General features: G+C 47.3%; 3 protein-coding genes and 1 non-coding gene across 12 annotated transcripts in view; all 4 read right to left on the reverse strand.

The window, feature by feature from the left end:
- Positions 1–1,071: 1,071 nt before the first annotated feature.
- TRNAS-GCU lies at positions 1,072–1,153 on the reverse strand. Its single transcript has one exon. It is a non-coding gene; the product is annotated as a tRNA-Ser (tRNA).
- A 7,349-nt stretch (positions 1,154–8,502) lies between these two features.
- On the reverse strand, positions 8,503–20,177 carry LOC115296926 (zinc finger and SCAN domain-containing protein 31-like). Of its 3 annotated transcripts, none has more exons than XR_003911147.1 (3): positions 18,913–20,175; positions 18,384–18,531; positions 8,503–9,127 (listed from the first exon to the last, which is right to left on the reverse strand). XR_003911147.1 is itself a non-coding variant. In XM_029945401.1 (3 exons), the coding sequence occupies exon 1, from the start codon at positions 19,453–19,455 to the stop codon at positions 19,066–19,068; it is 390 nt and encodes a 129-aa protein (XP_029801261.1). In that variant the 5' UTR covers positions 19,456–20,176; the 3' UTR covers positions 12,127–12,273; positions 18,384–18,531; positions 18,913–19,065. The 3 variants fall into 3 exon arrangements, 1 of the variants encoding a protein (XP_029801261.1); XR_003911148.1 differs by lacking the exon at positions 8,503–9,127 and adding an exon at positions 12,127–12,273 and having other exon boundaries at positions 18,666–20,177; XM_029945401.1 differs by lacking the exon at positions 8,503–9,127 and adding an exon at positions 12,127–12,273 and having other exon boundaries at positions 18,913–20,176.
- Positions 20,178–28,250: 8,073 nt separating this feature from the next.
- ZKSCAN8 (zinc finger with KRAB and SCAN domains 8) lies at positions 28,251–41,421 on the reverse strand. 7 transcript variants are annotated; one of them, XM_029943443.1, is made up of 4 exons: positions 41,307–41,421; positions 33,556–35,776; positions 32,904–33,010; positions 28,251–29,659 (listed from the first exon to the last, which is right to left on the reverse strand). In XM_029943443.1, the coding sequence occupies exon 2, from the start codon at positions 35,716–35,718 to the stop codon at positions 34,909–34,911; it is 810 nt and encodes a 269-aa protein (XP_029799303.1). In that variant the 5' UTR covers positions 35,719–35,776; positions 41,307–41,421; the 3' UTR covers positions 28,251–29,659; positions 32,904–33,010; positions 33,556–34,908. The 7 variants fall into 7 exon arrangements, with proteins under 7 accessions (XP_029799303.1, XP_029799301.1, XP_029799304.1 ...); XM_029943441.1 differs by having other exon boundaries at positions 28,251–29,935; XM_029943444.1 differs by lacking the exon at positions 28,251–29,659 and having other exon boundaries at positions 32,414–33,010; positions 33,556–33,831; positions 34,692–35,776.
- A 5,673-nt stretch (positions 41,422–47,094) lies between these two features.
- Positions 47,095–70,743, reverse strand: part of LOC115296468 (zinc finger protein 850-like) — a 62,828-nt gene continuing 39,179 nt past the window's right edge. Inside the window, exons 9-10 of the mRNA XM_029944922.1 lie at positions 48,017–49,545; positions 47,095–47,662 (exon numbers count right to left, since the gene is read on the reverse strand). Coding sequence (XP_029800782.1) covers positions 48,768–49,545 — 778 coding nt within the window. The 3' untranslated portion in view covers positions 47,095–47,662; positions 48,017–48,767. The remainder of the gene's footprint in view (positions 47,663–48,016; positions 49,546–70,743) is intronic.

A 70,743-nucleotide genomic window follows, 5' to 3' on the forward strand; every position in this document is an offset into this window, starting at 1 on the left:
CAGTCAACACTATGTGAAGTTCTTTCTTTTAATGATTATTTATTTTGGGAGAGACAGAGCAGGGGACGGACAGAGAGACAGAATCCCAAGCAGGCTCTGTGCAGAGCCCAATGCCAGGCTCAAACCCGGAACTGAGAAATCATGACCTGAGCCGAGATCAAGAGTCTGGTTGAACCGACTGAGCCACCCAGGCGCCCTTAAGATCTGCTTTTTAACACTCCAGTTTGCCCTCAAAGGCAATTCCACCCAGCGTGTGTGCCAGCGACTTCAAGCCGGACGCCAGGCCACCTGGTCCGCCGCCTGCTCCGCCTCCACCTGCGCTCCAGGCCCTGCTTAGCCCACACCCCGCTCCTGAGCCGATGCCCGGCTTATGCCACCGGCGGGAGCAGCGCCGCGCAGGTCACAAACTAGGACCTGGGTGCACACTGCAGCTTTGGGGTCCGGCCTGCGCCCCCGAGAGAGTGGGGAGGGGGCACCTCGCCGGGGACCCGCGGACCCCCGGACCCTGGCCTGCCAGCACCCCGTCGGGGCTGCCAGACGAAGGTGCACAAAGTGGGCCACTCCTCGGAAACAGCCCCACCTGCAGCCCACCTGCCATCCACCTGCGGCCCACCTGCCATCCACCTGCGGCAGCGGTGGAAAGGGGCTTCCTCTTTCTGCCTTCTGAGGGTAGAGCCCTGTCCCCAGAGAGACCTGGAAACTACCACCGACCAGAACCACCCCCACCACGTTGTCCCCCAGGCTCCTCTGAGACCTGCTGCGGGGACTCAGAACCAAAAGCCATTCCTTCACTCCCAACCCCTTGCTGAGAAGCATTTCCCTTTCCTCTGGGGTCTCCCATTGCTACACTGATTTGATGAGCAGATTTGCCGCTTTACAGGTTTGTCCCTGATGGTTTGGGTTGATGTCTGTCGCACAAACTCGGTGGGAGTCTGAAACATGGATCAACGAACTCAATTAACAAAGTAAGTTCAAGCTGGAACAGTGGAGAGTAAGGAATTCACTCAGCAAAAAGATGGCTCTCACCGGTGTTTGAGGACGGGGGCGACACAAGAGGAAACGAAGCTGGCCCGACGAGGGTGGGATTCGAACCCACGCGTGCAGAGCACAATGGATTAGCAGTCCATCGCCTTAACCACTCGGCCACCTCGTCACACGGAGACTTGGCCTGTTTCTGTCTCCCTCCCCACTGCACTTGGCGATTTCGCGCCGTGCCTCCGGGTGCCTCTCCCCGGCTTGCTGGCCGCACCGGTCCGAGCCAGGCTTCTGAAAGGACCCGCCCAGACCCGACGGCACAGCGGCGGGAGGCAAACACCTGCCAGCAGGTGGAACCAGACCTGGGCGCAGAGCCCCCGGCCGGTGCCCGGGAACCGGCCGCGAGTCCCCCCGGGCCTGGGCGCTGACCCACACGGGCCAGAACGAGCTTCGGGAAGAAGCGGGCAGGCGAGAGTCATGTGGGGAGGTCCGTGCTGGGGAGACCGGGGCGGGGAGGAGGCCGGTGTGGGGAGGAGGCCGGGGCGGGGAGGAGGTTCGTGCTGGGGGGGCGGGGGGAGGCTCCGGCGGCACCAGGTGCGCCCACCCGCCGGGTGGGTCGGGCAGGGCGCGGGTGCAGGTGCGGCTCGGTCCCGAGCGGCGTCTCTACCTGCGGCCTCGCTTCCGGACCCGCACTTGCACCCCCGCCCCCCCCAGCACTCGCGAGGGTCTGCGACGCTCAGTGCCGAGCTGTGGGGGGCGGGGAGGAAATGCTCTTTTTCCGCCGCCACGATGGTGGCGCTTCTTTCCCTCCCTGCGAAATCTCTCAGCTCCGTTCTCGGCGGCGCTGCGGGGAACGGGTTTCTCTCCCCCGCCCTCACCGGGTTTCAGAATCCCTCCTGTCGGCACGAAACTACCATTAAGGCTCCCGCGTCCACGCTGCTAAATGGGACCATCGTTCTCGTTCCTCCGAGGGGACACTCGCTCTCCAGAGAGTCGGGGGCAGCCCCATTCTCACCGCGAACTGCGGAACGATTCCCAGGGGACGGGGAGGGGCGAGGACCCCACCCCCGCTCCGCCCATCAGCCGACTGCAGTGCCGGAGTAAGCGAACGGGAGCTATAGTTAGATGCAGGGATGAACTGTTCCAGATTTAATTCAGACTCCGAACACAAAAGTCAAGATCCCTAGAAAGGATATTTTCAATTTAATTAATTGACATTTAATTAACCTCTTGGGTTAATAATCCTAGGGGTTTTTTTAATCATAAGGTGGTGATGGATATTAGCTAATATCAATAAAATGCTTAGAAAATTGTCTTGCAATAAACTATAAAAAATAGATATGTATAAATAATAAAAAAACTATTGTTTCAAAAAAAAGAACATTGTCTTGCAAACTGTAGTTGCTGTCATTTGACATTGTAAGTTGTTTTAGGGCTAATAAATAAACTAATGATTACATGAAATTATAGTCAACAAGAAAAGAAAACCCGGTAGGAAAAAAAAACCCCACAGGGTATGGTCAATGCACAGAAGAAAACCAGACCGTTGTGGAACGTAACGGAAGTGCGCCAGCTGACTGATACATAGGGATGTTCCACTTAAACAATACTTCCTCCTTCTCCCTCCCCTCCGCCCACTACAGATTTCTGCAATACTGCCCGTGCAGGAGTTAACTGGCCCAACCACACTGAAGGACGATTCATAAGATCTATTAAAATTTACAAAGTTCACACCCTTCCTTAACCCAACAGTCAACCCACTAGTAGAGAATTATGCTAGAGAAATACCAACACTAGTGTGAAACAATGCACAGACACAGACACACACACATAGATTACATACAATTCAGTGGAGAGCTACTTCTGAGAGTTAAATATTAGAGACTACCCAATGCTTAAGAAATAGAATACTTAGTGAAATAACTTTATGATCAAGCATAACATTGGAGGAGTCTGTAATCATTAATAAAAACAATACAGATCTACATGTAGTAACTTATATTTTCCCATTTATTTTTTAAGGCAAATTGCAGAACAGTCTGTATAGCCTTTTTATATTGTTTTGGTACTGTGATTCATTTTAGGTGATAAACTGAGTTTAGATATTTATTATTATTTTTAAAGTTTTTATTTAATTTTTAAATGTTTATTTTGAGAGAGAGAGAGAGAGAGAGAGAGAGAGAGAGAGCACGCACTCACAAGCATATATGTAAGTGGTTGGGGGGGAGGGCAAAGAGAGAGAGAAAATCCCAAACAGGCTCCGGTCGGCCAGCACAGAGCCCCATGTGGGGCTTGAACTCATGAACTGAAGCTTGAGATAATGACCTGAGCTGAAATGAAGAGTCAGATACTTAACCTACTGAGCCACCCAGATGCCCCTAGATATTTATTATTATTTTTTAAAGTAATCTCTACACCCAACGTGGGGCTCAATCAAGAGTCACACGGCCTACTGACTGGGCCAGCCAGGCGCCCCTGAGTCTAGATATTTAATCTCAGGGAGGGCCATTCGGCGGCAGTCTCCATTTCATCAGGGTCCCAGACAGCCTTTCCACACTACCTTCACAGAAGCACTGTGTACACCTACACATCTACTGAGCATCATACAATTGTGCACTTCTTTTTAATGAGCTAGCTGAAGAGTTTTTAACATATCCCAATATTCTCAAATTTTATTTGGCATTTTATTTTTTTATGTAGTGGGTATGAACCTTTTGCAATTTCTGAAAGTCTCTGATACGAAAAAAAATCCTGAAGGATATCTGTCAATTATTAACAGCTGAGTTTTTCAACTTTCTATCAAACCTTTTTCAAGGCTTCACATTTTCTTTACCAGGAGTATGTGTTATTTAGCAATTTCATTCATTCTAAATAGGCTCCACACCCCACTTGGGGCTTGAACTCACAAACCCTGAGATTAAGAGTCAGATGCTCCACTGGTTGAGCCACCCAGGCATCCCAGCGATTTTGTTAAAGAAAAATAATAAAGATAAATTTAAACCAAGTATTTAAAGGCTGAAGTGTGGTGAACAGCGCCAAATGCTGCTCAGAAATTTATATACTAAGAAACGACCACTTGATTTAGCAACAATTTTCACATATGATAGGATGGAGTTTCATCCTAACATCTCATAGATCAGGGTGGCCGACACCACTTGTGCAAGGTCAGGTGGTCCTACAGATGAAGTGTCTTCAGGACAGTGGAAGGCGCCTGGTCATTATTTTCTAAAGCACAGTGGATTGTAAAGGCGGTTCTGCCCCTCAGGCTCCTGCCTGGGCTTTCTCCTACCCGAGATTCCTAAACTCATCTCTTATTTCTCCCCAAACCACAGAGAACCAGGGCTCCACTTCCCCATCTCTTCTCAGTGGGGATCCAAGTTGCATTTTTCATTCCCTAAGGGGGAATATTTGATCTTCAGAAAGATATTTGATTACTAACTGTTCTCAGAGTCTGAGTGGAATTTTCATAAGGTGCCCTGATTAACCCTCGTGTCTCCACACTTTTCCCTCCTAACCTGCTAACTTCCCTGAGTCTTCAGCTCGGAAGTCCTTCAGATGATCTCATTGTCCTCTGTGCCTGTTACTCCGGCACTTCCCTACGTGCGTAGAGAACACTCCGTCACTGAGTGGTCTGGGGATTCACTGCTCAAGCTTGGAACGAGTTTGGTGTTTGATCCTGTTAAATATTGTGTAGTTGCAGAAAGAGGAGAGACTGCCAAACTCTACCAAACTCATACTTTGTGGGTGATGAAATCACAGCACCCACCGTCCATGCCTCCATTCTCTCAACAACTGTTTAACAAATGTCCTTTCTCTTCTTGTGCAAAGTATATATATATCATCAGGGGGAAGACAGACATTTAAACAAAGAAGTACATGACCACACATTTTGTTAAGGGACAGGAGAAATGTACAGAGCAGCATGAGAAAAATCACATGAGAATTCATGTTCACTGGGAGATGAGGGAATGTGTCTCTGAACAGATTCCCTTTAGGCGAGTAGGTGACATTTAGGATGAAATCAGAGCAATGTAGGGTCAGGCAGGGGAAAATGAAGTGAGAGGTGTGGGTGGGGGTCAGGAAGCAGAGAAGGCCAGTGTGAGCTGAACACAGTGACCAGGGGAGACGGTGGGGAAAGTGCCCTGGGGATGGTGTGACCCAGTCACACAGCATTGACTACATTCGGACTTGAAATTTTACCACCACCCCCCCCCCCCATGGGCCCTGCAGGGTGACTGACTGCTCCCGGATTGCTGGGAGCTTTCCCCTTTGAGGGCTGACACTTCCTCTTCCCGGGGATGCCCCAGCCCCAGACAAGCCCTGGGTGAAGGTGAAGTGTTTGCTGAAGAATTTAGCTTTTTAAAGGACTGCAGAAATTATCAGATTAATATCCATATTGAGTGGCTGACGCCTTATTCAAGATTTTAATTACCAAAGGTAAATATTCTGGAACTTTCTCTGTTTTTTAGAGGTATTATCTAGTTCACCTAGAAATCATTTGATTTCTTGGTTTGTTTCCCAGTTTTAATGATTCTATTCTTTCTTTCAACAATTTATTTAAATACTGCAAAATTGTATGTGTTTAATTTATTCAAAAGAATAGGGAAAACATTTAGGAAAACTTCCAATCTTGCTAAAGCTCTGATAGCCAGTTTGTTTGAATCCAAATTAACTGGAATAAAGATACTTTTTTATTTGTAGATGTCTTCTTAGCAAAGGTGGCAGGTTGGTCTTGAAGATCCAAAATACAAGCTTTCTGAAAAGGAAGTGTGTTTTGACAGAAAAACATGACCCAGGCTAAATATAAAGAGCAATATAAAATCCAGGGAGAGGAGACTTTTTAAAAATTAATTAATGTATTACTGAGACAGAAATAGAGTGTGAGTGAGGGAAGGTCAGAGAGAGGGAGACACAGAATCGGAAGCAGGCTCCAGGCTCTGAGCTGTCAGCACAGAGCCCTAAGCGGGGCTCAAACCCATGAACTGTGAGACTATGACCTGAGCCTAAATCAGAGGCCTAACCTACCGAGCCACCCAGGTGCCCCTTAACATTGGTCCTTTAAAGGGAAATGGTCCTGCTGATTAAGTAAACCTCTGCCTGCCAACTTTGGACAATGGAATTGTTCACCTGATCCTTTATTTTGAGACAATCCTAGGGGAGCCTGGTGGCTCCGGTGGTTGAGCTCATGACTTCGGCTCAGATTATGGTCTCAGGTCGTGGGCTGGAACCCCGAGTGGGGCTCTAAACTGATAGTGTGGAGCCTGCTGTGGATTCTCCATCTTCCTCTGTCCCCAAAATAAGTAAACATTCAAAAAATAGGTAGGGGCACATTGGCAGTTCAGTGTCCGCTGAGCATCTGACTCTTGGTTTTGGCTCAGGTCATGATCTCAGGGTTTGGTGGGGTTGAGCTGGTGTGGTGACAGTGCTGACAGAGCAGAGCCTGTTTGGATTCTCTCTCCTTTCTGCCCCTTCCCTACTCACGCTTTCTCTCGCAACTTTATGAATGAATGAATGATTTTTAAAAGGCCATTCTAAGAAAATTATCACACTGATCAAAATAAAAAATAAAACCAAGACATCTGAATAATCCATTTTTTCCCTACTAGACATCCTCACTAAATAAGCAGTGCTTCTATTTACAATTCACATCTCTCTCCTCTTACACTTTGGAATCTTTATGGATGAAATAATATATACCTAGATTTTCCTTAAAGTATAGGAGGGAAAATGTTACAGAGAGAAGGGGAAGAGGAGGGAGAGGTTGGGGAAAGTACTGCCAGCCTTGCAGGCCGGAGACGGACTCAGGCAGCGTCATAGGCCTCCTTGTTTTGTTTTCTGTTTAGAATATTCCGTAACAAGCGTAGGGGCCTGGGTGGCCCGGTCAGGAGAGCAAGCGACTCTTGATTTTAGAGGTTCTGAGTTCGGGGCCCGCGTTGGAGGTAGTATTCACTTAAAAAAAAAAACCCTTAACATTTTCCAAAATGAAATATTTTGCCTACGTGGCAAAACATGCCAGATGTGGTCCCGCACACGCGGAGTTGGTGAGTCGGGAGAGAACACGCAGAGAAGGCCACACGGAGGAACTGGGGGAGGTTGATCCCCGGCTGCTGGGAGTTCCTGCGCGCGACCCAGGCCAGTTCTGGGGACGCTGCCGCGCCGGCGCAGGTGCAGGGAAGCGCTCGCCCCCTCGGAGCCCCCGAGGCTCCGGGAGCACAAACCGAGTTTGGGCGGGGGACCGGGAGGGGGGCTTTGCGCAGGCTCCCGAGGCCCCTCGCAGCCGCGTGGTGACGGTCCCCCAGCATCCCTCCCGCCCGAACCCCAGAGCGCGGGCCCCCTGGTGTGCGCCCTCCCCCCACCCCTGCCCCCACCCGTCTCCCTCCCCCCTCCAGGTGTGCGCCCTCCCCCGCCCCGTCTCCCTCCTCCCTCGTGGTGTGGGTCCTCTCCCCAGGGTGTGCGCAGCCCCCCTGCTGAGCTCTGCCCGGTTTCAGGCGCCCAGACGGCAACCACAGATTGAGAGGCGCCTGCGAGTTTGAGAGGCTGGCGGGGGTCCGGGGGTTGCGGCTCCCAAACCCCTCCGAGAACGGAAGCCCCTCTCACCCAGGAGGAAAGCTGCGGGTGCGGGTCGCTGGCACATCGGGGAGGCCCGCCTCGCTCTCGGGCCCCCACTGTAACCGTCCCCGTCCCCCACTCCCCACGGAAAGGTCCCCACCTGCCGGCGATCGTGGGGTGCGGGGGCGGAGGGGGGCGGCCACACTGCCCTAAGCCGGGAAGACTGGGGACACGCCAGGTTCCGCGCTGGGGGCTCAGGGTGGGCGGCCTGTTGCTTGGGAGAAAAGATCTCAAATCTCAGGTCTGATGGGGACGGACACTCCCAAAGGCACGCACACTTCCCTTTGCCACACTTCAGACACTCCCTTTCTCCCTCTTGACACGGATAAGGGAACACGGGGATACTGTCACCGGCCTGTGACAGACATGATTTCCATTCACTACAGAAGTGAGACGTAAAAATACAAAAAGAGACAGGGGAGGGGCACCTGGGTGGCTCAGTCCGTTGAGCATCAGACTCTTGATTTCGGCGTAGGATCTCAGTTTGTGAGATCAAGCCCTGCATCAGGCTCTGTGCTGACAGAATCGAGCCTGCTTGGAATTCTCTCTCTCTCTAAGTAATAAATAATAAATAAATTACTAAACATTAACAATTAAATTAAATTAAATTAATTAAATGAAATTAAATTAATTAAGGGGTGCTTGGGTGGCTCAGTCGGTTAAGCATCCGACTTCAGCTCAGGTCATGATCTCACAGTCCATGGGTTCGAGCCCAGTGTCAGGTTCTGTGCTGACAGCTCAGAGCCTGGAGCCTGCTTCAGATTCTGTGTCTCCCTCTCTCTCTGCCCCTCTCCCACTCGTGCTCTGTCTCTGTCTCTCAAAATAAAAAATAATAAAAGACAAAAAATTTTTTAATTAATTAAATAAAATATACAAAATATTGAAATTAATAAGAAGTAATAAATAGACTTAGAGAGAGATAGAAACAGGAGAAACATTCTCTATGACCAGCAAAGTGTGAAGGGTCTTAGTAGAGCAGAAAAGTGACATAATGACAAATTAGAAGACTAGATAACCTAAGGGAGACTTAAATTCAATATTCTTACCATAGTTGGGCCAGTTTTTCATTACTGACAGGGAATTATGTTGCCTATAAACACAGTAAATCCAGTAGGAAGTCAGGAGCAGTGGTCTGAGACATGCTGCAAATCAAGCCTCTGTTCTCTGAGTGAAATAAAATAAGATAATAAAATAAAATTAAATTAAATTAAAATAATTCTGTCCAAGAATGCACTTTTCATCTCGGAAGCATGCCCATTTTGCATCTGCTCAACGTTTTTTGCATCATTTCCCTTCTGTGGTTGGCACTGCGTCGGCACCTAACAAAGGCCTGAGAAAGGAGAGAGTGCATTCTGTTCTGGTCTCTTCTGGATCTAAAAGCTGCATTATTTCCTGCTTATGTCCAGCGAGGCGAACGGCCTCTAGAAGAATTTCAGTGTCTGCGAGGTGAGTGGTGTGTGAGCCCTGAGCCTGGAAAGAAGCTTGACAATCATCCAGTAGAAAATGCAGGTGCCACAAAAAACCCTCCAGGGCAAACTGGCCTCTGTTGGAAAGAAGAAATCCAATGAGAAAGTCTTCCTTAAATTCGAAGTTTTGAGTGTTATGGTAGAGTTGTGGAAACAACCCGGAACATACAGACCAGCACTTCCCCGAGTGTGTCTGGCCCTTCCTACACTGAGACATGTGTCACTTCCCGCCCTCCCTGCACAGGCTGTCCCGGCTCGTCACACGCTCTCTACGACTCTCCAGTAAAGCCCGTACTTGATACTCACTCTTTGGGCTTGTTTTGGGGTGGGTACTGTTTTTATTTCAACCTTCACTTAGAAAACACTGTAGGAACAACATAACAAGGGCTATATCCCTTTTACTGAGATTCGCCTGTTCTTAACGCTTGACGGATGATTCGGTTTTCTCCTCCACACACACCTTACGGCTGCCATCGGCTAGCCCACTAGCGCCCTGAAGACGTGTGGCCAGGATACCAAGAGCCTGCATCCTTGAACCCTTCCATCCGCACATTCTCAAACCAGACATTCTGCCTTGGGACCAGAAAACCATGCCTGACTCAAACGGAACACTGATACAATAGTATTATTGAATGTACCCCCATGTCTCCATTATGGCAACTGTCCCCATAATGTCCCTTACATGAACTGTATTCCAATCTAGGATCTAACCTAGGCTCACACACTGAATTTAGTTATTACATTTCTTTAATCTCAATCACAATTCCCCAATGCTTGTCTCTCATAACATAGATTTGTTTTGCTTTTTAAAAATATTCTTTCATTAAAAAAATTTTAATGTTTTTATTTATTTTTGAGACAGAGAGAGACAGAGCATGAGAGGGGGAGGGGCAGAGAAAGAGGGAGACACAGACTCCGAAGCAGGCTCCAGGCTCTGAGCTGTCAGCACAGAGCCCGATGCGGGGCTTGAGCCCATAAACATGAGATCATGACCGGAGCCAAAGTTGAAGATTTAACCAACTGAGCCACCCAGGTGCCTCATAGTTTTGGAGAACACAGGGCAGTTGGTCTGTTTAACCCTCTGCCCCAAACTTGGGTTTGCCTAATGTTTCCTCACAATTAGATTCAAGTTACGCATTTTTGCCAGAAATACCACAGAAGTGATGAGTCCTCAGTAAAGCAATGAGATCAGAAGTCCTATATCAGTTCATCCCATTACTAGCTGTGCTTGGATTACTTGGTTAGGTGTTGTTTATCAGATTTTGCCACAGCAAAGGTATCACTTTCCCCTGGATTATGTTTTTCAGTTTAGGCCTATAGCTCCTTAAGCAGGAAGGTCAAGAACCACTTACATACCAGCAGCTCCAGGTCCAGAACCTTGTTGTGTGTCTCCAGCCTCAGCCAGTAACTAACCCTGAGCTGCCCAAGGCCCAGGAGCCTCTTTTCCTCCCTTCCTTCCTCCCTCCCTCCCTTCCTCCCTTCCTTCCTTCCTTCCATATTCATGGAGCTTGAATACATGTCAGGTACTGTTTGAAGTGCGGAGACAGGCTAAGAATAAGAGTCCTGGTCTCAGCCATCTTACTTAGCTCCAGATGTCCTGGGGCCTCCCTCTGCTGGGCCTCCTCACCACTTCTCCTGAGATGTAAGACAAACTGGAACAGAAAAAACCAACACAGACTTTGGTAAGAACCCAACTCTGTTTAGTCCTTTGTGTCTGTTTAGAACTTTTGTGTTGGTGTCTATGGTTGTTCTCAAATCAAGATTAACAAAAACTGATGTCTTTCTTGGAGAGAAAGGTGTAGAGTGTATATGGATTGAAATCCAGTTCAGAATAACAGCTTTTGGGGCACCTGGGTGGCTCAGTCCAGTAAGCGTCTGACTTTGGCTCATGATCTCACGGTTTGTGGGTTCAAGCCACACATCAGGCTCTGTGCCGACAGCTCAGAGCCTGGAGCCTGTCTTCAGATTCTGTATCTCCCTCTCTCTCTGACCCTCCCCTGCTCATGCTGTCTCTCCCCCTCTCAAAAATAAACAAAACATTAAAAAAATAACATAACAGCTCTCATCAAAGACAAAGATACTATACAGAGATACATTCAAAAACACAAACCAGTCAGGATGGATTTCCAGAATCATGTTCAAGTAACCCACAGAAGGCAGGGAAGAGAAACCACAGAAATGCAATACGGGGAACAAGAAAAAAAAATAGCAGACTAAGCCTTAAAATACCAGTAATTACATTAAGTGGAAACCTTTTCCATTCAATCCACCAATCATAAGACAAAGGGGATGGGTGAATGAAATCCCATCACTCAAGTCTTTGCCATCTACAAGAAGCTCTCTTCAAATTTAATGACACAGGTAAGGGGAACGGAAAGAACGGGAAGAGACACATGATGCAAACAACTTCAATCAAAGAAAAGGAGAAGCAGGACCATTCTTTTGCTGGCTGTCTACACTAAGACAATGTTAATCATGCAGATTAAGCTTTAAATTGGGTCACGCCTGTAGCTGTTCCATCGTGGACGGCACAAGAAAATGAGAACATCCTCTCCAGTATTTGAAGACTATTATGAGGTTCAGCGGAGAAGTCCCTCATGTCATTGCCCGAGGGACACAGGTAGTTCCAAAAGAGGTTTTCAGTTGTATAATTATAACTGTTAGGGGGCGAAAATGCTGGACTGAAAAGTTTGATTTTCCCTCTTCCCTTCTGTCCTGGGTTGTGAGCGAAAGGAGCACGCTCACAATAGGAGTAAGTGCTGGGCTTCAGTCAGAAGCCCCCACCCTTCTGGTCTCCACATCACTCAGACTACAGCACATCCTTGGAGCGCCTGCAGGGCTCCGTGTGGAGCGGTGTCCGACTTCGGCTCAGGATATGATCTCATGGTGTGTGAGTTCGAGTCCCACACTGGGCTCTGTGCTGTCACTGGTGGGCCAGCTAGAGCCTGCTTCAGAGCCTCTGCTCCCCTCTCTCTTTGCCTCTCCCCTGCTGTGCTCTCTCTCAAAAATGAATAAACATGAAAAAAAAAAAAAGACTTCCCCAGGAAATGCTAATTCTGGGGGTGGGGATCAGGAAGGGTCTGCCGGCCACCCGCTTGTGGACAATGGCTGGTTAGGGAGGGAGGGAAACAGAGGACTTGCCTGGAACACTCCAAACTTGGACATCACAGAGTCCCGGGCCCGGTCCGCAGAGCAGTAACCTCCATGCTGGGCGAGGCTAAACCTAGTGAGGAATCAAAATGGTTTGAAAACACACAATATAAAACCTCATGAATTCAGTAGAAAAATATAATTTTTTATAGCTCCCCTGTGTACTTTTCATCCTATTAACTTCATTGCATTTAGTAAAGGTAATCACAGGTAAATTTCTTGTTGACGTTTATTTTTCTAAATTCTCAACTTTTCCAGCATTTATGACCTTTATAGAAACTTCTTTTTAAGTTTATTTATTTTTGAGAGAGAGAGGGTGTGCTAACAGGGGAGGGGCAGAGAGAGAGAGAGAAGGAGAGGGAGACACAGAATGTGAAGCAGGCTCCAGGCTCTAAACTGTCAGCACAGAGCCCAACATGGGGCTCCAACTCACCAACCGTGAGATCATGACCTGAGCCGAAGTCTGACATGTAACCGAGTCCCCCCAGTGTCCCTACAAAAACTTTCCAATGTGACGCCTCAGGTTTTCTTTAAATAACGAAGTTCAAGAACCATTTTATCTCAGTTAAGAAAGGAAGGCTAGAGTCCCCGCAGCTGTCACCTGACCCGGGGCAGGGGGTCGGGCGTCGCGGCCTCTCAGGCACCGGAGCAGGTGGCCCTCGGCCTGCAGGTCCTCCCGCGCTCACATGCGCGGCTTCTCCTCCGAGTGGCCTCTCCTATGCCCCTCGGGAGGTGCCTTCCAGCTGAAGGCGCGCCCACACCCCGGGCACTGGAAAGGCCTCCTCCCTATGGAGCTGCACGTGGTGGCCCAGACCCGGGTTCTGGCCGGAGGCTTTGCCACACTCTGTACACGGTCAGGGCTTCACCTTGTTGGGACTGGCCTGGTGCTGGCGGAGGTGCTCGCCCCTGGAGAAGGCCTTCCCGCACTCAGGGCCCCGGCGCGTTGTTTCCCCAGGGTGGGTTCTTCTATGGCTCCGCAGGTGCGTGCCCGGCCCAGGGGGCTGCCGTGCCGCCACCCGCCCTGTGCTTCGGGAGGCCGGAACTCCGCCGAAGGCTCCGCCTCCCTCACCGCAGGGCCTCGCCCCAGTGTGGCGTCTTTGAGGCACGAGCAGGGTGGAGCTCACGCTGAAGGTTCTCCCCACTCGGCACACTCACAGGGCGCGTCCCCTGAGTGGATCCTGTGATGCATGATGAGTTCTGAGGTCCGGCCAAAGGCTCGCCCACACGCAGGACATTCACGGGGCTTCTCTCCAGTGTGGGCTCTCCGGTGTTGGTGAAGTCCCGCACTCTGGGTGAGGGCTTCTCCACACACTTTACGTTCATAGGGCTTTTCTTCACTGTGAATCCGCTGATGCTCAACCAGATGTGAGCGTTGCCGGAAGGTTTTCCCACGCTGTTACATTCGTTCGGCTACTCCCTGCGGAATCGCCGATGCTCAGTGAGGTCTGAGCTCCGGCAGAAGGCTTTTCCACAGTCCGTACACTCAAATGGTTTCTCTCCGGGGTGGACGCTTTGATGCTATGTAAGAACCGATCTCCGACTAAAACACCGACCACATTTCCTACATCCATACGGCCTTTCTGCAGTATGGACTCAGATGTTGGAAGAGGCCCGCCTTCTGCCTGAAACCTTTGCCACACTCTAGACAGTGATCAGGCTTCTCCTTGCCGCGAAGCCCCGGGTGCTGGCTAAGTTCTGCGCGTCTGATGAAGGCCTTTCCGCATTCTGTGCGCGAGTGCGGTTTTCCCCGGCGCTGGGCCTCCTGTGCACGTGAGGGCCTCCTGCCCAGGGGAAGGTTTTCCTGCATTCTTCACAGGGACAGACCTTTCTACCCGGGGCACCCTCATCCTGCATTTCCAAACCTGCACTCGGCTCCCTGTGCCCCGGGTATTTGGCGTGCTGGGAGGAGGTTCCATCCTGTCCATCGGACCCCTTCCCACACGGCTCTGCCTCTTCACAAAGTTCCTGCTTCTCGTCCAAAGTCACGTGGTCAGTCCTCACACCACCGCCTGAAGCAACAGACCACAACTGGAGGAGAAATGTAACTCTTCAGTAACGTAAGAGAGCTGTAAGGGCTGGTCTTGATTTTAGGCTGGCGTTAACGGAGGACCTGCATCGCTTCTCGTGCTGGCCAAGGTGGACAGAACGGTAGCGATGCGGGCGTGGAGATGAGAAAGAACACAGTGCTGCTCAGTTACCAGTAGTGTGTGGCAAAGAGGACAGGCTGTCACTTTTGTGGTGGCACAAGACCATCAGTCCCATCCTGCTGGTGGACTCTCTACTGACACTCTTTCTTGCTGGCTTGCTGCCTTTGATGAAGAAAGCCGCCGCTACCACACAGAGAAGCCATCTGTGTGGCAAGGGTGGTCATGGCCAGCAGCCAGCAAGGGACTGAGACCTCTGCCTGACTGAGAAGTGAGGCCCGCCAGCACTGATGGGAGGCTGGGAACAGACCCTTCCCCAGTCACAACTCAGATGAGACCTCAGCCCTGGCACCTTGACTGCAGCCTTGTAAGAGACCCAGAAGCGCAGGGCCAGCGGAGCCGAGCTGGACCCTTGACCCACAGACATTGTGAGAGAAAACGTGGACAGTGTTAAGCCACTAACTCCTAGTGACTTGTTAAGTGGCAGTTGACAACTAGTGTACAACTAGCACAAAATCACAAAGCCTCCTTAGGGTAAGAACTACTACACTTAGAAAGAAAAGAGGGGAGGGGCACGGGCTGGCTCAGTTCCAAGAGCACGAGACTCTTGATCTCAGGGTTGAGTTCAAGCCCCATGTTGGATGTAGTGATTACTTTTTTTTTTAATGTTTTATTTATTTTTGAGAGACAGAGAGAGCGTGAGGAGGGGAGGGTCAGAGAGAGAGGGAGACACAGAATCTGAAGCAGGCTCCAGCCTCTGAGCTGTCAGCACAGAGCCTGATGCGGGGCTTGAGCCCATAAACGTGAGATCATGACCGGAGCCAAAGCCGGAAGCTTAACCAACTGAGCCCCCCAAGCGCCCCTGTAGAGATTAAAAATAAAAAAAATTTAAAAAGGGTAAACAAACCACACATTGAAAAGCACATATATGTACATGTACACACACACATGTAACTATGCACATATGAATATTTGTTCTTATGTTTATAGATTCATATGTGTATAGGTGACATGTAAAACAAAAACCATAAGAATATTATGTTAAAATCAAACATAACTGTCCTAACAGCCACATCAATAAATGCAAATGGCTTAACTCATTAAAATACATTAGATTTGGTCACAGAGCACAACTGAACTCTATTTTATCTATATATTTTTAATGTTTCTTTTTTTTTTAAGTACCTTACAGGGGCACCTGGGTGGCTCAATGGGTTGTGTCCGGCTTTGGCTCAGGTCATGATCTCATGGTTTGTGGGTTCGAGCCTTGCATTGGGCTCTGTGCTGACAGCTCAGAGCCTGGAGCCTGCTTCAGATTCTGTATCTCCCTCTCCCTCTGACCCTCCCCTGCTCGCGCTGTCTCTCTGTCTCTCAAAATAAATAAAAAACATAAAAAAAACAACTGTTAGTTCAAAGGCAAAATATAAACATACATTTGAGATTTTCTAGAAAATAATAATGAAAACACTACATTTCAAAACATTTGGAATTCATCTAAAGCAGTGTTCAATGAAATATTCATAGCATCAAATACTTACATTAGTAAATAGGGGAATGAAAATATATAAATCAACCCACTCAAAAGTTAGGGAAAACAACAACAAAGACAACTAAATAAGCCAGGACAGCCCGCTCACTCATGCACTTCACTGGCCTTTTCCCGTTAGTGTCTCAATTCCCACTCCTGTGCATCCGGGGATCACCTCTGATGCTGCCACAACCTTAAGTAAATAAGTGAGCAAGTGTATGAATCAACTAACCAACCAACCAACCAAAGGAGAACACAAGAAATGAATTTAAAAAAATAAATGCAGAAACCAAATACAATCTAGAAAAGTGGTGGAACCCTGTAATGGTAAAACATAATTGAATACATCAATATAAATTCATGTGGGTTAGAAAACATATACATGATCTAACTCTGCCCATGAAATCTCCTAGAAGCAGTGTTACCCACGTGATAAAGAATACTTGTTCCCAGATCTTATTCTCCAACACCATTCTCCATTAAAAAAAAAAACAACAAGGTTCCTTCAGAAAGGGTTGACAGCAGGCCTGGGTACAGGGAAGATACAGGTGAGCCTGAAACAACTGATTTTGTTCAAGAAGCAAAAGCAAGCATTCAAAATTAACAGGGTCAAAATTAACAGAATCAAGACTCACAGAGCTGGGAGCACACATGAGGACGCTGTGTGGACTACACGGTGGGTCTGTAACGTGGTTCATACAGGCTGACTCAATAAAAGTGCCACCAACACGGAAAAGTCCTAAAATCTCATGTTGCCACTTAATGTGCCTAACAAACCACTTCCTAAATTTGAAAATTGGTAAATAAAAGGGGAAAACTAAGCATCGGTCATGACTGCCTAGAAGGAAGTGACCAAAGAGACATATCTGATGAAGGAAAGCTTTATTACGAATGCCAGTTAATCACACAGAAGGAATGAAAGAATGACAAAATCATCCTGTAACTCTCAATAAAATGGTTGACCCATACAAGGATATCAAACGTGTAATTTGTTAATGGGGAGCCAGCGATTTGCAAAGTGCCAAGGTGACACCTCAGAGTCAGTTACGAGAGGAAAATCAGCTGTTCACGGTCAAGGTGCTAAGTCAGTGATTTCACTAGTGGGTCACCCAGGTATTTACATCTCTTATTGGCTAATATTAATCCTAGCCCAAAATGATAACCTCAAATCCTTCAAGCCTTTAGATCCGATTTCCAGTTTATAGTGAATACAAGGTACCTGGGCAGCACGGTAATGATGCAATGAGGAAGCAATTAGAAAACTCCAGGGAAACTGGCCTGCTCTCATCAAAAGTCTGGGTGACGGGGGAAAAAATGGGAGAGGAATTGTTTTAATGTAGCAAAGAATTAAGAAGCATAAAAACCTGGCCCTGGATTCTACCCTCAGTTGGACAAATCAACTTTAAATACATTTTCAAAAAAAATGAGCCAATCTGAATTTGAACTGAATTTAGATAACACGAAAATGTACAGATAAGGGAAAAGAAAGATCATCAATGAACAAAATATATTAGAAGAAAGCAGAGTATGACCTTTTTTTGGTAAAAGGTATGTGTGTATGCCTATTTACATACCCATACATGTATATAAATATACACGCACATAAGAAAATGCACAGACATCAAATACAAAGTCATCCATTGTAATAATCTCTGGGTGATACGGTGCTTTATTTTCTTATTTTCTAACTCTGTACAATGCATATATGCTTCTCAAGTAATAATAAAGGATAATGTTCAAACCACCAATATAGTTTTATAGGGTTAATATCCCATCTGTATCTACTGAAGCATCAAAATTCTTGAAATAACATTTGCTACTAGACCATATGCAGAAAATTGAAAGATGGATACACATATTTTTTAATGTTTATTTATTTTTGAGAGAGAGAGAGCACGAGTTGGGGAGGAGCAGAGAGGGAGGCAGAATCCAAGGCAGGATCCAGGCTCTGAGCTGTCAGCACAGAGCCTGATGTGGGGCTTGAACTCACGAACAACAAAATCTTGACCTAAGCCAAAGTCAGATGCTTAACTGACTGAGCCACCCGAGTGCCCTGCAAATAAGGATATTTAAAACCAACCATACTACTGAGGCTGTTCTGATATGACTTACTGAATTTTAACCATAATTAGCTAAAATGTTGCCTTCATCATGTTCTTTTTTTATGTTCTTTTTTTTAATGTTTTATTTATTTTTGAGAGAGAGACAGACAGACAGACAGAGAGACAGTGTGAGCAGGGGAAGGTCAGAGAGAGAGGGAGACACAGTATCCGAAGCAGGCTCCAGGTTCTGAGCTAGTTGTCAGCACAGAGCCCGACACGGGGCTCGAACCCACAAACAGTGAGATCATGACCTGCGCCGAAGGTGGACACTCAACCGACTGAGCCACCCAGGTGCCCCTCATCATGTTCTTTAACAACCCTCATCACAAGGAATTAACATGTCATACTCAAAAAAATCAGACTCAGCGTTCATTTCAGTCCAAATTCCCCAGAGAAATTACTGTCTCACCTCCTTCCTCTGATGGTTGGGGCTCAGGTCCTTTGCTCTTGAACTGGACCCCTGGGGGCTGAACCCATGCGTATGAAGATTCTTCATCCAGTGTCTGAAGGGTCACTGTCTGTAAAAGGATTTCCTGTTCCAGAGCACAGGCTGAAACCTAGAGACAAGCAGTAGTGATTTAGCCCTAAGGATACTGAGGATTCAACAAGACTAAACTGGTTCAGAGGACTCCTCAAGGAATCCACAAGAAATGTCCCCCAGAGACAGTAGGAGAAGAAAAGCCTTATTTACCTCCTGGGGCACTAGGAAACAGCTAGAAAAGGAAGCAAAGCAAAATCTGATAGTCTTTTTTCTGTCACTTCATCATTTCCTGTGTGTCCTTGGCCAAGCTACACAACCTCTCTGACCTAAGCTTCCATGTGTGCAAAATGGCAATGATTTCACCTCCTTCTTTGTTTCCACGAGAGTTCGGAGTGACCCCTAAAATAAGGATCATGATGCTCCTGGTTGTGTCTGAAAGATGAAATGCCTTCCGTACCTTTTCAAATCTGATTCTGCTGTTCCCATCCTTTCCGTCTTTTCAGGGCTGGCTTAGCAAGAAGCTCAGTCTCCTCCTGAGTGCTGGCTGTCCCCTTGCTCCCTCAGAGATCCACAACTGAGGAAGTTTTGTTCCCAGCCACCCACAAGCACATCAGACGTGTCTCCTCTTTCTGTCCAGGTCCTCCAGCGCGGCCACCGCCTGCTCCCCGCTCTCCGGGTGCTGCTCCCCGCTCTCCGGGTGCTGCTCCCGCGCCCGGGCCTGGAGCTCCGCGGGCGGGATGGTCAGGAACTGCTGCAGCACCAGCAGCTCCAGGATCTGCTCCTTGCGGCGCGTCTCGGGCCGCAGCCACTGGCCGCACAGCTCGCGGAGCCGGCGCAGCGCCCCCCTGGGTCCAGGGGTCTCCTGGTAGCAGAAGCGCCTGAAGCGCTGCCTGAAGATCTCCCAGGCAGGGGGCTGGTTGTCCCAAAAGCTGAGGCCCTGACTCCAGGGCTGTCCTCCTCCAGCTCCACCTTCTCCACTGCAAGCCCCTGGGGACCCCATTCGGGCTAGACAAACTGACCAGCCGACTCCCCTGGGTCCACAGCCATCCTGCCAGGCTTCTGCTGGCGTGTCACCTGGAGGCCGCTGAGGGCGCTCTAGGGCACGGAACTAACTAGGGGGTAAACGGCAAATCCTGTGACGAGCCCACTCCAGAAGGAAGACCCGGGACCACAGTAACTACTTTTATTCATTCATTAAACCCACAAATACGCATTAATAGAGGCCGCCCTTGTGCAGACAGTGTTGCAGGTATTTGAACTGCGTCGATGCACTGAGCAGAGAGCCCTGGAGCGTCCACGCCACGCGGGGCAGTCCGCAAACACCACTCCCAGCGGAGCTCCGCGCGTGGGGCGGTGCCGCGTCGCTGGAGGAGGGGAGGGGCGGGCCGGGCCGAGGAATACTCTGAATCCGGCGCCCCGGCCTCAGGCGACACTTCCAACCCTCGTGAGGTGGCACAGGGTCGTCCGTCCGCGCCCAAGTGCACCCCGTCCGGCGGGAGACAAGCGCTCAGGAGCCGCGGTCACAACAGCAGTGACCTTCGTTCGTGCCGGCTCGGCAACCGGGCGCGCGGGGCCCCCACGCTGGGTCACCCTGGCGATTCAGCTCGTCGGGGCCCCGCAGGGCCGCTCCCGCCGGGCTCCGAGCCCGAGCCCAGGACCCCAGCGCGAGGGACACGCGAGGCCGCTGGTCCAGCTCGGCAGCAACTCGAAGAGCCCAGCGTGCGGCTCCCGGAAGCCGCGCCCGCGCCCCGCTTCCGGCGTCTTCCGGAATATACGCAACAGGATCAGGAAAGCGCGACCCGCCATTAACGATATGAGGTCATTTTCGTGGAGGTACATTTCTGTCAGTTGTCTGAAATATGAGGAAATAAATGGAATCCAGCATTTGAGATAAGAATGCTTACTTTGCAGGAATATCCTGTATAGACGATGGAAAATAACTTGTTGAGCCTAAGGCCCATTTTTCTGGTAAGAACAGGTTATCCTTGCTGTGGTGTGTAATTTACTAAAAACAAATGACAACAACAAAACCTTGACCTCATTTTATGTGACTTGATGCTCTAATCAGCTGATACAGCCTGGGAGGGGGCGGGTAACAGCGCTCCAACCCGTGTAAGGATGACCTTGCTTCAGGCGTATGCACCCCGTGCTTGCTGACTACGCCCCTTGGTCTGTAGCAGAAATAACCTGCTTGCCTTGAGATTTGCGGACCACTGACCTTGAGGAGTGAAGGGCCGGACCTCCCCAGAGGATAAGGCCTGACCGCATTGGAAAACGGCTGCGGGGGATGCCAGCGAGTCTATTAGGGTCATGTCCACCCGTGACTCCCTACCCGGCCACCTGCTCCTCCCTCATGCAGCCCCCTCCGTCCCTTCCCCGTATCTTCCCGTTTAACGCCTCCAGCTCCGCAGGGACAGGGAAGACGGTCCAACCCCAGCCGCTCCAGGATCCGCCCCTCGGTGTGCACGTCTGGCTTCTACCACGGACCGCGGCTCCTGGATCCCTGGCGCCTGTTACGTCTTCGTGGGGCCCAGAGGCCTCCTGGCGCAGCCGCGCTGGAAATGCCGGCGAGAGTGCGCAGAGGGCACACCTTCCCACGGCGCAGACTGCTCCCCAAAATGTGCTCTTCCCGGTTCGCCACGTGCAAACCCTCCTGCTCTCAGGGAGGGTGGACGACAGGAGTCAGGGTTACACCGGACTTTAAACAACTCCAGCCAAAACTCGCTGGACTCGGGGCAGAGTCAGAATCGGGGTGAAGGCTCTTCTGGGCTCTGGGGGATCAGAATGTATTGTAGACCCCAAATGACCGGGGCAGCGGAGAACTTGGATACGCTTGTTGACTTAATACGATAGCGGTGAAAGGCGACCGGGACAACTTAGGGACACAGGGCACCCAGGCCGCGGGGGCAGGTGTATGCGTCGCGCCCCGCCCCCCGGGGCTACAATAACTCCAAGCCCGCAGGGCACAGTGCGCCACGTGAGCTCCCGCCCCCGGGCCGGCGGGGCAGGCTTGGCGGAAGGTCGCCCCACCCTCTGTCGGATCCGCTCCCCGAGCCCGGGTTCTCCGCGCCCGGCCGCACCGTGAGCCCACGCCGGGGCGCAAATAGACGCCGTCGAGTGGTCCGCGGAGCTGGACCCCCGAGAGGCTACTTTCCGGTTTAGGAACCCGGAGGTCTGGGACTCTCTATGGCTTGCACTCCCAGGACGGTGCGGTCACTCCTTCCACCCCCACCTGCGGCCCACCTCCTGCCGCCCCCGCCCCCAGTACCCAGTACCCAGTCTCTACGGGAGAGGAGGCTCGCGCCCTTCCCGTGGCCTTAGCACCAAGACGGCTTGCTCCCGGCCTTGCTCGGACCCCTCGGCGGGACGCGTTTACATGAGCGGCCAGCACAACCCGACTGCACTGCACGGCGCCCTTGGAAGAATCGCGTGGGACCCCTCGGCGCTGAGTGCGCCCTGCTCCTCTCCTGCGGTGGTTTCGCGCTCCCACGGCCTGGCTGCTGCCGGAAAGGCCCTGGTAGATGGAGTTCACATCTGGGATTGGTCGACTTGATTAGAGACCTCCCTCCCATCCTCTTAAGGCCGGGTGGGCCTTGTCTTATCAGCTGAAGGCCTTAAGAGGAATGTCCAAGAAGGCATTTTGCCTCAAAACTGTAACGTGGAAATCCTGCCTGAGTTCCCAGTCTGCCAGCCTGCTTTGCAGGTCTTAGATATAGTCATACTGTATTTCTCTGGAGGACCTGAACTGATAAAATTCATCCTTGAAGTCCTACAAATGCCCTTGCCCATTTTCTTTATATACCTTCTCAGTTCTTCCAGGCCAGATTGTTTCTTGTGTCAAATTCATAAATGTATAAATTCATTAAATTTGAATCCATGTTTAATTAGTCTTTATAGTATATACTCTTAAAATGCATGACCATTCTTTAAACATGTAACAAATTCAGAAATGTGTGTTGTCCAAGTCACTGGGCAGAGAGCTCTATCTACATGTGAATATGTTTGGCCACAAAGAGTCAAGCTGCTGACATTTACAGTACCTATTTATTACTTACATGTAAGCTAAATCAAGCAATAATCCTATTTTTAGGGGCACCTGGGTGGCTCAGTCTGTTTAGCCACCTATTCTTGATTTAGGCTCAGGTCATGTTCTCATGGTTCGTGAGATCCACCTGAGTCCCACTCTGTGCTGATGACAGATGTTAGGATTCTCTCTCTCCCTTTCTCTACCCCTCCCTGCGCTCTCAAAAATAAATAAACTTAAAAAAAAAATAAAAGGAACCCTGGGGTGCCTGGGTGGCTCAGTCAGTTGACTGGCAGACTTGATTTCAGCTCAGGTCATGATCTTGTGGTTTGTGGGTTTGAACCCTGCACTGGGCTCATCAGTGTCGGAGCCTGCTCCTCTCTCTCTGCCCCTCCCCAACTTGCTTGTGTGCTCTCTCTCTCGCTCGCTCTCTCTCTCTCTCTCTCTCTCTCTCTCTCTCTCTCAATAAATAAATAAATTTAAAATAAATAATCCCATTTAAAAAATTTCAACTTCTGGTTTCCGTTTTTTTGCAACCAACCAACCAAAAAGATCAAAGATGACTTCACATTGTTTCCATTTTCTCTACCATTAAACATAAATCTCTTAAGTTGTCATTCTCCAGTAAGCACATTAATGTCTCCAAGGCCCAGATGCATAATGAGCTAGAGGGTGAAGACGCAAATGTGGCGATAAGGTGAGGGGAGAGTGGCATTCTAGAGTCCTGTGCTTAGGTTTCAGTCGTTCAGGGAGCCTGTCGCCTTGGACTGTGATATTCACAAGTGCTTTTCCTTCCTTCCGTGAGGCAGGAAGGTCAGACACGGCTGGAGGTTGCTATTCTCCTACATGGAAGGCTAAGAGGGGACCAGGCCTGGGTATTCCCCTCATTTACATGGAATGAATAGATTTTAATATTTTTTGTTGAGATATAATTCTCAGAACATAAAATAAATCCTTTCAATGTGTAATATTCAGTGACTTTTAGTGTATTCACAAATTTGAGATACCATAACACTAGTTCCAGAACGTTCTCATCATCCCAAATAAATCCACATCGTTAGTCGTGTCTAGTGATTGTCCAGTCTATTAAGGAGTCCTTCAAAGCATTCTTCATTTGCTATGGCGTTTTTTATTATCTCCTTTTCATTAGTTATCATTTCTTTTTCATTAATTCCTAAAATTTCAATCTCTGTTTACATTACCCATCACTTCCCATACCTCATCCCCGGCAACCACTAATCTACTTTCTGTCTGTGGATTTTCCTATTTGGGACATTTTGTAAAATAGAATCATACAATATGTGGCCTTCTTTTGTCTAACTTCTTTCATTTATTGTAATGTTTTCAAGGTTCATCCAAGTTATAGCACCATATTATAAATACTACATCCTTGTTATGGTCGGATAATGTATTATTGTATACCACATATTGTTTATTCATTGGCAGAATTTTGGATTTTCTACATTTTGGCTATTATGAATAGTTCTCTTGTGAACATTTATGGACACGTTTTTATTCGAACACCTGTTTTGAATTTTTTAAATATATAACCAAGAGTGGAATTGCTGGGTTATACGGTGACTCTGTTTAACTTTCTGAGGAACTTCCTAACGATTTTCCAAGGTGGCTACACCATTTTATATGTTCACCAGCAATGCAGGAGGGTTCTAATTTCTCCACATTCTTGTTAACACCTGTCCCTGTCTGTATTATAGTCACCTTGCTGAGTATGAAGTGGTATCTCGTGGCTCTGATTTGCATTTTCCTAATGTAGAATGATGTGCATCGTTTCATGGGCCTATGGTCCATTTGCATATTTTCTTGGAAGATAGATCTATTCAATTCCTTTGCCCATTTAAAAATTGGGCTGTCAGTCTTTTTGTTGCTGAGTTGTAAGGGTCTTAATGTATTCTGGGTACTAGACCCTTATCAGATATTTGACTTGTAAACAGTTTCTCCTGTTCCATGGCAGGTCCTTTCACTTTGTTGATAGTGTTGAAGCAAAAAAGGTTTTTAATTTGATGAAGTCCAATTTCTCTATTTTTAATTTGGCTTCTTGAATTTCTGGTGTTACTGAAGAAATCACTGCCTTAACTCAAGGACATATTTACACCTGATTGCTTCTAAATGTTTTAAAGTTTTAGTTCTTACTTTAGGTCTTTGATCCACTTTAACTTACATTAAAAAATCATTTTTAATGTTTATTTTGGAGAGAGAGACAAAGCGTGAGGAGGGAGGGGCAGAGAGAGAGAGAGAGAGAGAGAGAGAGAGAGAGAACCTGAAGCAGGCTCCCAGGTTCCGTGCTGTCAGCACAGAGCCCAACTCGGGGCTCAAGCTCACAAACTGTGGGATCATGACCTGAGCCAAAGTCAGAAGCTCAACTGACTGAGCCACCCACATGCCCTTTAACTTGAATTTTTAAGTGTTTTAAAATTTTTATTTGGGGCGCCTGGGTGGCTCAGTTGGTTAAGCCTCTGACTTCGGCTCAGGTCAGATCTCACGTTCGTGGGTTCGAGCCCCGCGTCAGGCTCTGTGCTGACAGCTAGCTCAGAGCCTGGAGCCTGCTTCCAGTTCTGTGTCTCCTTCTCTCTGCCCCTCCCCCTCTCATGTTCTGTCTCTCTCTGTATCAAAAATAAATAAAAACATTTAAATTTTTTTAAATTTTTATTTATTTTTGAGAGGGGTGTGAAGAAGCAGAGATGGGAGAGAGTGAGAATCCCAGCCAGGCTTTGCACTGTCAGCACAGAGCCCAATGTGGGGCTCAAACTCATGAACCATAAGATCGTGACCCGAGCCTAAATCAAGTCAGAGGCTTAACCAATCGAGCCACCAAGGCGCCCCTCCCAGATGTGTTTCTACTCTCAATTGCTTCTCCTAGATTTTCTGTGTCATATGTCTTCCATGTGCCTAATTTTTAAAATTTGTTTCTGCAAATTGCTTATAGAAATCATTTCAGGGGCGCCTGGGTGACAGTCGGTTAAGCGTCCGGCTTCGGCTCAGGTCATGATCTCACAGTTTGTGGGTTCGAGCCCCGCGTTGGGCTCTGTGCTGATGGCTAGCTCAGAGCGTGGAGCCTGCTTCGAATTCTGTGTCTTCCTCTCTCTCTGACCCTCCCCTGCTCATGCTCTGTCTTTCTTTGTCTCTCAAAAATAAATAAAAAACATTAAAAATATTTTTTAAATAAAAAAAGTAATTTCAGATCTAAGAGAATATTATGTCCTTATAGAGATGACTTCCCAGTACCTGTGGGCACTGGCATTATGAAATCACTTAAATCCACTGTAGAGATTAAGATTCAAAGCAGAGCAGCGGCCCCCTGTGAGAGCCAATGTGTGGCTCATATACTTTTAGAGGAGTCTTTGGGGCCCCACACACCAGAATGAGGGCATTTACCTGCACTACCCCCACCTTGGCAGTCTCCAGAATCCAATTTGGTGACTTCTTTTCCATGACTCTATCACGAGTTTGACTCACCTTCTCAGGTACCCTTTCCAGAATCAAGATGCCCAAAGAAGGGATCATTTCCTTAAATGTACATCCCCTTTCACTTTTACTTTCAAATTAGTTCCTTAATGTCTTTAGAAAGCATTTTGCCCGGCGTCCGCGCTGCCCCGCAGGGGAGCTGGCCCACAGGACTTTGTCCGCCGTCGCCCCCAGCAGAGCTCAGGGTGCGTGTTCTTGCAGGCTCAATAGTTGTTGCACGATTTCAGTCCCAACTGCTATTTTAACATTCTAACTTGAGAACACTGACATATCACTAATATGATTAAATATTCTTCACAAAGAAGACAAGAACATACCACAGGTAATTTCCCAAGAAACTATGGACTTGGAGGACGGAATTGACCTGCTGTAACTCCCAGAGGCGTGATTTATCTCATGCTGTAAATTTAAATCAGACAATTCCACGATGTCATTCAACAATTTAAGTCTAAGTCCTTTGACAACTGCGGCTGAGAAAATACTGCTTTCTTACGTCCCTGGCCTTCAGCAGTATCTGGGTGGAGGGAGAGAGGACGTGCCTGTAATAAATGGCTTTCAGCTGGGACTCAGTCCGGTGTGGCTGAAGAATGCTCTGGGCTGAGAGGCAGACTGTGCTGAGAACGTTCCTTTTTTAGCAAACAGCAAAATCTCTGGGAGGTACGAATATACACACTTACATGTTTAAAAATAACTGTTCCAACTGCATCTTCTCATCTCTGCTAAGGCCACTCTAATCTTCTGCCAAAACACTTGAGTCATTCTTGCCTCTTCTTTCTCTCCATCTTATCCATTAGCAAAGTCCTCGTGGCATGGTCTTCAGTGTGCAACTAGGATCCGTCACTTCTCACCACCTCTAATCACCTCTGTCCAAGGCACTGGAAGCTCCCGTCTAGATTACCTGAACGGCTCCTAGCTCCCAGCCCCGTCTCTATGTATTCTTCACAAGGCAGCTAGAGGAATCTTTTCAAAGCCCAAGACACATTAGGCCATGTCTTTGCTCAAAACCCTGCAATAAGCCCTCCAATTCACTCAGGGTAAAACCCAAAGTCTATAAATTGGCCCCAAGTTCATTTCTACAGGCCGTCTCCCTTAATCTGTGCCCTCGTCTCTTCTTGCCGTCTCACCAGCCATGCTGTTGCTCCAGTATGTCAACACTTTTGCACCTGCTACGTTCCCTTTCTGGGATGTTTAGACTGAAAAGTATTTTATTTTCCCTTTACACACGGTTTTTAGGGTCACACTGCATGTCAAGTAGCAGAGTCCATTTGCATCACCAGACCCGGAGCCGTCAGGCATTGTTTCTGAGGTTGAGGTTTCTTTATTCCGATCTTGGAGGCTGCCTTGCCCCAGGGCACCACCAGGTGAGACAGTGCCTGCCTGGTCTGGAAGTCCGCAGCTCTCAAAAACCCATGTGGGACAGGTGATATCACGGGCCGGGTCAGACACCAGATAGATCCGGGGCGCCTGGGGGGCTCAGTCGGTTGAGTGTCTGACTTCGGCTCAGGTCACGATCTCACAGTCATGGGATCTCCTGCGTCATGCTCTGTGCTGATGACTCTGCTTCCGATTCTATGTGTCCCTCTCTCTCTGCCCCTCCCCTGCTCATGATCTGTCTCTCTCTGTCTCTCAAAAATATATAAATGTTAAAAATTAAAAAAAAAAAAGATCCCAGGCAGATCCGTCAGTTCACGGAATTATGTGTTAGTGCAGTTTACACTGTGCCTAACCAGGATTCTCATTCCTGACTATGTTCCCCAGAAAAACACTCCCAAAGGTGTTTGGAGCAAAGCTGGTGAAAACCCCACGTGGCTTACACTAAGAGGATGAGCAAATGACTGAGTGACTAATAAAATGTGTAGAAACAAAAGGCCAAACACAGACCAATCAATGACTATGATATTCCACGAACTGAATTCACAACAAATCCGCACCGAATACCCAAGTTCATTTGTGGACAGGCCTGGGCAGAGGGCAGATCTGAAGACAAATGGTCACAGCTCCCTCAGCAGGCGACTTGCTACCTACCCACAAGCAGAACCCTTCAGGGAGCCTGTGCTCCAAGCCCTCTCCGCATGGGTTCCATATATTCTATAAATAGACACACACAAGTGAACAAAGTAAATTTGGTCTATTGTTTAGCAAGTCACAAGTTCACACGGCCCATCCATATTTCTTCATCTGCTTTTTCTTCCCAAAGGAATAGGAAATTCTGTGAAGCGATTTACCAAACCATAGATATTTCCAGCATTTCCCAGATCTACTAACACTAAAAATAAAAGGGAGTTAAGTCTGGTAGAAAAGGTTTATTTGTTGTGTCACAGGAATCAATGTCAAAATCATTCTTAGAAAAACGATTTTAATTAGCATCATGAATTCCAAACCAAAAATAAATGTAATAATGTTTCGATCCTCCAAGGTTGTGAATAAAGACTTCCCCTCATTCTCCACCTTTACTACAGAAAATGAAAGCTAACTGTGCCAAAGACAGTTAAATACCCATAGAGATCTGACATAGATATGTTCTAATTCAACTTTCCCCATGAAGGGAGCTGACAAAGTCTCTAATAACATTGTTCTTAATTCCATAAAATGCTAAAGTGATCGTATGCAATTGGTTTTTACAGTTTTTATTTATTTAATAATCTCTAGCCCCGATGTAGGACTCGACCTCGGGACCCTGCGGTCAAGAATTGCACGCCCTCCCTTCTTAACTGTGATGCCTGACGTTGGAGAAGTCCCGCACCACACCTTTACCACTGATCTGACAACTCAAGTTTAGCTTGGTTGTGTCTCCTTTGATGTCTGCTAAGAGAGGAGTTCATGCCTGCCCCAGCAGAGGACTTCTCTCCAGCACAGGCCGGTGTTCGGTAAGACTTGCACTGACGGAAGGCCCTGCCGCATCACTCACACTGAAAGCCGCTCGGAATCCCCGACGCGCTCGGAGAACTGAGCTAAGCTTCGAGGCCCCGAGCAGCCGCACGCAGGGCTTCGCCCCAGCGGGCCCTGCCCCACTAGAAGCCTGCTCTGCGGGAGGGCCTTCCCACAGTTTTCCGGTTGCGGCCTTTCCGGCAACAAGCGCTGCTTCCAGACGAAGGCCTCGCACCTACTCACTCCTGTCCAAAGCGAGTCACTTCTGTTTGAGGAGAACCGAGCCCACGCGGAACGCTGACGGCCCGAGGAGGTCCTCACAGCTTCCGTGAGGTCTGACCGGACCGCCGGGTCCCTGCAGGCTTTGCCACAGTCCCCTCTCGCGGACTCTTCTTCACGCGGCCTCTGCTCAGCAGAGCCACGGGCCCGGGGCCTCCACCGCCGGTCCTTCCCGGCTCGGAAGCCTCACAGGGCTGCCTCAAGTCTGCTGGGGCTCAGTCAGGGCGGCCGCCTCCGGGTTTGTCCGATCCGGAGAGGCGGCTCTGGAGCAGAAGCTGAGACGGTGCGCCAGGTGAAGGGGGCGCCCCGCTCCCGCTCCCCCTCCCCTGTCCGGAGGGGACCTCAGGGCGAAGTCTCCCCAGTGTCTCCGGCAGAGGGACACTTGCCAGACAGCGCTCAGCGAGGCCTGTGCCCCTGTCACAAGGACACTCGTTGGCCTGAAGCACGCAGGCGGTGGTTGCGCCGAGGGGCTCCCACCTCGTCCTCGGTGCCCGGCTTCCGCACCACTCCGCCTGGAGCTGGACTCTGGTCTCGGGCCAGGAGTCACCCCCTGAAAGAACAGGGTGATCTTGAAGCAGGGACCTTTTCCTTAGCGGCAGAGAGGAGTCAAATGCAACAAACGAGAGGAGCCTATGAGAGAAACAGGGCTTTCGCACGGGGGAGTCCTAAGTAAAGAATATCCACTCATTTCTCCATTAATTTCCGCTTTTTAGTATTTTCTTCTTTTTGCTTTCTTTGGGCTGTTTTCTTGTGTGTTCTTTTTAAGTTCTCAAAATGGATGTTTAGGGCACTTCTGTCAGCTTTTCTTCTTTCCTATGTATAGCATCTATATTTTAAACGAAATAATTTACCTAAGGAGCTTGAAAAAGTACCTGGAACAGAGTTCGTCTAAATAAATGGAAGTTACAGAAGGAAGGGACACTACGTTTCTCCAAGGTCACCTGTGAAAGGGGCACCTGGGTGGCTCAGTTGGTTAAGCGTCTGACCGGCTCAGGTCATGAGCTCACAGTTAGTGGGTTTGAGCTCCGTGTAGGGCTCTGTGCTGACAGTTCAGAGCCTGGTGCCTGCTTCCGATTCTGTGTCTCCCCTCTCTCTGCCCCTCCCCCGCTCAGCTCAGTCTGCCTGAAAAATAAACACTAAAAAAAATTTTTTTTAAAGATCACCCGTTAAAGTAACAACATATAAAGGAGCAGACTAAAGAGGCCATCACATCAATAAAGCATTTAACTCTCCATCTGGAGAGATTATAAAAATCTCAACGCTAGAAGGGATGTCACAAAATATTTGGCATGTCTCCTTTATTTTTAAGGATATAGAAACTGAGGCCCGGCGAGGTGGCATTCATCTAACCTAATATGGTTATTTAGAGGTAAAAACAGGTTGAAACCAAGGGCTCTTGGATCCACCTCGAATGTTTTACCAGCGTTAACACACTGGCCTCTTGAAGCCACAGTGGCACATAAACAACATCTTATTAAAACTGCCATATTATAGCTTCATGGTTAAGAGAACAGGTCCTCAGCTTGGACTTCCGGTTTCAATTCCCGGCTCCACCATTTCCTGGCTGAATGACCAAGTTATCTAATGTCTCTGTTCCTCAATCTATGCAGCTATAAATGGTAGTCGTAGGTATCTCAAACCATTGTTTCTTATTGCAAAATACACATATAAGGCTCTCAGAAAAAGCCCGGCATAGAAAGTATCCCATAAACACCGGCCATCAAGGTAGATCTGCTATCTCGATGGTAGGTTGTATCAGTTTTTCTTGGTTTCTCGTTGCAATCTTTGTAAGGACTATGTTCCCCCTCATTAAGAGCTTGGTCATCTGACCCACTCTGGCTAATGAAACAAGTGCCCACGACACATGCTTCTCCTGTGAAAGCCGCTGTGTGCTCCTGCCGCGGTTTCTCTGTCGCTCCTCCAGCACGGGGCCTAGAGGGAGAGGATGCGTTCACGGCTGCAGCTGAGCCACGGCTGACACACGGCACGAGCAAGACCAAGTCGTGTACCGGAAGCGCCTGGGATTTGGAGCTGGGGGTGCGGGGAGGTGCTGGTTACATAATAAAAATCTAGTTGAGCATAATTAGCCTAACTCAGCCTGTACAACCTCACACCATTTCGGTGCACCGGCTGCTGGGTGCTGGTGGTCAGTTAACTCAGACAAAAATCAAAGTAAGAGCACAGTGGCTTAGTCGGTTAAGTACTGACTCTTGGTTCTGGCTCAGGTCATGACCTCACAGTTCATAGGTTCAAGCCCCGCACTGGGCTCTGTGCTGAGCTTGGGGAGCCTGCTCGGGATACTTTCTCTCTCTCCCTGTCTCAGCCCCTCCCACGCTCATGCTCTCTCTCAAAATAAATAAAAAACATAAAAAAAAAAAGTAACAGCTACGCCATGAATCCCTGCTACAGCATTACCAAGATGCCCAACAAGAGAAAGTGCTGGCGCCTGCAGTGTTCCATTCTTACCGTCCCCCCCAGCCCCACACTGTGCCAGCACAGGTGTGGGGACGGTCTCACTGCCAAGAGGGTGCTCAACAAAAGGGCCGAGCCGTTCACGGACCCGGGGGCCAGGAGAAGAGGGAGAAAGCTAGGCGTGGCCAAGTACCAGACGCGGACTTAGAGCGGGAAAGGTGTCCTCAGGGAGTCTCGGCAGACCTGCCTGGGCAAGGCCCCCAGTAGCGGGCCTCCAGGTGGAGGTGTGGCCTGCGGGGCTTGGCCCGTGGTGCGCCTGGAGCCCCGCTGCCAGGCGGTCCTGAATCCTTGGCTGCAACGCAGAGACTGCACGCGTGAGCTGTGCCTTGGAGCCCAGTGCGGAGGGCAGCTCTGCCCCTCGAGGGCCGAACAAGCTGGGCTCTCCTGAACTTCCCATGTGGAACACCGAACAGCCAACAAGCTCATCTACCTTCTGTGCAGGAGATGTGAGCAGCGGCACAAACGTGTGGGTGGAGAGGGTGGCCAGGCGCACCCCGCCCCCCCCGCCGTGCAGGCCCTCTCTTCCAACGGCGGCCGAGTTCCAATGGAAAACGCACTTCCGCCTGCATTTCAACACCAGTCGGGATGTTTCACACTTTTCAAGCACAGAAAGCGAGGAATCTCACGGCCTGGCCCCAACTGTCTCTGCAGCATGATGTCACTACTTCCCTACTACATCCTGTGATCACGGAAACCTCCCTCATTTCCCGCAGACACACAGTGGGGTTTTTTAAGTTTATTTATTTTGAGAGAGAAAGAGAGAGAGAATGGGGGGGGGTGAGGAGCAGAGAGAGAATCCCTGCACAGAGCCCGATGTGGGGCTCAACCTCATCACCACAAGATCACAGCCTGAGCCGGGATCAGGAGTTGGATGCTTAACCGACTGAGCTACCCAGGTGCCCCCAGACACACAGTTTTACCATGCTTTTCCCAAAGTCCCTTCCTTCGTCCTTGGTCCTGTGGCTGAAGAACTCACTCTTCTCCCGACTTCACCACCTCAACACTTCCACGAGCGGTTCTCACACCTTCAGTGCAAGGACGTCTGCACACACCCAGTGGCTTTACTGCCGTCATTACTGTCTCCTATCTGTTCCTTCTCCCCAGACGGCGAGCCCCGGAACACGAGGGGCTGTTCCCACACGTCTTTGTATCCCTAGCGCCTGGCACAAGCCCAACCAACAGCAGATGATCAGAATGCTATAATGTGGGTTCACAAGGAATAACCACGCTACGTGGATCCTGCCCTCCTGACACGACATTCTTCCGTAGAAGCCATGTCTTTCTCCAGAGTGTCTGCTCCTTCAGAGTTCCTCCGCACTTACTGGTTAGGACTCAGCTGCGCGGGGGTGGGGCGAGGTGCGCCATCGCTTCAGTGCCCGCCTCAGAACCGTTCTCTCCTCCCAGAAGAGCGTGTCTACGAGCCTCCACCCTAAGGACAAGCCAAGACAGTCGGGGTCAAAGAGGGAAACACAAAAACAAGGATGGCAACAACACAGAAATGGCATGGCAGGGAACTCTCCAGAGCAGAGCAAGGAGAAACCAGCCTCCCGCGACTGCCAAAAGGCAGAAAGTGGGGCGCCTGGGTGGCTCAGTCGGTTGAGCGACCAACTTCGGCTCAGGTCATGATCTCACGGTTCATGGGTTCGAGCCCCGTGTCAGGCTCTGTGCTGACAGCTCAGAGCCTGGAGCCTGCTTCAGGTTCCGTGTCTCCCTCTCTCTCTGCCCCTCCCTTGCTCATACTCTGTCTCTCTCTGTCTCAAAAATAAACAAACATTAAAAAGGGGGGGGGCGGCAGAAAGAAACAGGGCCTCACTCCAATGTTGTAGACGATTTGCTGGTGTTTTGTTGAGGCCCTTCCGTAGGTGCCTTACTCTCTCCAGCACGCCCCATGCCCTAGGTGAGGCTCTGCTTAGTCTGCGCTCCATAACCAGGGCCTTCTCTGCGTTCAGCCCCCATGTCCACGCCCAAACGTACCTGTGGTGGAAGTCCTTCACCATCAGACCTCATGCTGTGCGTCTCCACTTTCATCCTGCATCTCAGGGCCTTACGGCACAAGTTGGCTCAAAGCTTCGTGGAGTCCAGGGTGTCTGTGGGCTGTCTAGCCTGAGATGCTTGTGAGATCATGGAGACTGTGTATCCTTTTCAACACAGGGTCCCACTGAAGACCAAATCAATCTGCAATTTCTCTCAAATTGGTGTTCATCTTGAACCTCCCGTGATTGAGTTTCAGGGATCAAAAGAATTCCAGGCCTGCCACCCAAGAGTCAGAAATCACTATTAACGTTCAAAAATAGTAACAAAGTAATTTTTAAGTCCATGTCTCTTCCCTGAGTTTCATATGTGCATATATAACTTTGGGGTTAGGTCTGGAGATGGGGTTAGAAAGTTGGGGTACATTCTGATGAACAGTTCCACTGGGATTTCCAGACATAACAAAGACAGTTTCCAAACTGCACTCATTAACTGTACCACTTCCCACATCAGAGCTCTCCGGGTTGGAACGAGGCCTCAAACTCAAGGAGTCACTCACACAGATCCTTGAAGGGTGCCCTAAAACCAGTGCCATCCTCAGCTCAACAACAGCTTCCAAGCCTGTCCTGCCCGTGTCCCTCTTGAGTCTGTAAATGCCCCACCACACTTGAGAAACACCAAACCAAGGGTTCGGAGTACCTGACACTTTGAGAGAGGCTTTTTGGTTTTGTTTGTCTGGGTTCAGGAAGCTCAGTCAAGTCAAAAGTCCTGGGTTTTGCCGACCCTGAAAAATTATCTACTGGATTTCTACCTAAAGAAAAAGGTAGTCTGTTCTCTGCCAAGCAGGTTACTAACCCACCTAACTGCCCCCAAGAGCTACCGCTAGAGCAAAGGCAAAGAAAGGAAGGCCCATCAGTTCCTGTTTCCAGACACCATGAGGATGTGCGGTTCCTGTCCCACCAATGGACACTACTTCCAGTTTCAACACTTAGCAGGTTTTACCTGTAATACAACAAGAGCAATAACAGTAACGGGAGACTTGCACATGCAGAAAATAAAAACAATATTTGAAATACTGAAGTCTGCTCTTACTAAACCAAAACAAACATTATGGTATATGTATATTTAAATGGCTTTACCTTGTGAGTTGTAAAAAGGGCGTTCACAGAAGTCGACGTGATTTCAGAGCCTTAACTAATCCTTCTGGAGTCACTCTTCCCTGATTTGTTTGCTGAATATCCCAAAAGACGGAGTACCAGTTAAAACATTAACTTTTTCCATGTGCTTCTTTTGGTGTTAACTTCTGATGCAAAAAAAAAAAAAAAAAAGGCCTTTGGAATATCTTTGCCGCAGAAATCAGTGACGACACTCTGCTTTGGCATGTATTTTCTGGTGTTTGGTAAGATTAGAACTCCCACGGAAAGCCTTCCCACACACGTCACACTCATACGGTTTCTCTCCAGTATGGATTCTCTGGTGATGAATAAGGGTGGAGATCTGGCTGAAGGCTTTCCTGCATTCTCCACACTCATAGGGCTTTTCTCCAGAGTGAATCCTCCGGTGGTTAATAAGGGCGGAGTTCACATAGAAGGCCTTCCCACACTCCTTACACTCATATGGCTTCTCTCCCGTGTGGATTCTCTGGTGTTTGATGAGGGCTGAGCTCACGCTGAAGGCTTTCCCACACTCATCACACTCATAGGGCTTCTCCCCAGAGTGGATTCTCTGATGTTTGATGAGGTCTGAGCTCACACTAAACGCTTTGCCGCACTCATTACATTCATACGGTTTCTCCCCATTGTGGATCCTCTGGTGTATGATCAGGTGTGCCCTCACGCCAAAGCCTTTCCTACACTCGTTACAAGTGTAGGGCTTCTCGCCTGTGTGGATCCTCGCGTGCACAGTGAGGGTGGAGCGCACACTGAAGGCTTTTCCACAGTGATCACAAGCGTAGGGCTTCTCGCCAGTGTGGATTCTCCGATGGCGAACGAGGCCTGAGCTCTGGGCAAACTTCTTTCCACACTCACTGCAAGTGTACCGCCTCCCTTCCAAGGCCCAGACCTCTTGCCTCTGCACCTGGTTCACATACTGAGAGGTGTTCTCACACTCAGGAACCTGTAACATATCCCCATTAGGCATGCTGGCAGCCTGCTGCTGTGGGTCCATCCTTACAGAGTTCTTCCCCTCAGAATAGATGCCTTCTTCGTGCCTCTGGCCTTGATTCCTGAAATCACAATAAACAAAATTTCAAATGTAACTTATTCCTTGTTGCTGAAGCAACAGAATGTGACATGGACTTAATTAGAACCCTCAAATAAGCTTAATAAACCTAGGCCATGCCAAGCAAATGTGTCAACTATTAGAATGAACACCCGACTCAAACGTCTATTTAAAAATTTCTCTTTGTAACGCTATCTACAGCACAGAATCTGGGACATAAGTGAATATAAAAATAATAGCCCCTACTTAAAAAGACTTTTTACCTATTTAATTAAGTTGGGAAACAAGACAGGACTTGAAAAGGGATTTGTCGTTGGCAGAGCAGATGACGGACTATACACAGAAGGCGACAAGGGGCAGCAGCAGACAGCTGTGTCTTCACCGCTCACAGAAACGGCACACTGTTTGGCTGGAAGAGAAACGTGGGGATAAGAGCCCTGCCCGTTGCTGCCACCACCAGTGCTGCGGCTGCCGCTGCCGCGACGGCACCTTAGCGACAGGGATGCTTTGTCTCCCGTGCACGGGCGAAGAGCGGACCCTTCCCCGCTCCGAAGGACGGGGCTCTCTGAGGCCCAGGTGGGGAGAGCGTGGGGCACTGCTGCCAAGCTCTTACCTCCGGGAACAAAACTGACAAAACTCATGCCGCAAAGTTAAACTACACCACTTATTTCTCTGCCTCTTTCCACTTTACCGACTGTTTTATGTCTCAACAGTAATAAACTGATGATATGCCCCTCGACACGATGAGAACGGCACTCTCCCTCTGGGGTCATCGTCCCCAAAACCCGCGGCCTCAGTTATAGGAAAACATCAGTCAACTCCCAACGGAGTGGCATTCTCCCGAAAACCTGACTCCTCAACACTGTCAAGGTCATCAAGGTGCCCAGGTGGCTGAGCCAGTCAGGCACAGGGTGTACAGGAACCCTCCGAACTATCTTCACAATCTTCCTGTAACTCTAAAATGCCCAGAAGGCACAGAAACCATTCTGAAAATTTTACCTAAAAATCTGTCTATGCAGGGCATCTGGCTGGCTCAGTCAGAAGAGCATGGGATTCCTGATCTTGGAGTTGTGAGTTTGAGCCCCATATTGGTTGTAGAGATTACTTAAAATAAATAAACTAAAGAAATACATAAATGTATTTATGTAACACAAATAGAAAGACATGCCATGCTCATGGGGTGGAAGAATAAATATATTTTTTTTACTATTTTATTTTTGATACAGAGAGAGACAGAACATGAGAGGGGGAGGGGCAGAGAGAGAAGGAGACACAGAACCAGAAGCAGGCTCCAGGCTCTGAGCTAGCTGTCAGCACAGAGCCTGACGCGGGGCTCGAACCCACGAACGTGAGATCTGACCTGAGCCGAAGTCAGAGGCTTAACCAAGTGAGCTACCCAGGAGCCCCAAGAATAAATATTTTTAAAATGTCTATTTACTCAAAGCAATCTACACATTTAATGCAATCCCTATCAAAACGCCAACATCATTTTTCATAGAACTAGTATAAACAATCCTAAAATTTGTGTGGACCCACAAAAGACCCTGCATAGACAAAGCAATCTTGAAAAGCAAAGCAAAGCTGGAGACATCACAATTCTGGACTTTAAGTTATATTACAAAGCTGTAGTGATCAAGAAAGTAGACACATAGATCAATGGAATGAATAGAAATAGAATAGAAACCCCAGAAATGTACCCACAACTATATGATCAACTAATCTTCAACAAAGCAGGAAAGAATATTCAGTGGGAAAAAGAATGTTTCTTCAACAAATGGTGTTGGGAAAACTGAACAGCAACATGCAAAAGGATGAAGTTGGACTACTTCCTTACACCATACACAAGAATAAATTCAAAATGGATTAAAGATATAAATATGAGACAGGAAACAATTAAAATCCTAGAGAAGAAAATGGGCAGTAACCTCTCTGACATCAGCCATAGCAATTTCTTTCTAGATATGTCTCAAGAGACAAGGGAAACAAAAGCAAAAATGAACTACTGGGACCTCATCAAGATAAAAAGCTTCTGCACAGTGAAGGAAACAATCAACAAAACTAAAAGGCAATCTACAGAATGGGAGAAGATATTTGCAAATGACATATCTGATAAAGGGTTAGTATTCCAAATATACAAAGAACTTAAGCTTAACACCCAAAATGCAAATAATCCAAATAAAAAATGGGCAGAAAACATGAACAGACATTTCTCCAAAGACGACATATAGACAGCAAACAGACACATGAAAAGATGCTCAGCACCACTCATCCTCAGGGAAATACAAATCGAAACCATGATGAGGGGCACCTGGGTGGCTCAGTTGGTTAAGCGTCCAACTTTGGCTCAGGTCATGATCTCGTGGTTCACAAGTCTGAGCCCGGTTTAGACTTAAGATTTTCTGTACCCTCCTCTCTACCCCTCCCCCATTCTTGAGCACAGGTGTTCTCTCTCCCAAAAATAAATTAACATTAAAAAAGACATACAGAAACAAGTCTTGTTTCCATTCCACCCCAACCCCTCTTGGTTTACCACTTCCATAGGTAATTTTTATTAGTTTTTGTATCTTTGAATGTTTCTTTATACGTCTTTTTTCAGAGCCTTGCTCTGATTTCCTTGCTCCTGCTGTGGGGTGGGTTGTGGGGGTTCCCCACGAGTCAGGCACACGTCTGTTGTCACACGGACACCGCCCTGCATGGCTGAGGAGCTGAATCACTTCTCAGCGATGTTCTATCACGTTTCCCTGAACACGTTCCTTAGCAACACTGAAAACGGCTCATTCGGTGCAGGGGTCACGTGCACACGCACTCCTGCCCGGGATCCAGAGAACACGGTTACCTGTGGAAGCTTGTGGCCTAAGTTGCTTCTCTCTTATTAAGAAACTATGGAGAATCCCTAGTTCTGCCCACACCCTGTTAGGTCTGCAGCTCGCTCAAACTGAAATTATCCTGTCCTGCCCCTGCCTCCATGGCTTTCTCATTACCACACAGCCACACCGATGTACAAAATACCGTTCTGGGCTGTTATCAGATACCTCTGGGTTAACATTCTTAATGCTGAAGAACAGCTGTTGAGAAGGAAGAACAGAGGAGGCTGGGAGAGGCAGAAATACAGCATAAATAGCAGAAGAAAGGAGTCTTCATGAGTAGCGCATCCAGCTTTTTTCTTTGAGGCAAAAAGAATATTTCAAGAACAACTCAACCCATATCAATCACAGTCCTAAAGTCCCTCCACTTTGCACTCAGAAACTACTTATTTGTAAACTTAATATAATTCTAATGAAACTACCAACTTTTTTGCAAATAGATTTTAACGTTTACATAGACAAATCAGTGAAGAAGCAAGACTCCCAGGAAAACTGGAGGAGGGCAATGAGGAAGCACTTGTCCTAAATGACTGTAAACACGTTACAAAGCCTCAGTGACAGTGTGACGGTGATGAACGAGACAGACAAATGGCACAGAATGGAAAGTACAAACAGATGCAATCAGAGGGGGAAATTTAGCATAGAAAAAAGGTAAGAAAAAGATGAGCAGACTCCTCAATAAATGTATGGGAAGAACTAGCTAATCATCTGGAAGAATGCTAAGTTGGATTCCTTCCTCAGTCTATACACAGGCTAATATTCCAAATAAATCAAAGCTTTAAGTGTTATTAAATGAAAACTATAAAAGTACCAGAGGAAAATAGGAGAGCAGGCTTTGGTAACCTCAGAGTAGGAAGGCCTTTCTAATTACGAGCCCAAATCCAGAGGCTATGAATGAAAAGATTGATAAATTTGAAATCAATGCAATGAATGAAAATTCCTGCAAGGTGAAACAACAAAACCACCTTAAGCAGAATCAAAGACACATAAAAGTGGAGCACAGAATACAGCCTATGTCTCGGTCAAGGGCAGCCATGACAGAATTCTTGATCAATAACGCACTATGGCAATGGCAGGCGAGCTGCTGCCCTCTTGTTCCACCCTCACTTGAACTGGATTCTGCTGAGAGTTCATAACAACACACCTACACTGATACTGTTCATTTAAAAAAAAAGCCTCCTGAGGTCTTATTTTAGAATCTTCAGAAAACTACAGAATGTCAAAGTTTAACACTAACAATCCTCCTGTGGAGGGAAGAGTTCCTATAGTTGAGATTCAAGGAGTGATCCTGGGTAGGAGCTGGAGACAGTGACTCTCCCTCCCTGAGCTCCCAGGGCTGCAGTTCTGGCTAGACTACTTCTGGACTGTGTGCAAGAGCTGGGACCTGGAAAAAAAATTAAAGACATGAAGTTATGAATGTATCACTGTATAAACAAATGCATTAGAGCAGACCAGTCCAGGAACGTATGGAGAAAAATAATGACAATATCTACATACTACTTTTGTATCAGCTATCATTCATGTATTCTTGATAACAATTCTAGGCAGGTGCTTTTGTCATCTTCATTTACATATGAGAAAATAGAGGCACAGAGAGATTCAGTGATTTGGCCACAATCACAGGTTTAGACCTACATGCCAAAGAAACAGAAAAAAATATCCCTAAGAGACTAAAAGTTTTATGATGACTTAATAAATACATGTCCCGGGGCGCCTGGTGGCTCAGTCAGTTAAGCATCCAACCTCTGCTCAGGTCATGATCTTGTGGCTCGTGGGTTCAAGCCCCCATCGGGCTCTGTGCTGACAGCTTAAGAGCCTGGAGCTTGCTTCGGATTCTGTCTCCCTCTCTCTCTGCTCCTCCCCTACTCACTCTCTCTCTCTCTCTCTCTCTCAAAAAATAAACATTAAAATCATTTAAAAAAATAAATACATGTCCCTTCCCTTGCTGCTCTCTGGCTGCTGTCTGGGTTCATGCAATTCAGCCACCTTCTCAATGACCGCCCCCGCCTCCCTCCCGCCCCACCTGTCCCTCTCCCAGACCTGGCATTCCTCAGGTCGAAAAGTCAGTTAGTGGCCTCAGCCAGTGTCAACCAAGCTGGAGCCAGCCCAGAACGAAGAGTTTTCTAGGAACAGAGTCTTGAAACCAGAGAAAACAGCCCCTCTAATGCTGCCACGCAGTTTTCCACCTGGAGTCTGCGATTCAGCAGGATTCCTCTTACGGGCCTCCTCTTCCTTAACTTCTTTTGTATAAAATACACACACAGACACAGACACACACACACACACCTTCCTCAAAGAAAAGGCAAAGACCGTCATAGCTGTCACACTAACTCGTGAGGGGCTGGGAGAAAGAACGCAATGTCAGACAAGGGCCGAGCTGTTAGGACGTCTGTCCGATCCCAGGCTGGGCCAGCCCCTGTCGCAGGGCACCCCGGCCCAGGCAGGGACAGCGCCGCGGGCCGCGCGGGCGGGAAGGCGGCTGCTTAGCGCCGGGGCCCGAACCCACGGGCCACGCTGCCCCACAGGTGTGCTCCGCACGCACAAGGAAACGTCCTGGGCACGGGGCGGAAGAGGAAGCCTGATCCACGTACACACTGCCAGTCCTCCGCAGTTTCCCTCTCCGCTCGGAGAGGCGGGCCGAGGGTCTGCCGGGGGCGACGCCACACCTACCAGAGTGCACGTGGTCACGGCGGCTCCTTAAAACTCGGGAGGCCGGCCAGGCTCCCGCGTGCTCACTCGGGCCAGGACGGTGGAGCTTGGAGGTGCGGCCGAGCAACGCCCGCCCCGCCCCCCACCCGCGGGCCGGAAGTCCCGGCACTTCCGGGCGGCCCCCCCCCGACACTTCCGGCGGGCCCTCCACCCGCCTAGGACTGGAGGCCGAGGTGACACCCAGTCGTTCACAAAGGTGCTTTCCGCACCTTTCCAGTGTAGGACGCACGGCTCTTGACCCTTGGAATTTAAAGACATCGCGGCCGGGAAAGGCGGCGTCTCCAGGGAGACCCCACAGGATCCCCAAAACCTCCACGCGGGAGCGCTTGAGCTCGGGTCTCCAACACCGACGGTCGGAAAGCCAGAGCGGTTCATCTCTGTGCTTGAAGATTAGGGACCAGGACCAGGAGGCGGGGCTTTCCAAACTTGACTGTGACACCAACTGGCCGTTAATGGAAGAATTAAACCCAAGACACCAAGTCAGTATAATTGTATGAACACACAACCTGATGAAATGAGTAAGTCCTAGAATGAAACATTACAAGCGGAGGCTCAAAGCATGGATCCAACCCCTGGCGGCGGGTATACAAGAGTATACAAGAACAACGATCAGACCTGAGGGCATAACCAGCCAGGAAAGAAATGGCCAAAACGGCAGGAAGCCTAGATTCTCTTCTACCTGCACCACTGACCTTAATGGGCAACCCAGTGATCGCCTGGACTCCGTGGACCTCCGTTTGCAGAATGGGTTGGGAAATTATCTCAAAGGTCACTTCCAAGCCTAACATTCTATAGACTATGAATAATTAAACACAGCAGAGCAACGCAGTGATTTCTTTGGTGTGCTACACATTAAAACCCGTTTTCTAACTCGAGTTGATCCTTTTTTTGTTGTTGTTGATCTTTTTTAAACCTGTTTAAATGCCACTGAGCTATGAAAGATGAATGTTCTTAAAAGGTCTTTTAAACGAATTTAGGAAATAACATTTTCTTCTACATATTTGCCTTCCTAGGTAAGAGTAATGCTCTGTTACGAACTTTTTAAGTGCGTAGGTGTTTTACTTAGCAAACTCTGACAACATTCTCCCTTGTGGTTTCTTTGGAGTAATTACTCCTGCCTAGCCGCTGCCCAAAGGACTGCTGAAGGTTGTGGTATTGTCTCCAAAGCTACATCTTTTATATGGCCCCCTGCGAACAAGATAGTGCCTTAAGTTTTTATCTTGAGTTTTATAAAAGGAAGCTAGACTAGTCCTGGAACACCTGGTACTTAGTAGAACAAGGGGAGGCAGATCTGACCCTGAAAGCAACCTTAGAACATAATTAGAAACCTTTATGTGGTCGGGGTGCATGGGGGGCTCAGTCAGTTAAGTGCCCAACTTCATTCAGCTCAGGCCATGATCTAGTAGTCTGAGTTCCAAGCCTGCGCTGGGCTCTGTGCTGGCAGCTCAGAGCCTGGAGTCTGCTTCAGATTGTGTGTCTCCCTTTCTCTGACCCTCCCTCTCTCTCTCAAAAGTAAACACTTAAAAACATTTTATGGTTTACCATCACTCTGATGTATATATTGCTGTGAACTCCTTTTCTTTTCTAATCTTACATATTATATATCTAACAAGGTCCTTTTAAAGCTTGCCATAGCTAATTTTTCTAATTGCAATGCTAGTATTCCTCTCTCTTCTTTCTCCTATATACCTCAAATATGTCCAGCCCAGGGCTTCTCAACGTTGGCACTATTAAACACATGAAGCCAGATAACTTTTGTTGTTGTGGGGGCTGTTTGTGCATGCAAGGTGTTCACAGCATCCTTAGCCTCTGTCTGCTAGACACTAGCATCTGAGGTGTCCACCGATGGGAGAACCAAAGCTATCTCCAGACACGGCCAGTTTTCTCCAGTTAAGAACCACCAGTTTAACCTCAGATACAAAAGTCTATTCTCAAGCACTTCTGCAACAATAACTTTTAACACCATAATCTTTAGAGTTTCCTATTCCTATTTTTTTCCTTAAAAAATAAATTTGGCCAAAAAGAAATGGAGAGCTTCTTGTTTTAGTTTTCACATATATTCTCCTAAAGTTGGGTTTTTTAGTCTTAGTCTTAGGCACAGGCAACTACAGATGTAGTACAGAAACAGGTCTGCGCACAAAGTGGTAAGAGAGACATACAACCTTGAAAACAGCTTAAAATTTTCTGTAGATAACTCCAAAAAAAATCCACACAATGATTCGACAAGCATTTATTAAACGCCTACTGTGTGCTCAGCACTGTACTAGGCACTAGGGGGTGTAGAGATACAAATGTAAAAGTTATTATTCCTGCCCTCAAGGAGCTTACAATTTAATTTTAGAAATAAATACAAATGTGAAACTACAATACAAAGAGCTAGAAAATAATCAAAAGCAACATATTAGTAAGTGCATGGACCACAGTACAAACTCAAAGGGTAAGTGCGGAGGCAGCACAGATCAAGGGAGGTCTCTGTGTGAGGTGAAGTCAAGGAGAGCCCCTGGGATTAGATAAAGAAGCTAGGCTCTGAAGGGATGGATGAATAAGAGGTGGGGCCAAAAAAAACCCAATCCAGAACAAAAGAAATTGCATGAGAAAGGCACAGAGGCAAGGGCTTGTAAGACAGCAGTGAAAGGCCGCAGGAAGTTCGAACAAGCTAGAGAATGAGGCTGAGGGAGATGAAGCATGAAGGGCACAACATGGAGAACCTGGAACACCCCGGAGAGAGCAATCATCTGCTAAGTGTTTTTCACCGAAAATGGATTTTGAGGAGGATCACCTTAGAAGCGTTACTGGAAGGGGGTCTTAAAAGCAAGGAAGCTAGAAAGACCACACCCTGGCCTTCAGATGACAAGGCTTAGCAGAAGGCTACAGAGGATGGCAGAAACCTAAGGGATCCAGCCTCAAGGAGAAAACTGAGAACTGGAATGATTTGAGATGTGTGGAGTAGAGAGCAGAAAAAGACTAAAGGATCACTCCAAGACTAGGATGAGAAATATGAAGGGCAGGGTGCCTGGGGGGCTCAGGACACGATCTCAGGCTTGTGGGTTTGAGCCCCACCCTGAGCGTAGAGCCTACTTTAAAAACAATAGAGAAATATGAAGGGCAGTGAGTCTATTCAGGGTAAAGAAGCTAAGCAATAATGCCTATTTAAAAGGAAAATGTAGTCTGAAGGACAAGAGTGATGAGTTCTGTTTTCAAATATCAAATTGTGTAGGTAACTGACCCACAGGGTGGGAAATAATTACTGAAATACAGAACGTTAAGTGTGAACAATCAAAATAGACAAATGGAAATGAATGCAGGAAAAATACTGGATTAAATCAAGACATGGGGATTACTTTCAGTGGAGAGGAGAAAAAATAATAAAGAAAAGCTAAAAATTAGGAGGATGATAATCAAAAAGGATCAGGGAAAACTCAACAGTGTGAAATGTAGATCAAGGACAGGGGGCACGTGTGTGGCTCAATCCATTAAGGGTCCGACTCTTGATTTCTGCTCAGGTCATGATCTCAGGTTTCTTAAGTTTGAGGCCTACATCGGGCTCCATGCTGACAGTGCAGAGCCTACTTGAAATTCTCTCTCTTCCTGCCCCTCCCCTCCTCACATGCTCGCTTACTCTCTCAAAACAAAATGGGACAAGAATTTAGAAAAGGCATTGATGTTTGTCCATAGGTGACTTAAGTGGCATGCTGAGTACATAGGCTGGTAAGAAGTTTTAAGAATATATTGAGAAAATGGGATTGAAGAACGGATGACATGTTTGAAAGATCACGAATGACAAAAGAAAAACAGAATGGCAATTGGAAATGGGCAAGGAAATTGAAGGTTTTCCACATTTTACGCTGTTGGTAAATAGACCATATGCATGGCCGGACACATGGATATTTCATTTCCCTCCATGAGTCTACTTCCCTGGCACAGTTTAGAGAGAAATGTACCCAAATCTGTACCTTATTGCTTTATCCTGCCAGATACTCACATGTTTTACTTGTACAATTTAGCTTTCTAGACTACAAAGCATCAGAAGTATCAACATTTAACAATACGACCATCAACCAACATGACATTTTCAACCAATCGCAGTACACGGTGCTGTACCACCATGTACTCTCTTCCCCAGCAGCTAACTGGCTTATGGCCAGGGACGCTGAATTTTCCAACGGCTGGCTGGCAAGAGGGTGTGTGTTAGAGACAGTATCACACAGTGGTCAGCAGCACAGGCGCGAGAATCTGCCACTGCTGGGCAGGGCCCCTGCTCTGTCATTTCCCAGCTACATGACCTTGGTCAACTCATCTCTCTAAGCCTATTTCCTCATCTATAAAATTCAAGATACAATAGATAATAACCATGAGAAACGCTTAGCATAGAGCCTGGCACACAGTAAGTACTTAATAAATGTCAGCTATTACTATTTCGATTCTCGGAACCAAGAGTAAAGCTAACCACTGTGCATGGCAATCACCCACCACATTCCAGCACTGCCACCCTGCTCAATGCAGTAACCCTCTGAAGCCTAGCACGCCTCTCCTAGGACGATGTTGGACGGCAGCAGAATGACAGAAGAACCACTTTATCATGCCAGATCCTAAAATGAGAAGATCACGACGGGAGAAGGTACTGGTGAACAGTTCATTTCAGATCAAGAGCCTAAAAGTAGAATCTGCAGGATATAATGGAACTTAGCACACATCACTCATGGTTAGGAGCTCAAAATAAGGTCATAAAGATGGAGCAACCACAGTCTGGTGCAGTGAGAGGGGAAGACCAAGAATGAACTTGCACATGTGCTGCCAAAGAAACAGCAGCCTCTCTGTTCTTACACCGTGTGGCTATTTCTACAATGGTTCTTTCAGGTCACAGTCTGTCCTCCTTCTTTCCAGAACACTGAGCTTTCAGGGCACGTCTTGCTTTCTCTGAATTCTGCCAGACACTTAGTCACTGTGGGCTTAATGTGTAGCGTGGCCACACATCACGGTGGCAAAGAGATGTCAGCTGCTGTGCCTACAGTGGTTTCAACACGCTCCTCTGCGAGCCGTCGCTGGACAAGCGCTCCCCGCAACTGCCTGGGGGGCCGTGCACGTGTGTACGGATCTTCCCCCCGGCAAGGACTCCGTCCTGAAAGACTGCACACAGGTGGCACAGGTCTCAGGCAGAGTTCATGTCTTACAGAGGGTGAGCAGAGAGCAGGGATCTGGAGACAACCAGATCTGTTCCTGGTTTCTTGAAATTTCAAGTACAAGGGAATGAGGAATGGAATTCTCTCCAAGTGTAAGGGAATCTATAGTCTGAAAGGGGGGGAAAGGAGAGTAAGAAAAAAAAAGGATAACGGAAATTGCTGTTTTGAAAAAGTTAACCAAGGAGGGGCACCTGCGTGGCCTAGTGGGTTAAGTGTCCAACTCCTGATTTCAGCTCAGGTCATGATCTCACGGTTCAGGAGTTCAAGCCCTGCACTGGCCTCCACACTGGCAGCACTGAACCTGCTTGGGATATTCTCTCTCTCTCCCTCCTCCTCTCAGCCCCTCCCCTGCTTGCTCATGCTCTCTTTCAAAACAAACTTTAAAAAAACCTTAAAAAAAGAAAGAGAAAGAAGCAGTTAACCAAGGAATCCAGCGTGACCTATGACAGGTGGGTATCAAGGACTCAACGAAACAGGTTTAACCACCTTGATGTTGTCAGTGGTCAGGATGGGCCATAGTGGGAAACAGAAGGGATTTTATAAGGAAGGAATTTATGATCTAAAAGGTGGACCTTTACAATGAAAGATTTTATGACTGGCTTTTAAAAACACCAATCACAAATCAACGTGATTAGCAAGTGCTGTCCCTTGTTCAGAACAGTGAGGTGGTGCAAATCCTCCTGGCGTTGTCTCTAGAACGTACAGCATGTTCTTCCGAATAGGATTAATGGAATCAATTCCTGTTTTGGAAGCTGACTTTGGGGGAAAAAAGCCAAAAGTGACTCAATTCCAGGTCTGGCGAACACGTGGGTAACGGTGAAAAACGAGAGGTGATTCCAGAGTAAACGTCTTCCAAACGTCGGGAGGAGTGGTAGCACTTCTGGAGCGACCCGGACCACCGAACCTAAAGGGCAGATCGTGTTCAGATGCACAGGCTCCGGCACGTTGCTTAAAACAGCGTCGCTAACTTTCTAGAATATCCCCTGGTATATGGAAAGCCTCAAAGAAGACTGTGCCCGGTGATCAAGAGTCAATATTGCGCCTCCGCTGGTTTACGGATGAAGCACACCAGAATTCGGAAGAGTGAGGAACCGTGAGGTGAGGTATGTGACAGGTCACCGCTGTGCATTTATAAAGCTAATGGCAAGAGACAGAAAATGAAGGGTGAGGTGCTAAGGCCATCTAAGGAGGGGGGACGAGGGTAAAGACAGCAGTGATGGACCATCCAGTCAGGGGCCTGTGCAGACTGACAGGAACCTGAGAGGGCAGGACTGTAATGGGCCAGTCCGATGAATGTATGTTCTCTGTAAGGACTTTTAGGTCTTCTTCAAGCACCTGTCTCCCCTTTCGCCCACAGGACGCTATTCCCGGAAAAGTGTCCACACCTCTGTGCACCACGGCGTCCAGCGGGACGGTGGAAAAGAGAGCTGGAAGTCACCCAAAGGTACAACCACCCTAGCTCAAGAGCAGCTAGGCTGAGTCTCCACTCACCTTCTCTGCTTCACGCCCACACACATCACTTCTTTTGCCGACACAGGTGCTGGGGGTGGGGGTGGTGAAGGACACGTATGGACGCTCAATGACTCAGGGGAGTCAGTGAAGGTGATATATGAAGAAAAATGCTGGAGTGCTGTTAAAAATATAGCATTCTGAGTTTGCGTGGGAATACGGTTTTCCACTATCAGGAACGTTGGAATAAAATAACACGCACACTGAAGCATAAATACATTGTGTCTGTAAAAATTTCCCTAAAACTAGGTTCTCAGAAAGCTAAATACAAATAGAAGTCTCACAGGGAGTCTGCTCCTCAGGTCGGATCAGGATGACAGGTGCGCCCGCAGGGAGACCACCAGGGGAAGAAGATCACAGGAGACAGAAGAGGCGGAGGAACCGGGAGGAGCCCCTCTCAAACCTACAGCTACTCACCCGACAAACAAATTAAGTGACTCCACCACCAGCAACTTGCTCAGATACTATTTCGTTTCTAAAGGACGCATTAGGCCTCAGGAGCTCTGCTCCACAGACGCCCCCCAAGATGGCCAGGCTGATCCGCCTGCGTCAAGGCCCCAGCCCAAACTACCGAAGAGCGATTCTAACTCCGCCATTGCTACTGATACTGACCCTGGGGTCAGGCTGTAGTGATGCCAAAGTTTCTGCCTTTTTACTTACACTGGAAGTCCTCTCAGCAGCATGTGGATTCGCTAAGGCTGAATAATGCCCAAACTCGGACTGTAGTTTTTTCCTAAACTCCTGAGGATTCAGATTTTTCTCCACTGTGGATTCTCTGATGCCGAATGAGACTTGACCTCTGAATAAAGGCTTTCCCACACTCAATACATTGATAGGGCTTCTCCCCTGTGTGAATTCTGAGGTGCTGTATGAGGCCAGTGTTCCCATTGAAGGCTTTCCCACATTCTTTACATTTATAGGGTCTTTCTCCAGTGTGGATTCTCTGATGTTCAATCAGGCCTGACTTCTGACTGAAGGCCCTCCCACACTCATTGCATTTGTAGGGTTTCTCCCCAGTGTGGCTTCTCTGATGGCCAATGAGGTGTGAGCTCCGCCTGAAGGTTTTCCCACACTCCTCACACTCATAGGGCTTCTCCCCTGTGTGGATTCTCTGATGTCCAATGAGGTGAGAGCTATGACTGAAAGCTTTCCCACACTCATTACATTCATAGGGTCTCTCCCCACTGTGGATTCTCTGGTGCAGAATGAGGCCCGCACTCTGACTGAAAGCCTTCCCACACTGATTGCACTGATACGGCTTCTCCCCAGTGTGGATTCTCTGGTGCAGGATGAGGCCTGTGTTTTGACTGAAGGCTTTGCCACATTCCTTACAGTGATAGCGCTTTACTTTGTTGTGGATATCCTGATGGGACAGAAGGGCTGACCTATAACTGAAGGCTTTCCCACACACGTTACATTGATAGGGTTTCTCCCCAGTGTGGATTCTCCAGTGGCGAACAAGGCCTGAGCTCTGAGCAAAGCTCTTCCCACATTCGTCACATTTATGCCGTCTCTCCTGGGTGAGATTTCCCCGCTGCCTCTCTAATCTGCCCAGAAGATCTCGAGCTTCTCCATGCTCATGACCCCCGATAACATCCCCGTTGCATTTGGCAGCTGTCTCTCCATGTGGCTGGACTCCAGTAGATATTACCTGTTTTGAAGCTAATTCCCTGTTCTCATTCCTGGTCTCACCACCTGAAATTAAAATGTGATAAACATCAAGCCAACGTCACTTTCTAGTCTCCATGTCAGAAAGGAATAGAAGATAAGGGAAAAGGAAAACACACATGGAAAAATTACCAGTAATCATAGAGCTTCCATTGGTCTCCAAAATGCTATCATAACAGAGGGAGAAGAGAACGGGGTCAAGCGGGAGAAGTGCACGAACACAGAGGGTTGTGGGGGGCACGAGAGCAGGGAAGCTGGGACGTAGGTCGGAACACAGATGTACTGAATGACCGACGGGGACAGAAATGGGAAAAGCCCTGGCACTGAAAGGGAGGAGCACGACAGACCCCAATGTCCCACAGGGCTGGGAGCAAAGGATTCTCACTGGCAGACAGAACAGTACCCACGGTAAGTCCTGGAGGAGAGAGTAAAAGTCCATGGGCAGCACTGTTTCTCTGTGTTAGTTCCTGAGACTGAACTTAAGGATGTCTTTCAGAAGCTCACGGCTACCATCACATGACAAACAACCTTAAACGGTGACAGTCACCAGAGCTCTCCTTACCCAGGGAGAACATGTTTCTGTAATTTTCTGGCCTGTCATCTCTACGCGGATCCTTCTGTGATGGATCAAGAAGCCACTCCTCTCGAATTAGGGACACAGCCATGTCTTCAATCTTCTCCAATGTCTGAAACCAAACAAAACCCCCCTGTGGGACTGGCACTGCTCCACGGCTCAAACCCAAAGTGTCAGAGGCCCGCCAGTATGCGGAGGACCAAGGAGTGGGAACATACCGTGTAAAGGGATCTAGAGAAGTGGGGAAGAAGAGGGAAATGCACCAGATTCACGGCGGGAACCACGAGTCATGCACAGATATCAGGGGCAACTTCCTGGTGAGGACTGCTACGGAGAGTCCGGGGGGCAGCAGGCACGCCCAGTCCTGCGAACAGAGCCAGAAGCACTCCGACTCACCTGCAGCCCTGCTGTGAGGAGTGCAGCTGTCATCTCCTGGTCCCCAGGACTTCCTTTCTGGGAAGGGGCAGGGCTCTGACAAGTAGAGATGGCTGAGAGGAGAGAGAAGCGAGGAGTGAGACCAGCCCTGTCCCACGGCAGCAGGAGGCAGCACTGACCCATTCCACAGCTGTCTGCATGTCAGAAGATATGCACATCAGCGATTTTGCACAAAAAGTGCTGAGCGGCCCCTGGCTGCTGATCCTGGGGTCATGAGTTTGAGCACCATGCTGGGTACAGAGAATGCTTAATATTAAGCTAAAAAATTAAAATAAGATATAAAATAATATAAAGCCAAATATAAAAATCAAATCAAATAACACTGGTATCTTGGGCTCTGGGCCCACACGAACGGCTGCCCCAGGACACCCGCACTTTGGTGTCCCACTCAGTCTACAATTCTAGGTCGAAAACAGAGTACTGCTTTCCTAACAGGACCTGCTTTACAGTGTCTTCTCTCCCACCAAAGCCACGTTCTACCCTTGGGCTTCTGCACAGGATTTCTTTAGGTCTTGATCTCTTGGCAAATGGGATATGAGAACCAATCTACCTCTATAAATCTCTTACCTTCCTGAAACATCAACCATGACTGCCGCTACCTGCTTCCTGTTGACATCGGACAGCGCAACACAGAAATTAACAGACTAGGGTGTCGTGGGCAATGTGCTTTAGAACTTAGAATTCTATTATTAACTGAAAATGTTTCTATGTTTCGTGGGGCCTGGGTGGCTCAGTCAGTTGAGCATCTGACTTCAGCTCAGGTCATGATCTCCCAGTTTGTGGGTTTGAGCCCCGCGTCGGGCTCTGTGCTGACAGCTCAGAGCCCACAGCGTGCTTCAGATTCTGTGTCTTTCCTTCTCTCAGCCCTTCCTCTGCTCATGCTCTGTCTCTCAATAATAATAAATGTTTAAAAAAATTTTTTTAATGTTTCTATGCTGCTTCTTTAGAAAGATTAAAAATCCATTTACATAGAACTATTATAAACCACATAAAGAAGAAATGCAGAGCATGTGTGAGATGACACTAGAATTATCTTGTTCTGCAAGAAGTTCTCAAAAATGATGGGGAAATGTCAAAAGGACACAGGAGTCAAACTGAAGCCTCTGAACAAATCTGAGACAATTTAAGCATCAAAATATAGTAATAACTAAAGATATTTTATTTCTGGATAAAGAATTTATGAGTCCATACTGACATATAAAATAAAATAAAGTCGGGAGGACAGAACACTCTGTATTACAAGTGAAGTGTAGAAGGAATGGCATAGTTAAAATCATCATTTTCTAAGTCTTTGTAATCACTGATTGAGTCCGGAATCATCGACTATTAAAACTAGTAGTTCAGCAACAAAAGTTTGATGAAGACCAGACATTTACACAGACTCAAGAGTATCTCCCCCAGAAATTACTCATTAATTATAAAGAGAAAAACAGTAACTCTATGTGCTGACAGCCTGTCTTCAGATTCTGTGTCTCCCTCTCTCTCTGACCCTCCCCTGCTCACGCTGTCTCGCTCTCTCTCAAAAATAAATAAGAACATTTAAAAAAGAAAAAAGAAAAAAAGAAAATGTGTACTTATTTTGAGAGAGAGAATGTGCGCAAGCAGGAAAGCAGCATAGAGGAGGAGAGAGAATCCCAGGCAGACTGTGCTGACTACAGGCCCTATGTGGGCCTCAAACTCATGATCCATGAGATCAAGACCAGAGCTGAGGTTAAGAGTTGGACACTTAACCCACTAAGCCACCAGGTGCCCCAAGCCTGGCAAGAATAGCCTGCACCAAGGCATCAAAGGCGCCCACAGTAATAAAGGACAAATTCCTGCTGTAGATGCTGAGGCGGCTACAGCCTCGCTTCCGGGGCGTTCCTGCCAAATACGCACAACTTGAATTTACACATAAGGAAACATCACATGAACCCAAATTTTACAGCCATTCCATAAAATAACTGACCTGTACTCTTCAAAAATGTCAAGGTCATGAAGGGGAAAATGAAGGGAAAAGAAAGGCCAAGAAACTGTTTTGGATTAAAGGAGTCTAAAGAGACAAGACAACTGACTGCGAGCTGGAATGCTGGACGAGACTCTGGAAGATTACTGGGGCAACTGGCAAAACATGTACACGAACTGTGGACCCGGTTAGTACAGTATCAGCATTTCCTAATTGTGATGCACTCATTGTGGCTACCAAAGAAAATGCTCTTGCTTGAAGAATTAGTGAAATAATGACAAGTAAAGCGGCACGGTGATACCAGCAAAACCTCAAAAACGCCTATGTTGTTAATAAACTGGGATAACATGCGTGGCTCGGTGGGCTGAATGTCCGACTCCTGGTTTCGGTTCAGGTCACGATCCCAGGGTCATGTTGGGGTTCACAGTGTGGAGCTGCCTTAAGACTCTCTCTCCTTCGCCCTCCGACCCTTCCCTGCTCATGCTCTCACGTGTGCATTTGCGTGTGCCTCCTCTTCCCCACCTCTTGTTAAGCACCCAACTCCGGTCTCTGGTTTTGGCTCAAGTCATGATCTCGGTTAGTGGGATTGAGCCCCATTCGGCTCCACACTGGCAGCGTGGAGCCTGCTCGGCATTCTCTCTCCCTGCCCCCTACACCCACCTACATGCACATGCTCCTTCCCCATCTCTCTCAAATACACAAATAAACTTCAAAACAACAACAACAAACGCTGAAGAGGCACCTGGGTGGCTCAGTTGGTTGAGCATCCAACTTGCGCTCAGGTCATGCTCCCACAGCTCGTGAGTTTGAGCCCCGCACGCTCTCTGCCGTCAGCTGCAGAGCCTGCTTCGGATCCTCTGCCCTCCCCTCCCCCCACACCTCCCCTGCTTGCTCCCTTTCGCTCAAAAATAAATAAACCCTTAAAAATAAAATTGAATAAAAATTTAAAAAATAGCGGAGTAACAAAAATGTGTGAATATATAAAAATCCCCAAATTCTTTGTTTGATTTGTTCATAAATTTTCCAATGGGACTAATAGTCTGTATCTGAAGCCTACATAAACACTTAAACTCAGGTCTTAGGACTGGTCTGTAATCAAAAATCCTAGTTCCTGGTCCTCCAGGAACTCAACAGGTCCTTTCTTCTCTATTCTTTGCCTCATCAATGAAATCCGGCTCCTTACCCTCGTCTTGGGACCCTTGGGGCACTGGAGATTTGTGCTGCGCTGCCAGGGGTCGGAGGGGAGTATTCGGAAGCTCTGGTGCAGACTCTGCGTGTACGACGCCCTCCCAGAGTCCGTGTCCATGCGCGCGGGCTGGGACCTGAAAATACCGCAAACACCGGGGCAGCTGCGTTACAAGCCATTCCTTTTCGCGAGAAGCAAATAACACAAAGGGACCAAGAAGAGCACATCTCTAGGGACACATGCTTGGGAAAGGAGGAAGCAGAATCTCACCTGCTTCCTAGAGGCAGAACACAAATGTGCTGATTAGCACAGAAAGGCATCAACTTTGCACTCCCAAGGGATGGAAACACTGATAAACAGAAACTTAAAGCAGTGCTATTCAATAGAAAAAACTTTTGGTAACAAACCAGGAAACCTTAGCTCCGGTCTCAGATCTACCTTTAATTTTGAGTGTCCAGAGAAACTGAAGTAATTCATGCTCCCTACACACCAATTTCCCACTTGGCAAAGATGAACAATCATTGCAAAGATGTTATGAGGATAAATATATATATATCCTTTATAAAAATGAAAAGGACTCTACAAACATGAGCCACACCGCACTAGATCTATTGTTATCACAACCAGAAACTGACACCCGGCGCTCATTCCGCTGCCGTGGTGCCCAGGTCTGTCCCCCCGCTTTCACCTTCCACACGCCCTGAGCACGGCGAGAGCACCTCCTTCTACTTACTGGTCGTCCTAATATATCAATCTGCCTTTCCAAATCCTCCAGCAGGGTCACCACCTCCTCTCCGTTCTCTAGCTGATGTTCCTTAACCAGCGTCTGGAGCTCCTCAGGCAGGATGGTTAAGAACTGCTCTAGCACTAGCAACTCCAAGATCTGCTCCTTGGTGTTCAAGTCTGGCCTTAGCCACTGATGGCAGAGTGCGCGGAGCTGGATCAGAGCTTCCCGGGGTCCTAACGTCTCCTGGTAGCACAACTTCCTGAAGCGCAGACGGAAGAGCTCCTGGCCAGGAGGGTTATTTTCATGCAAACTAGATTCCTGGTCCCAGCCATGGTCTTCCTCCACCTTGACGATGACAAGGTCTTCTTCAGGAGCTTGCTCTGGTGGGGACGAGGCTAACAACTTTCGTGATGCTGCTGCCATTTAGAGCTGGAAATGTTCAGGAGGCTCGTTTCCACTACCTTCTATATCTTCTTAAGAAGAACCTTCCAAGGGCCTCGTCTCTAAGAGCAATTCTTGAGGAAGAGAAACAAACAATATTAAAGCAAATCAAAGATCATAGTGATTTACTAAGACATTTTGACAAGCTCCCTACCACAACACAGACTTCATGGCTCAGTCATTTAAGTGATTCTCTCACTGTTCCAGAAGGAACACCTTACCTCCGTAGCTTTCTGCCATGCCAAATCTACCTGGGGGATATTCCCTTCCTTCTGCTGCTTCTCCTTAAGGATGGGGGAGGGGGGAATATGGCAAAACAAAGTCAGGAAACCACGCAGACTAGGTCTGCCTGAGATTCTGCACTGATTCATCTCCACTGGCCTTCAGTGATGCTGACTTAACTCTCAGTATTTGTGACACTTCACCTCCCAACCTATCCCTCATGCTCAACAGATTAATTTTTCTTTTTGAGACTGGGGGGGGAAGGGGGGAGAGGGAGTGAGGGAGGGAGGGAGAGAGAGAGGGAGAGAGAGAGGGAGAGAGAGGGGGAGAGAGAGAGGGGGAGAGAGGGAGAGAGAGGGAGAGAGAGAGAGAGAGAGAGAGAGAGAGAGAGAGAAAAGCAGGGCTCACCCAAAGTGGGGCTCAAGCTTGCTCAATATGGGACTTGAACTGTGAGATCATGACCTGAGCTTAGGGACTGAACCACTCAGGTTCCAAAAGAGACAAATTTCTATATAATCTAGCTCAAGCTATTGTCCAGAATTCCTAACACAGAAGTCTTCTCCAGCTAACATCCATTACAGTTCTGTTTTCCATCTTCTCTCTTATGTCAAGGCTAGCTACTTCTCCCGTGGACCTCATCTTACTCTACCCAACTCTCTTTGGAGCACTGGTGCTACCCTTCCAAGGAACCTAAATGCCCCACCTACACACACTAATGACTTCCAGAATGTTTTATGAATAAACTCATACAGTAAGTAGCTTTCTGAGTCGGCACCTTCTGCTTGTCATAATACGTATGAGATCATGAATGCTGATGCGTGTACCAGTAATTTATTCCTTACGGGGAGATGTGTTTATCCACTCCCAAGTTGAGAGGTTTCTCAGGTTGTTTTCAGTTTTTGACGATTATAAATAAAGACACTATGAATATTTGCATGCGAGGTTTTGTGTAAACATGTTCTCCTTTCGCCTGGGTAAATATCTAAAAGGGGAGGGTCACATGGCAGGTATACGTGTAACTTCATAAGGGACTGCAAAACTGTCTTTTTTAAATGTTTAGTTTTGAGAGAGAGCATGAGCAGTGGAGGGGCAGAGAGAAGGGACAGAGGATCCAAAGCAGGCTCCACGCTGACAGCAGGGTCCAAAACTGCTGTCTAAAGTGGCTAGGACATACTGCATTCCACTCCTGATATGTGAGAACTGGGTGCCCCCTATCTAATAAGCAGCATTTGATATGGTTTTATTTTTAATTTTAGATATTCTAACAAGTGTGTAGTGGCATCTCAATATGGTTTAATTAACTTATTTATTTATTAACGTTTTTATTTATTTTTGTGAGAGAGCAAGACAACGTGAGCAGGGGAGGGTAAGAGAGAGAGGGAGACACAGAATTCGAAGACAGACTCCATCCAGGCTCTGAGCTAGCTGTCAGCACAGAGCCTGATGCGGGCCTCAAACCCACAAACCATGAGATCATGACCTGAGCAGAAGTCGGATGCTTAAACAACTGAGCCACCCAGGCACCCCTATTTTTATTTTTTAACTGCTCCATGGTATCTCACTATGGTCTTGTTTATTTATTTTTGAGAGAGAGAGAGAGCGAGAGAGAGAGAGAGAGAGAGAGAGAGAGAGAGCGAGCGAGCGAGCGAGCAGGGGAGGGACACAGAAAGGGAGACACAGAATCTGAAGCAGGCACCAGGCTCTGAGCTATCAGCACAGAGACCGATGTAGGGCTCAAACCCATGAACCACAAGATTGTGACCTGAGCCAAATTCAGTCAGTTAACTAACTGAACCACCCAGGTGCCCACTCACTATGGTCTCAATTTGCATTTTCCTTCTAATTATGTACAGCATCCTTTCACCTGGTTATCTACCATCCCTTTGCCCGTTTTAAAAATTAAGTTCTTTTTTATTATTGAGTTTTGAGAATTCCTTACATATTTTGGACACAAGGCCTTTATGAGACATAAAACTTACAGTTTTAGTTTTACCTTAGGTCTATGATCCATTTTGAGTCAATTTTTTAAAGTAATCTCTACACCCAATGTGGGTCTCAAACTCATGACCCCAAGATCAAGAATCACATCCTCTACCTACTGAGCCACCCAGGCATCCCGAATTTTGAATTAATTTTTGTACAGAGCTTGAGGTGTGGATGGAGTTTCATTTTTTGGAACACAGATACCAAACTGCTCCAGCACCATTTCCAAAACGATTACCTCTTTACCCAGCGAATTATCTTTATATCTTTGTCAAAAATCAATTGACTACATATGTGTGGTTTTATTTCTGTAATCTCTATTCTGTTCCATTGACCTATATCATTACCCTTTTCCCCAAACAGAACTGTCTTGAATACTGTAGCTTTCAAAATCTTAAAATCAAATATTAAGAGTCCTTCAACTTTGCTGCTTATTTTCATAATTGTTTTGACTTTATTTATTTTGAGACAGAGACAGTGTGAGTTGGGGAGGGACAGAGAGAGAGGGAGAAAGAGAGAGAATCCCAAGCAGGCTCCGTGCTGTCAGCAGAGAGCTTGATGCGGGGCTCAAACCCACCAAACTGTGAGATCATGGCCTGAGCCAAAACCAAGAGTCAGACACTTAACCGATCCAGCCACCCAGGTGCCCCTCTGTTTTCTAACTCCACTGCCTTTCGATATAAATTCCTACCCACCCCCACCCTAGGAACTGGACTTGTACTGGATCTACAGCTGACATTTTAATATCCATTCTATGCAGTCTATCTCCCCATTTAAGTCCTCTCTGATTTCTTTCATTAGTGCCCAAATCACCTATTCTTAAAGGACAAGATACAATATTTTCTCCTTTAAAATCTTTTCTTGAGGTGTCTGGCTGGCCCAGATAGAAGAGCATGCAACTCTTGACCTTGGAGTCATGAGTCCAAGCACCACACTGGTCATACAGCTTACTGTAAATGAGTAATTTCCCTACAGTTAGGTATTATTAGTTGCAAATAACTAACTTAATTGTGTGTTCCCTATGAGTGAAGATCTGTATCTTTTATTAACAGAATCAAAGATCCTTCAAGGAGTATTATTTATAATATCTAACAAGGAATATATTTGTGTTTGTTTAAGAGCAAGATTTAGATACCAGATCTATAGGTGTAAAGTGCTTATAAAGGGTCCTATTTCCTTGTGGCAAAGGTCTATGGCCTTTAGCTTTGGGAACAGACATCACCGCCTGTCTGCATTTGCAGTGGTTAAGTGGTCTTCCTGCCTCTGGCTGTTCTTTTCTCTCATTCTCGTTCCACACAGCTGCCTGGTGTGGGCTGAACTGTGTGCTCCCCAAAGGTCTGCTGAGGTCCTAACCTCTGATACGTGTGAATGTGATCTTATCTGGAAATAGGGTCTTTGCCGATGTAATCAAGTTAAGATGAGGTTTTACTGCAGTAGAGTAGGCCCTTAATACAGCATGACTGGTGTTCTGTTGGGAAAATAAGAGACACAGAGACTGAGATATACAAAGAGAGGGCCACGTGGAGACAGAGACGCAGAAGAGAGCTGTGCAACCAGAGGCAGGGATGAGGAGTTAAGCAGTTACAAGCAAGGATGCCCATAACAACCAGAAAGTAGGTCAATGTGGCTCTGCCAGCATCTTTTTTTTTTTTATGTTTATTTTAGAGAGAGAGGGTACAAATGGAGAAGGGACAGAGAGGGGAGGGGACAGAGGATCCGAAGCAGGCCCTGCGCTGACAGCAGAGAGCCTAACGTGGGGCTCGAACCCATGAACCACGAGGTCATGACCAGAGTTGATGTTAGACGCTTCACCAACTGAGCCCCCCAGGTGCCCCGCCAACAACTTGATTTTGGACTCAGTCTCCATAACTATGAAAGAATTTCTGTTGTGCTAAGCCACCCAGCTTGTGGTAGGTAATTTGTTACAATGTTACCCTATGAAATTAACACCTTTCTAGAAAGACTTTTAATAAACACGTAATATAACTCATCACCTAAATATCTTTGAAAAGGGAACCCACCTCTTGAGCATGATATGCAAGGCCCTTCACAGATGTAACCCTGCCTACTTCATCTGCTCCACGCTCACCTTCACAGAGCTTTTCCAAAAGTGGCTTTCTTTAAGCTCCACTCTGTTCCAGAGCTCTTTATCCTAGCTCAGTGTTGCTCCCCTCTCCCTGGGACATCTGGCAATGTCTGAAAACATTTCTGGTTGTTACAACTGAAGGGAAGGGGTGCTACGAGTACCTAGTAACCACAGATGCTAGTGCACATCTTACATGCATAACATAGACTTCACAACAAAGGATGACCTGTCAATGCCAAGGTTGATAAATCCCGGTCTAGCTGAAACCATTCACCCCTAACTTGAAAGTCTTATCTTACCTACTTCCTTTTTCGTGAGGTCTCTGTCGCTCCCACTCTGACCTGCCCCCACCCACAAGCAGATTAAGGTGCTCATTCTTGCCAAGACATTTCTCAAAAGGTCCAAATAGAGGATTTATCACACTGTGCAGGTATGTAAATATGTGCTCATGGCCGTCGTTTTCTTGGAGATGTTTGTTTGTGGCAGTCACCTTCTTCTCTGACCCTCTTATAATACAAGGACATTTTGTTACATATTTGTTTTCCAGAAAGATCACAAAGGCAGCACTACAGACAATGGAAAAGAGCACAAATGAAGGCAGCGTATCCAAAAGCAGTCGGCAAGAGATGAAGACAACAAAACTACGGGCCTATAATCCTCAAAGAAAGAAGAGAGGCTCTTAGGAGGATAATCCGATTGCATCTACTTCCTGACGTGAGTCAAAGCAGTACCTCTTTCAGAAGTTTTTGGGTGGGGGAAAGAGTCGGGTAGCGGCAGTTCACAGTCTCTGCAATCAAATGAAAACAGAGCTGCTCCCTAGAAAAAAAGCCCACAGGCACCAAAGTTTACATTCAATTTCAGCACAGTTCACAGACCTGACACCCATGCACACACTCCAGGGACATTAAGAGCCTTACTTAGAGGGACACCAGGTTGGCTCAGTGGAAGGGTGTGCAACTCCTGGTCTCAGGGGCTGAGTCTAAGCCCCGTGTTGTGGGGTAGAGATTACTAAAAATATCTATCAGTTGGTTAGGCATTCGACTCTTGATTTCAGCTCGGGTCATGATCCCACAGGATCATGCCCTGTGTTCTGCTCTGTGCTAACAGCACAGAACCTGCTTGGGATTCCATCTCTGCCCTTCCCCAGCTCTCACACACCCACTCTCCTCTTTCTAAAATAATAATAATAATACATACATAAACACACACACATAAACCTAACAAAACAAAAACAAAAACAAAAAACAACCCTTAGAGAGCATGGACAGAAAAGGAAGAAAATTGGAAAATTATCTTTAAAATTAAATATGGCTGAGAACAATAGTCTGGGGAGTAAACTATTAATACCAAGAACAAAGGAATTAGAGATAGGATTAAATATGGTGTCTAACATCAGAGAGTTTATTGTTATTTAAAAAAATTTTTTTTACATTTATTGTTTTTTTTTGAGAGACAGAGAGAGACAGAGCATGAACAGGGGAGGGCCAGAGAAAGAGACACCGAATCTGAAGCAGGCTCCAGGCTCTGAGCTGTCAGCACAGAGCCGGAAGTGGGGCTCGAACCCACGAACTGTGAGATCATGGCCTGAGCCGAAGTCGGACGCTCAACCGACTGAGTCCCCCAGGCACACCTAACGTCAGAGAGTTTAATACTTCAAGATTTTATAGAGAAGCTGGGGAATTTCCTGGAATAGTAAGGGTTAAGGGAAGAACTAATCTGGGCAAGAGGTTGAGATTTTGTGGAGAATTTGAGATGAGGGGTATCATTTTTGTTTTGAATAGCCAGGATTAATATACATGGTCTTAAAATAATTTTTAAAAACTCAATTAAAAAAAAGCCAATTAAGGGGCACCTGGTGGCTAAGTGGGTTAAGCTTCTGATTTCGGCTCAGGTCATGATCTCTTGATTTGTGAGTTCGAGCCCCCTGCCCCCAGTCAGGCTCTGTGCTGACAGCTCCATCTGGAGCCTGCTTCGGATTCTGTGTCTCCCTCTCTCTCTGCCCCTCCCCTGCTTATGCTGTCTCTCAAAAACAAATAAACATTAAAAAATTAAAAGAAAAGAACTTTATATTAGGATATTAAAGCAGGGGCGCCTGGGTGGCTCCGTCGGTTAAGCCTCCGACTTCGGCTCAGGTCAGATCTCACGTTCATGGGTTCGAGCCCCGCGTCAGGCTCTGTGCTGACAGCTAGCTCAGAGCCTGGAGCCTGCTTCCGGTTCTGTGTCTCCTCTCTCTACCCCTCCCCCTCTCATGCTCTGTCTCTCTCTGTATCAAAAATAAATAAAACATTTAAAAAATTAAAAAAAAATTAAAAAAACATAAAAAAAGGATATTAAAGTAAATACAACATACTTTGTACCAAATGAGCCAAACAGTCTTGTCCTTTCCCCACCCTAATTTTTTTTTATATAATTTCCCAATTTTTAGTCTCTTCCCTCTCCAATCCAGTTTTTGATAATTACAATCTGTAACTAATCAAGGACAAAGATATGAACAATATTAGTCTAGCGTGTGTCTTCCTCTCAGCTTCGTGTACACACGTGTGTATTATGTTGGTAAAGACTGCTTCTTGTGTCCTCTTTTAGGAAGACCTGGTTGAGGGGCGCCAGGGTGGCTCAGTCTAGCATCAGACTCTGGACTTTGGCTCAGGTGGTAACCTCCCTGTTCACGGGTTTGAGCCCAACCTGGGGCTCCATCTTGACAGAGCCCAGCCTCTCTCTGTCCCTCTCCAGCTCATTCTCAAAATAAAAATAAATAAGCTTAAAAAAAAAAAGAATACTTGGTCAGGTTTATTAATTTAGGAAGTTAAAACTGTCAACCTGTACAGAGTCTGCTGATCTCAAATGCTACATAATTCTGTGAACTACTAAAGGCACAACTCCGATTTTGAAAGCATTATTTTTTTAATAGATGAAAAGGAATGCTTTTCTTCCTTCAGACTAGTGAAGCCTACTCTGGGATGTCTGAGGATAGAAAATAAAACAAAACGAGAGAGACTGTCCAGGCTTTAAAGATCAAGAGAAAAACAGGTGAAGCAAAAACTGTGCTTTACAGTTATCAAAGTGAGGGACCCGTGTTAAGAGCTGCCCATTTCACCTTCGCCACAGATTCAAATTCGGATGCATTTGTTAAAACAACGATTTCTGCATAAATATACTTGACTGAACTAATCAAACCACAGGAATATGATTGTTTTCAGAGGTGGTACTGGCGGTCTTACTGCAGCCTGACAAAAAACCACTCGTGAGTGACCCGAGTTTTGGGAATGGGCTCCTCCAAAAAGGGTTCCCAGGCATCTACTTTCGTCGGCCTTGAGAACAAAGTGAGTACTGAGTAAGGCTGAATTCCCTATCACCCCAAAGTTGAGACAAATGCGTCTTTTGTGCAATTATGTCAACCGCCTCCGTGTTCTGCATGAAGAACACTATGAAGAGCCGGCTCCCTTAAGAGCAAACATAGGTTTCCAAGGATAATTCGGGGCTTCCAAAAGCAAAGTACTGCTTAAAAAAAAAAAAAAATTTTTTTTTTTTTTTTTTTTTTTTTGGTATCGTGAAGGAAATGCAAAATTGCGGAGTAAAAACAATTCGGGTCGTGGAAACAGCTGCATAAAAGATAACGTGGGGGCGGCTTCCCATACAACAAAAAGAGGAGGAGAATGAAGAAAGCGAGAGAGTTCGGGAACGCGTCTCCCGCGGACTCTCAGACCCGGTCCCCGTCGGTCCCCTGCGCCCCCCGCGTCCGCGTCGCCCACGGACCCTCAGGCCCGGTCCCTGTCGGTCCCCGGCGCCCCCCGCGTCCGCGTCGCCCACGGACCCTCACGCCCGGTCCCCGTCGGTCCCCGGCTCCCCCGCGTCCGCGTCCCCTGCGGACCCTCAGGCCCGGCCCCGGCGGCGGCCTACTCTGGCCCACAAAGCGCTCCCTCCTCCGCCCCGAGCCCGGCCCGTTACTCACCGCGAGTTCCGGGGGCAGCCGGGGCAGGGACGGGGGGCTGCGGACGACCGATGGACGGACCCGTAGGAAGGGCTGGGGGAAGAGGGGCGGAAACCGGGGCGAGAACCTTAGCCAGACCCGGGCCCGCCGGCCCCTAACTTCCAAACCCGCGCAGGAACAACCTCGACCGACGCGCATCTTGTCGGGAGGCACTTCCGGCAGCTCTCTAGGACCCTGGAGGTCTGGAAGCTCTATGGCCGGCCGGCTCGGGTGCCGGCGCCTCGCCCTCCGCAGGCCCCCGGGCGGGAGTCGGGACGCCGCGGGTGCAGGCTCGGGGCCTGGCGGTGCTGACGACGGGGTGCGCGGGAAGACCCCGCGTTCCGCTGTCCTCCGGCCCTCCTGCACACACTGCCGATCGCTGGAGGAATTCCTGCCCATCACGGTCCACACTTTTTGAATCCCCTTTGGCGCCTAGTGAGAGTACACCTTGTACCATTGTGTTCTTACCATCATTGTCGGGGCGCCTGGGTGGTTCAGTCCGTTGGATCAGACTCTTGGTCTCGGTTGGGGTCATGATCCCAGGATGGGGGTATCGAGCCCCACGTCAAGCTCCACGACAGGCTCCGCGCTGAGTGTGGGGCCTGCTTAGGATTCTGTCTCCCTCTCTCCCTCTGCCCTTCTCCCACACTCCTGCTCGCTCTCTGTCTCTCTGTCTCTGTCTCTCTCTCAAAAAAACAAACAAATGAACAAAACGAAATGAAACATTGTAATTGAGAATAAATTCTCTCTGAATCTTTACATCCGTTCAGTCCTTTCCTATCTTACTGAATTGCCAGCTTTGTGGCTTAGCTTTTCAAATTACAAATCCGGGAGGGAGGCTTCACTAGTGACCCTTGTTTTAACACCACAAATCTGTGTTCACATCTACAGTCTTTCTTTCGTTGGCTGGGATAAAGCCAATCCCAAAGATTAGTGGGGGCTTTATTTTAGTCATTGTCTTACTCAGACACTCAGCTTGCTCTGAACAACTGCTCCGGTGCTTATTAGCCTGCAGGGGTCTGTGCAAACATGGGAAGAGCACACAGGCTTGCAAGAGGTGCTCCAAATCCTTGTATTCACAAGGTGTCATCAGTTCACTTGTAAACGTTAAGATTTACTGACTTCCACATGTAAATCTTAATTTACATGTCGTCTTAATGCATTATGTTTCTATCATATTTGATCAGAAGTATTGCCTGCAGGCCTGTATTTCACTGTTTTTCCGGTTCTTCCTGTTCTGGGAATCTTCTTGGGGTCACTTGAGACGTTTCCAGAAGGCTGACATCAGTCACCTACTGCCGTGTTAGTGCACACTTTAATACCCATCGTATTAAAGTTTTAACTTTTCAGACAAACTAGGATTTGGGGGTGGGGATTGAGCAAAATGTCTTATTTATGTTGTTTAGTTCCCCCTCCTATTCTGATTCCTTCAACATCTTTCCTAACTACCCACTTATTCTGAGTTGTCAGGTGCCCCTCCAATCTTCACCTTAATTTCCCCTCTTTATCTGCTCCTAACGACAGCCACCACCAATGTTTCCATCCAGTCCCCAACCCGAACTGGAAAATCTTTTGTCCACCCATCAAGACCAAATCTTAGTAGTTTTTTTGTTTGTTTGTTTTTAGGTTTTTTTCCCATCTAGTCATCACAATGAAACTGATAACAATAAACACTGAGAAGTTACAGTGTTTCTAGACGCCTTCAAAACACTTATTTTTGCTCTTTATTTTATAGCTCTTGCCTCCCAGATGGGATGGTAACTGGAAGTAACTGGCAACAGACTAGAACTCTGCCTTTTGTTGTTGTTGTTTTTTTTTAATTTTATGTCTTTATTTTGAGAGAAAGAGAGAGAGTGGAGCAGAGCAATAGGGAGAGAGAGAATCCTAAGCAGGCTCTGTTCCATCAGCATAGAGCCCAATGTGGGGCTCAATCACCAACCATAAGATCATGACTTGAGCTTAAATCAAGAGTCAGCTGCTTGGGGCTCCTGGGTGACTCAGTCGGTTAAGCGTCTGACTTCCGGCTTTAACTCAGGTCATGATCTCACGGTTCGTGGGTTCGAGCCCCCCGTTGGGCTCTGTGCTGACAGCTAGCTCAGAGTCTGGAGCCTGTCTTCAGATTCTGTGTCTTCCTCTCTCTCTGACCCTCCCCTGCTCACGCTCTCTCTCTCTGTCTCTCAAAAATAAATAAAAAACATTAAAAAAATTAAAAAAAAAAGAGTCAGCAGCTTAACTGACTGAGCCACCCAGGCACCCCACATAGGTAGTTTAGGAGTAAAATAGTATCATGACCTAAGGAAAGCTTTCTCAAAGGGCACTAATGATAACAGATCAAATTGCTAAATTTGACTTCATCAAAATTTAAATCTTCTGCTCAACAAAAAGTACCATTAAGAAAGTGAACAGAAAAGCTACAGCCTGGAAAATAATGTGAAATATGTATTTTTGACAATTGGTATGCAGAGTATGTAAAGATTAATGTTTTCATGACCATCTTCCCTGTCCAGGTGAGGCCAGAGAATTTTAAAGGAGAAGGCATGGGAAAAGGAGGGAGTACGCACAGGAAAACAGGGGCCCAGACGGTTAGTCCTGTGTGGACGTGACCCTGAACGGACTCACTGGCACCGCCACAGCTGTCTTCCAGCACAGTCAAGCTTTATCCTCTCTGTGTCCTTGACTCCTCAAGGCCAGTGGTCTGAAAATCTCAAGGAAAACAGAATATTTCTGCCACAGACCAAGGGACTTATTAGGTCAGCAATCAAGGAGTGCATAAGCTTGAAGCAAATTCGCCCTTGAGATCATTTGGAGCACTGTTACAATAACATTCCAAATACTTTCCACACCTGGAACCTGAAAGTTGTTCCCAGATTCTCCCCAACGTTATTCCCAGATTCTCTGCATTTTAGTTTCAGAAGTGTCATTTCATGTATAGTATATGGACTAGCACAGTAATTTTCTAAAATTTTGGTCTCAGGGCGCCTGGGTGGCTGAGTTGGTTAAGCCTCGGACTCTTGATTTCAGCTCAGGTCATGATCTCACAAGTCCCTGGGATCAAGCCCCACATCTGGCTCTGCACTGACAGCATGTGGCTTGCTTCTGATTCTCTCTCTCTCTCACTCTCTCTCTGCCCTCCCCCCTCCTCAAAATAAATAAATAAACATAAAAAATAGTAATAAAATATTGATCTCCTGATTCCTTTTATATTCCTAAACACTAATGAGGACCTCAAAGTGCTTATTTTTATGTGGCTCATATCCATCAAGATTTGCTGTGTTTGAAATTAAAACCAAGAATTAAAAAACATTTAATCTTTAAAATAACAATAACATTCTTATTACATATTAATTTAAGTAATATATTTTATGGACTCTAACAATGTCTTCTAAAATAAAAAGTGAAGGCAATGGAATTATTTCACATTTTTGCAAATCTTTATACTGTCTGGTTTCATAGGTGGCTGGATCCTCACCCCTGCTCCTCCTTCAGGGACCCTGGAGGTCAGACCTCAGGCCCAACAGCTGCAAAGGGCAAGCGCGGCCACTCATTTAACCACTGCTCTTGGGGCAGTGTGGAGACGGGCCCTAGCTGGAAGCTGGGGCTTCTGTCCTCTGCCCACAGCTAGATGCCCACTGTCTCAAACAAGCGGAAAGGCTCTTACCAAGAACCTGAGGCCTATGAATGAAGCATGGCAAAACTTGAGATGACGGAGGACCTTTACAAGGAGGAAGAAAAGTAAAGAAAGATGGCGCTCTCTAAAAGCGAAGTACACTGAAGCTCCGTCCCGGGGAAAGGCTCATGTTTTGGTAACTGTGTAGGCCTTGGCCTGTCTGCCGCCTCTCTGGTCACTCACCCTACAGGAAGGCCTGCCTGCAGCCACTCCCGTGGGACCTGGACTGAGGCTTTCCGCCGGGGAAGGCGAGCTGCGGTGGAAGCTGACGCCACTCACACTGACCAGCACACGCCTCATTCCCACATACGGGCGGTCCCTGCGCACCACGCGGCGGGAGACACCCCGGGAAAACCCGGAGCAGAGCATGAAAGAGAAGGGGCAGCAACAGGTGTCTGAACCCAGCAGACGTACAGACAACCCAGGAAACAGAAAAATGGATTAACTGTAAATGATGCAGGGGAGGAGAAACTTTCTCTCGCTTCCCTTCTAGGTTCTTTGGTTGGCCTAATAAATCAACATAAGACAGTTTAACTGTCGGACAAAATTTTAGGGTTGTTCATACAGGGGCTCATAAAACTGAGACTCAAAGAAGCGACCAGAGCAGACAGCTTTTATTTATTTAAAAAAATTTTTAATGTTTTTATTATTTTAATTTTTGAGAGACAGAGCACAGATGGGGGAGGAACACGCACACGCACGCGCACACACACACACACACACACGCACACACACACACACACACACAGAGAACCCGATGCAAGCTCGACCTGAGCTGTCAGCAGAGTCTGACGCAGGGTCTGACCCCACGAACTGGGAGGTCATGACCTGAGCTGGAGTTGGACACTTAACCGGCCGAGCCGCAGCACTTTTCTTTAGACAAACAACAGATTTGAGAGGAATCGACCAGACAGAAAGGTTTGGGCTTGGGTAGTAAATTGGTTAAAAAAAAAAAAGTAACAATGTTGTTTAAATGGCCTTCTCAGCCCTGCATTCCCTATCCCTAGTGATAAGGACATCTCTTTCCCTGCTGGTAGAAGGAAGGTGCCTTCCACATGGGAGACTTATTTTCTACTTTCAGGGGGAAAAAAGAGGGTCAGCGTGTCCTTTTTGTACTTCCTGGCTGTTTCTTAAGCAACTTTAATTCAAAATGATAAATATGCCAAAGTGGCATACTTTGGGGCAGCCTGCCCAGAACCCCATCAGCAGTAAAGAATGAGACTTGGGGGTGTGGCTAAGAAACACTGTTTCTGTGGTAGGTTTTGTAAATACTCCTTATCAGATTAAGAAGTCTCTCTCAAAAAACAATTAAGAACTCTTCTTTAATTACTTAATTTGCTAATTTAAGAAATTATGAATGGATGTAAATTTTATCACCTTTCCTAAAGCTATGGAATGACTGTATGATTTTCCTCCTTTAATATGTTAAGGTGAATTACGTTGACTTTCTCTAGTGGTAATTCAGCCTTGCCGTCCTGGAATAAACCCAACTTGGTCATGACATGTGTCATCCTTCCAATATATTGAATTTAATTTAATATTTATTTTTGGACTTTTGTTAACTGTGTTCATTGTGGGAAGCTGCAAAGATTCAGCTGCTTGGCCATTTACTAGCCGGTAAGGACTCCCTGAGGGGAGTTACAAAAATAGGCAGGGGAGCGCCACTCCCTGTCAGGAGAAGCCAGAAAAACAAAGATCAATCGCCTACAGGCAGGGTGGTATCGGCCCTTCACCTGCTGTGCTAAAAACTTTTGTTGTTTCCTTCTCTACCCTAGCTTTGACCCTATTTCCTAGCAACCAACCCTGTCAGTTTCCCCGCCCTAAACCCTATAGAGGTGTGGGTTTTTTCTTCTTTGGTTTTTGTTTTTAATAAAGAGGCTTGATCAGAAACGCTTGTCTTGCCTCACTCTCTGTGCTCCCCTTCCTGCCCTACTCTCTCTCCCTCCCTCAGGAACGAACCTGCAAGGATCGACAGCCCCGCCGGCCAGGGTGGCCATGACAAGTGGCACCTGAACGTACGGCTGAGTGAGGGAACATGACAAGTGGCGACCAACGTTGGGCTGAGTAAGAGGGATCTAGTGAAGAAACCGATCAAAGAGAAGAAGAAGAGAAAGAGGTAATGGTCAGGATTTAGAAGGAGACGGCCATGCGGTGGTCCAATGCTCGAGTGAGTGATCGGTGAATTTAGGGCAGGAATTAAATAAATGGTCTGTACAGAGACCCTCAAAGCACAGAGAGTGAAGGTTAAGAAAAAGCAATTAAGTGTTTCTTGTTTGTAAAACCTATGTGGAGGGAGAATGATAGCCTCTGGTGTGTGTGAGTGAGTGAATGATTGGTCTCCTCATTAGAGGGGGCTCCCTATCTTTGTCTGTCTTTGCGTCACTGTATTATAAGAAATAAGAGAGAGAGAGAGTTGGGGAGAGAGAGGGATGCAGAACTCGAGAGACTACTGAATGCTGAGAATGAACTGAGGGTTGAGGGGGAAGGGGGAGCGGGGAAAGAGGTGGTGGTGATGGTGGAGGGCACTTGAGGGGAAGAGCACTGGGTGTTGTATGGAAAACAATTTGACAAAATATTATGGAGAAAAAAAAAAGAAATAAGGGATGGGCAATACGAAGTCTGTTATACTTGTTTTGGGTTGCGGCAAATGCCCTCCCGTAGAGATAGGCAGAGTTGATATAAAGTATGTAAATTAAATTTTGAGCCATAAAGAGTCTACAGAAAAAGATCTATTTATTTCCCAGGTTAACAGCTAAAAGTTTAAAACTGCCCCGTTGCCCAGGGCAACCAGAGGGCCATCCGGCTGCAGTCCGGTGGCTGGGGAGAGGCCAATTTGCATAACACTCGCTTCTCCCTCGGCCTCAGGTGGTGAGAAACAAAAGACCACAGAAATCAGGGTTGGGTTTTTTTTTTTTTTGCACCAAATTTCGAGGTTAAAATCAACTATGGGAAACAAAGTATCTCACCTGGGCTCAAACAAAACTTATTCAGTGCTTAAGTTTGTTGGTTAAAACAAAAATTTATGGTTAATTTGGTCTGTTCTATAGTTTTCATGAGTAATTGTTAAAGTTAAAACGTTAAAGTTTTACTTGATAATAAATTGAGATTAAATTCATTGGCTGTCTAACAAGTTAAAACTAAAGCAAAAGTCACAACCCGTAATTGGTATATTGATATAGGATGAGGCCTGTAGATGCTTGTGCCTTTTAACTTGTGGCAAAACAACTGGGTATATTTAAAACTGTTAAAAAGCTGATTTGTACTTAATTGATTCAGAAGTTTACCATCTAAGAAAAGTTTTGGTTACTAAGCCCTCAATGGGAGACTAAGATTTCTAAGAGTTAATAGTCTGCTAAGTATAATTTAGGCTGCGGGTAAATGGTGCAGCCGCTCAAATATATGTGCAGTTCCTAAAGTTTTAATGTTTTAGTAAAGATCATTACTTAACACCTTTAACAATCAAAATATAAGTGTCACTAAATTTAAACTGTAACTTAACAGCCTTTACAATTAAAGAGCATTTATGTACTTTAAATAATTTTCAAAAACTATTGGAAGATTTAATTGGATTCGGCCTCTTTTAAAGCTGTCTTCCTCTGTTTGAGATCTTGCATAAAGACTTCTATCCAAATTGCAAAACAAGAGTTAACTCCTTTGGCCCTAGAATCCTTATCTAAAGCTAATGAGGCTTTACAAGGGGCCATACTTACAAGGATTAATTACAGTAAGCCTTGATCTTTAATAATATTATTTCTTTTCTAACTAGGGAAACTTCAGCACTAAGAGCTAAACTTGTTGTTAAATTATT

This window comes from Suricata suricatta, chromosome 7, assembly GCF_006229205.1.
Source record: "Suricata suricatta isolate VVHF042 chromosome 7, meerkat_22Aug2017_6uvM2_HiC, whole genome shotgun sequence".
Classification (NCBI taxonomy): Eukaryota; Metazoa; Chordata; class Mammalia; order Carnivora; family Herpestidae; genus Suricata; species Suricata suricatta.

Bases quoted from the DNA above. Each gene is read 5' to 3' on its own strand.
- LOC115296926 (XM_029945401.1), bottom strand. From the start codon at position 19,455: ATGGGGTCCCCAGGGGCTTGCAGTGGAGAAGGTGGAGCTGGAGGAGGA.
- ZKSCAN8 (XM_029943443.1), bottom strand. From the start codon at position 35,718: ATGGACCCACAGCAGCAGGCTGCCAGCATGCCTAATGGGGATATGTTA.